The sequence below is a fragment of the Dreissena polymorpha genome, chromosome 16 (assembly GCF_020536995.1).
Source record: "Dreissena polymorpha isolate Duluth1 chromosome 16, UMN_Dpol_1.0, whole genome shotgun sequence".
Lineage (NCBI taxonomy): Eukaryota > Metazoa > Mollusca > Bivalvia > Myida > Dreissenidae > Dreissena > Dreissena polymorpha.
The window spans coordinates 29,739,178-29,811,266 of record NC_068370.1 but is presented as its reverse complement, the minus strand read 5'-3'; the positions used below and the strand labels follow the sequence as shown (position 1 = coordinate 29,811,266).

General features: G+C 35.3%; 1 protein-coding gene across 1 annotated transcript; it reads left to right on the top strand.

The window, feature by feature from the left end:
- Positions 1 to 20,172: 20,172 nt before the first annotated feature.
- Positions 20,173 to 54,079, top strand: LOC127861743 (ferric-chelate reductase 1-like). The gene is made up of 10 exons (XM_052400424.1): positions 20,173 to 20,256; positions 30,735 to 30,852; positions 31,322 to 31,481; positions 40,496 to 40,618; positions 43,539 to 43,654; positions 49,097 to 49,183; positions 49,725 to 49,793; positions 50,175 to 50,274; positions 51,141 to 51,287; positions 53,949 to 54,079. The coding sequence occupies exons 2-10, from the start codon at positions 30,739 to 30,741 to the stop codon at positions 54,077 to 54,079; spliced, it is 1,047 nt and encodes a 348-aa protein (XP_052256384.1). The 5' UTR covers positions 20,173 to 20,256; positions 30,735 to 30,738.
- Positions 54,080 to 72,089: the final 18,010 nt, after the last annotated feature.

The following is a 72,089-nucleotide window of genomic DNA, read 5'->3' as shown; positions in this document are numbered from 1 at the left end:
CCCATATTGTTCGCACCTTCCCTAATTGGTTCCGATAAAGGTACGATTGTTATCAGTATGGCAATTATAATTATAGAATAAGACTAATTGGCAATTGACTTCGTTGTTACAAACACTTGTTAATGGTTATTCGATCCCACTTGTCTGCTAATCATAACAATAAACGTGTGAATGGCATACATTAAGAGGGTCCATTACTGTCCCTTGATAACAAAAGACAGTTAATTGGCATGTGACAAACAGGCCCCACCTCCTGCAGTGATTCTCAAGTGTGTTCCCGCATTCGTACCACGATTTTTTCGCAACTGCGATTGATCGCGAATATGTATTACACACAAATCGGATATTGACTGACGCATTTTTAAAAAATTCAAAATCAGAAATCGGCGAATTTAAGTGCTGACGAAATCGTCATTTTTATAAAAATGACGAAATTTTGTGCTGTCGAAAATAAATGGTTTCACAGTATTTATAACCCAAATGATTGATTTGTCAAATTTTTTTTTAATGATATGGTTATAATTTCTTTGATGTTCATTACATACCTGTGGACTTATGTCCATAGATACATGATCAACTATGGGGCTATGATCTCTATTTAACCACAGGCCTTGGTTGTCAGTGATGTCTGACATGGTCATAATCGACTGTGAGACCCTCCCTCCCCCCCCCGTTGGATTGGCCAAAATTCTCTTGTTGGGACACTAGGTCAAAGGTCAAGGTCACTGTGACCTCTAAAAAAAATAATCCTGACAAGCTTTCGCAGCCGAGCGTGGCATCCGTTATTCGGTGCTCTTGTTGATCCCCCGCCATAGGAGGAGGATATTGTTTTGGCGTTGTCCGTCCGTCCTTCCGTCCGTCCGTCTTTTCGTTTGTCCGTCTTTCCGTCCGTCCGGAGCCATATCTTGGAAGTGCTTTGGCGGATTTCATTGAAACTTGGTATGAGTATAAATATGGATTAGAGGATTATGCATGCCAAATGGCATTGTACACCATCTGTTGATAACGGAGTTATGGCCATTGTATCTTGAAACAATGCTTTTTTGAGTGTCAAATATAACACTTTTGTGTCCAGAAGCATATTGGCAGGGGATATCAATTCAACGAATTTGCTTGTTGTACTAGTGAGATATGGTTTTTATTCATTGAAAAATATGGTCAGCATGAGAAGGGGTGGTTTTGTTAATGTAACACCATTAATTTTGAACACTCAAGAAGTCACTTTCTTTTACCACTCATTGTGAGACTTGCTTAGTACATAACAAAAACAAAATTAATTCTAGGCTGTGTTAAAGATGATTGTGGTTTGTTCTAAAACATGAATGCCCATGGTTGGGCAAGTTTTATTAATTAGTCTTTATTGAAACCGCATGAACATTTCATGTTCTGAGCAGTTCCTTGGGGTCTGAAGTAAACACGTCATGGCATTTGGCATGCTTGTTTGAATAGTTTGAATCACTTTGTAATTGCATTTTGCCCGCTTGTTTGAATAGATTGAATCACTGTGTAATGACATTTGGCCTGCTTGTTTGAATAGTTTGAATCACTGTGTAATGGCATTTGGCCTGCTTGTTTGAATAGTTTGAATCACTGTGTAATGGCATTTGGCCTACTTGTTTGAAAAGTTTGAATCGCTGTGTAATGGCATTTGGCCTTTGAATCACTGTGTAATTGCATTTGGCCCGCTTGTTTGAATAGTTTGAATCACTGTGTAATGGAATTTGGCCTGCTTAAATAGTTTGAATCACTGTGTAATGGCATTTGGTCTGCTTGTTTGAATAATTTGAATCTGTAATGGCATATGGCCTGCTTGTTTAAATAGTTTGAATCATTTTGATATGGCATTAGGTCAATTTGTTTGAAAAAACATCTTTGATATTAAACTTTTATAACATCACATGAGGAAATCTTTATATAACAAACATCAATACCATAAGATGACACAAAATGATTATATGGTGTTTTTTTTTTCAGTAAACATTGGTCAAAATCTTGTGCACGTCAATGTGTGATATCACTGGTCTTAACGCTGATATATTCATCTAACCACGAAGTTGGCTCGATTTCAAAACATGTGCCCTAATTTATCACTTAATGTACTTGAAAGTTTACATTTTGATCAATAATTTGAACCTAAATTTACAGGGCCTGCTACTGAAAATTGCTATATCAGTGTTATATAAGAGACAATTTCCCTGATTGTGCACTCAATGAAATTGATGGTTACAAACTTCGGTTTTTTACTTAAAGGACACGGCAGCCACACACCCTTAACCCAATTAAGCCTAGTGGACTCTCCCATCCTTCTAAATTGGATCAATTTATTTCCAAAATTAGGGATGTCTAGTATATTTATTTCTATATTTAGAACATTTCTTACAGAAATTAATTTGAGCAAACAGCGCAGACCCTGATGAGATGCCGCATCATGCGGCGTCTCATCTGGGTCTACGCTGTTTGCCAAGGCCTTTTTTCTAGACGCTAGGCATAAATGGGTTAAAAACAGGGCAAATGTGCACGAATTATTCCCTTCAGTAAAACATATCAGGACTTAGGCAAGAATCAAGGAAAGTTTTGGAAACTTGAACAAAAGCTGTGAAAACTAATCCAAAATTTAACAATTAAAATCTATATCTAAAATAGCCCTTATTAAATGCATGCTTTGAAAATCAAACAATAAATGTATCATATTAATTTAAAATAATAAGGCACCGTTTATTATTAACACAATTTTCATGCTACAAATTTAAGGAAGGGTGCCATACATTTAGTTGCTGTAGCACCACTGTACACTAATTCTACTGTTAATTAGACAATTATTATCAAGGAAAATCAAAGTCTTAATGGGGGCTTCATCAGTTAATTTGACTTTGGAATATCCTGTAGGAAGTTAATTTATTTTCATCTCATGTAAACACGAGTCTGTGCAAATGTGGTTAAATCGAACATGCATATGTTTTTCATTAAAATGCATACTGACCAAAATAATTCTTCAATTCAGTGGCAATTTAAGTGAGAAGGCATAATTTAAGAATGAATTGTGGGTTTGTATGTCATTTTTTCGGAACTAGGTACATCAGTTTTAAGAAATGTTTTACATTAACATAATTTCTACAGCTTTATTTCCTTAAAGGAAGACATATATGAGTATATCAGATGACTAGGATGTCACAAGTGTCCTGAAGTATTGTGCACAGGGCCAATCTGTGGGCGTATGAAGATAGGATGATACTGCAGTACAATTTGTATGTGTGTCTTTCTTAAGTGGAAATGTAAAACCTCAAAGGTTTTTATGTATACTAGCAAAACATAAACGACATAATAATTATCAACATATTCCCCAAATTAACGAGGAAAAGCATAACAAACGCTTTATTATTTTACCAATTTCAAATGATTATTATCAGCAAATGAACCACAGTTGATACATTTTTCTTTGTCATGAGTGTTATTTAATTTTTGTTAACATAATACATACATTATAATTTCATTTACGTCAATTGTTTTGAAAATCGTTATTTCACCAGACTGTGAACGAGTCACTTTAATGTCATCTTTGAGAATTGCTAAAATGTATGTTGTTGATGTGTCAATGTTACAAAAGCACATTTTATTACCTTAGTTTATACCTAATTATTTTAACTCCATTGCATTGAAAGCCTAGGGCTTACTGAAACAATTGTGTCTGTTTCCTGGGTATAACCATTACTTTGTGTCTTTTGGGTAGATCTAAAGAACACTCCCACAGTGGGGATATCAACCTATGACCTTCTGGTCTCTAGGCAGACACCACATTCATTACATTTACCAAGCAAGCCCTACTTCAAGCCCGAATTCTTATATTATTACTTGCGTTTGATTACTTACAGAGTTTGATCCTTCCTAGAGTACTAGCATACTATTTATTTGTTACCATGCTTTTAAAGAACCCATACGTTGAAAAATTCCGATATTCAGGAAGGGACAAACAGTTTCTCGAATATTCTTGTTCTTATATAATTGTAAGCCTTTGAAACTTTAATTGAGATCATGAGGCACTTCTTCTTGAGGGTGGTGAGACATATGTATATAATTGTTAAGCACTAAAATTAAGCATCAAAAAGAAATTCCTGTTATATTTGTTTTAATGAGAATCTTTGAACCTGGTGATTTCATAATTTAAGAAGTGCAAGGCATCTTGAGTGGGATAATTATTTTTTGTTTTGTTGTAAAATGACTAAAGAATACATTTAGGTACTATGTTACAACATAACATTTGTTTTCTCATAGTCACATTGTTGCTCTGACAGTTATACAGACTACCATTGAACCTTGACAGCTTACTCTTAATCTAGACCCTCTATGCATAAGCTGTTAAAGAGAAGGAGGAAGTCAAAAACAAGTCAGATGTCTTTGATTTCCCTCTCTCTGAGTCATACATTCTCTATGCAATTACAAGTTTTATTGGTCACTTGAATAATAACATAATGACGAAGGTTTTCATTTGCTTTTGTTGTTATTATGCCCCCCTTCGAAGAAGAGGGGGGTATATTGTTTTGCACAGGTCGGTCGGTCTGTCGGTCGGTCGATCCGTCCGTAGGTCCATCAGATGGTTTCCGGATGATAACTCAAGATCGCTTAGGCTTAGGATCATAAAACTTTAATGGTAGATTGATCATGACTGGCAGATGACCCCTATTGATTTTCAGGTCACAAGGTCAAAGGTCAAGATCACAGTGACTCAAAATAGTAAAATGGTTTCCGGATGATAACTCAAGAATGCTTACGCCTAGGATCATGAAACTTCATAGGAACATTGATCATGACTGGCAGATGACCCATATTGATTTTCAGGTCACTAGGTCAAAGGTCAAGGTCACAGTGACTCGAAACAGTAAAATGGTTTCCGGATGATAACTCAAGAATGCTTTCGCCTAGGATGATGAAACTTCATAGGAACATTGATCATGACTGGCAGATGACCCGTATTAATTTTCAGGTCACTAGGTCAAAGGTCAAGGTTACATTGACTCGAAACAGTAAAATGGTTTCCGGATGATAACTCAATAATGCATACGCCTAGGATCATGAAAGTTCATAGGTACATGATCATGAGTGGCAGATGACCCCTATTGATTTTCAGGTCACTAGATCAAAGGTCAAGGTCACAGTGACAAAAAACGTATTCACGCAATGGCTGCCACTACAACTGACAGCCCATATGGGGGCATGCATGTTTTACAGTTATTATTTAGTTTGTATGCCCCTGAAGGAGGGCATATAGTGATCGCACTGAGTCAGTCCGTCCGTCCGTCTTTCCGTCACACTTAGTATTTAGGTTTCGAAAAATGCTTTCGAAAAATGCTCATAACTACAGATGTAACATTCATATTTGGTATGCATGTGCATATGGACAAAGCCTTTCCATACGCACACAAATTTGGACCCCTTGACCTTGAGCTTGAACTTATTGTCGCGTTTATGTTTCGAAATCTGTGTTTAGGTTTAGAAAAATACTTATTATTTCTATCAAAGCGTTTATCGGGGGCATATGTCATCCTATAGAGACAGCTCTTGTTCATTAAACTTTCAATATTGATTTTGTGTAAATTTTAGGCGGTACTTGTGAGCTCAGATTTCTCAGAGAAGCGCAACGTACGTCTGGTGTGGAATTCATTCAATACTTTCCAGGGACACTTGGAAATCAGGTAAAGAAGTCTTGTGGCACATATCGCACCATTATTGTGTAATTGTAATATTTAAATCTGCTACTTGAGTATGGAAGGGAATATCCGCCAGTCCATTCATGTTGCCAAATGACAATTACATATTGCTAAATGACAATTGCATACTGCTAAATGACAATTGCATTTTGCTTTATTTTATTTGTTACAAAATAACTGCGTCTTCCTTGCGTTTTTATGCTTGTTTTCTATCAGTCAGTGAAATATTGCGTGCATATTTCTTTTTAATGTTTACTCGATGTATGTTAATCATGCATTCTTTCGAATTAATGACAAATGAATTATTTCTGTGAAATTGCTCATGTGGCTATCTTCTTGTTGCTGAACTATTATCATTTCAACACTTACTTTTGCTAGAAACGGTCATTTTTTTTTAAGTTCTACTGAGCGAAATGAATAAGCACAACGCAGCAGCTCACATGAAGTAAGCCGAATGCCGAATGCATTAAGACGAATGCATTAGTAATACTGAATTCATACACGACGGAGAACCAGAGTTTTCTGTAGTTTTCGGTAGTTTTCGTAAAAGGTTAATATTTAGAACGGTGTTGTATTATACATCTACCAGATGAATTGCTGTACTGCGTCGTTTCGAACGTATTTTCCACTGTTCTTATTCAGGTTAAGGTTACTTGTTTATTGTACTTGTTTATTAGGTAAATTGCATACGATTGTAATCCCCATTTCGAACGTTGAGTTGTCATTTGGTTTGTGATTAAGGTCTATTTGAAGTTAATGGGCGTAATCTTGTTTTCATTTACACATCATACGGCCATAGTATCATTGTACCGAAGGTGGGTTACGATGATCAAAACGTCTTACTATTGGCTTGTTTGAATTTAACTATTTATTTCATACTGTTTTCATCGCATATCTTCGTAACACTGTCTTTATCTAATAAAATCGTACCTAGGTTGGTAAAATTGTATTTTATTCAAATTATTCATTTAAATTGTTTTTTACTAGTTTATCCCCAATACGGCATGGAAATCCATTTACAGAGCTAATTAAAATGGAAAGCAATGTGATAAAATAAGTATGCACAGTAATCTCATTAACAAACAAAAATAATTATGTTTTCTGGAATTTAATGGTTTCTCTTTTTCATTTCAAATGTTTATATTTCTGATACTGTTTTATACTATAATCAATATATGTTGACCAGCTTACACCTATTTCTGTATACTGGGTTCGAGATGATTTTGGAAAGGTACCAGTTGACCAAAAAACAGGTATAAGTTGACCAAAATGGGTTTGAGTTGACCACAGTACGGGTTGAACAGTTACTTAATAGGTGTCTTCAAACAGACACATTTAATGAAGATTTTTCTTTTATAGACTTAAATGGTAGATCGATCTTGTTTTTCTTTGCATCTATAATGTGTAGCTCAGTGATCCAGTTAATGTTTACGGTTTGTAACTCAGGGGTCCTGGGTATGATCCTCGCATGCGGTGCTGATTTTTTTCATGGGAGTGTCCTCTGGCGAGACTGCAGAGCCCTAGCCTAGTACTGGTGAAACCCAGGAAGCAAATTAAGTGAAACTTTGCCTCAATGTAAGTTAAATACACGGGCATTAACACCATACAAACAAACACATCAATATGTTAGTACATGTAGGATAATGGGGGGGTGAAAATTTCCCATAAAGATGGTACTTAGATGATCAAAGCAGATCATATTTCTGTGAAAAAAGTATAGAAACTTAGATCAGCAAGTGTCATATCTGACTACGTAACAGTTATTATCTCTCTAATATATCATTATACTACATAACGGTGACTTGTTTTTATAAATAAAAAATTATGTACATAATTTAATACAGAGCAATAACTGCGCACTTAAACCGCCTCTTGAGGACTGTGATTGTTCTTCTAAACATCAAAGCGTTTAAAGTACTCGGCGACTGATAAAGAGAATTGTTCACTTGAAACTAAGTGATGTCTTAAGCACACACACACAACTAAACAATACCACCAATTTGAGAATATATTGGAAGAACTTTGTTTTCTATGAAACCTTGGTCTGCTAAATAGTTGTTTTAGATAATACATTGTTATCACTTATAAGCTAGTATTGTAACATAGTGTAAAACACTTTAAAACAATTCCCACAAGATGATATTCATGACATATGTTATCAAAATTTATAAATGTCACTTCCCTCTAAGACAAAACATTCATGCATATAACTGTATACTCGTTATTATAATAATTATATACCACCATGTTTTAAAATCGATAAAGCTAATTGTAAATTAAAAATACTGCAAGCTTAAGCTATTGGTTTGGTCTCTTTAACATATCAATTTAAACAATCAAACAACTACTATCCGCGGATTAATGAAGGAAGTTTTTGCAGATTGTATTATAGTGTTTCTATTAAGACACATGCCTGAGTCAGTAAAGAACTATGAGTGTTCTCCTTAATAAGGAAGTTTTTAGGTGGCTGGTCTATTCATACTGTTTAGTCTTCAAGTATAAGTAAGTGTTGTATGAAGCACATACTAAACTTAACAATACCATCATGCGACTATCAACTTGAATATTTTTGTTTCTTTTATGAAATTGATTGCCCTGTTAACGAAGATTGAAGAAGCACGCTTATTATCGTAACAAATGTTTGTAACACTCAATATATGATGAAAGGTTTTTGTTTTTGCGTGACATTTATTGTTTATAAGTATACTATCATCAAACATTTAAACGCGATTTTTCGACCCCCCCCCCCCCTAGCTCTATGACAAGACAATCATTCAGAGGAATGCATACACAATTTTATTCTGATGTTTCAAAAACCTCTGTGCAAACGATTGTATACATAAATTAATAAATAATGTCGTCATAAGTTTATGTGTTACAGTGATTAATGTCTAAATCAAACACTGCTGACCTTTTTTTAAAGAGATAGCCATAACAAATTGTATTTTGACATAATATATCTTATAAAACATAAGTTGGAAAATAGCCGCATTACATTCAGATAGAAATGTACACAATCAACATCTTAGCACACAAATCCAAAATTATATAGAAATGATTATATGTTTTAATTTAATTTTAATTTCCAAAGTAGCTGTCAAATATCCTTGATATTTGAAACATACAGATCATAATCACTTATATTCTAGAATAACAAAAGTCAATCTTAAGTTAATATTGCCGTACGATCTTTGATAAGATGGAACCCTGAATGCAGTAGTGCAATTCACATGCATATGTAGGTTTTTAACTTATATTGCACCATTTTATAGATTGTTTTGAAAACAATTGTATGATCATGGTAAAGTTGCATATGTCTAGTCATAAGCAGTATGTGTGGGATACACTAGCAACAGGACCAGAGGGATCATTTTGTTTTCAGATGATGTTTATGTAATGTGTGTTTATCCTAATATTTATTTAACCAGTATGCCATGTAATACATATATTTTCTAATTGAATTGTAAAAAAGGTTATTCAGTATTTAGATTATTTTGACACGCTTTTTCATGATGGATGACTTCATCCACAGTCATTACAAGAAAAACAACAACAACATAATTGAGCATCGGTCTGGGAAAATGGGTCTTAATGCATGTGTGTCAAGTGTTAATCAGGGCAAATCAGTGATGAAATTATCGCTAAATGGGATTTTTCGATAAAAAAGTCTCTGACGGAAATTGTTGTCCCTGATAAGCCTGTGCTGACGGTACAGGCTAATCTGAGAAAACATTTGGAGCATGAGCATTGAGTCCAATTTTCCCAGAGCCAGACTCAAATGTTAAAGCAATGCCCGTTAAATTAAGAAATTTATCCAATAACAAAATCTCATAATTGTTCAAATAAAACAAGATTTATTCATTATTTACAACAAGAGGCAATTATCTTACCAAAACAACACAATTGGCATTTCATGTAAAAGCCATTCACACTAGATGATAAATTAAACTTGTATTTATGATAAACAATACCATAATAAAGAAGCGCAGACAGTTCTCACTATTCCATTTATAGCAATTCATATTGAATTCAACAACAACTAGAAATGGCGCGGCAGAGGCCGACGCGTATCACCACGCCGCATGTTTGACCAAGGGGGTACCCCAGGGTTGGTAATGGACCGTGCATAGTTGAGATTGACCGTATTGTCATAAGAGATATTCAGTATAATTTGGAAGTGAATCGGTGTAGAAATGAAGAAGTCAATATCTTCGTTTGAACATGGCATATCTTTTTATTGCGTAAATCGATTCCGCTTAGAATGGCCTTTAAGAAAAGGTATGGTTATGGGGGTCTCTATGTGCGAAATGTTGCATTTATTTTCGCTTAAAGTTTTCACTTTTACATTTAATTATAAAGGGAAACTATTCAGTATATTATGACCTCCAAGCAAAACAACAATCTCCACGCAGAGTTGTCGTTCCTTGCTCTCACATACAACTCTGCGAATTGCTCAGCTTGCCATTTTGTCTATAAAATAGGTAAACCAAACAAACGCATTCAATGTATATTTGATTGGATATTTAAGATCGCATGCATTAAATTAATAGATATGACTTTTAAATGTACGATAAATCGTGCAAAATCTTGCGAGTTTAAATGCAACTCTTTGGAAGTAATTTATTGCCCATTTACGCAGATGGAATCATTCCACACACTTCACAAATGTAAACAATTGAACATATTTTTTTGAGTGACGTTAAGAATTTCTTAGACGTGTGTATGTACGTTGGTTACTTAACATAAAAAAACCTTATCAATTTTATAATAATGAATTAAGACTGATATAAGATATCATGGTCAAAGTCAACCATTTTCATCGATTACATCCAAAACCACTTCCTCCCAAATGTCCGGTCCATCGCTAACGCAACGCAGAAGATACTGCTTATATACGATGGTCACGCAAGCCACACATCAAAGCAGATGATTGATTTGGCGGTAGCGAATAACATCATTCTATTTTACCGGCACATACGTCCCATCTCCTTCAGCCGCTTGATGTGGGGATATTCGGACCATTCAAGGGCTTCTATTATAGGGAATGCGCCTCTTTTATGAGAGATAACATGGAAAAGTCTGTAACCAAATATGACATGACGGCTTTGGCGTGTAAAGCGTACCTTCGTGCCATATGCCCCTCAAATATAACTGGCACCTTTAACAAAGCAGGGATATATTCTCTGGATGGAAACGCGGTGGAGCGGACCAAATTGTTTCCCAGTAAATCATTCAAAGACAACACACCCGTTCAGAAGGTCAAGGCAATGAAGAAAGGGAAAGATGCTGTTGAAGCATACTTACAAATGAAAATGGAAACTGCGGAGATCCCTCCCAACAAAGCATGCGGTTGTGCATGTACGTGCCCCAAAGTTGAAAACCCGAAGAATGCAAAGCCACGCCTTTCCAAACCTAGACCTGGGGAGAAAAACATAACAGATCCGTCGTTTATGGAAATACTATCCCAGTACGATGAGCATAAGGATAATATGCAAAAAGAAAAAGGAAAGACGATTGAGAATAAGAGGAAATCCACATCTAGCGTCATAATGGATCCACTCAATCCCAAACCATCGACTAGTGGAATGGGAAACGTGTCCGGATCGGATGATGAGAGCATGGACGATGACGAAGAAGTGTGCTGTGTCTGTGGAAAGTTTTACCCTCCAAATGATGACACCAGGCAATACGTTATGATCGTGACCTGGGCCTGTTGCGACAAATGTTCGCATCGCGTGCATTTGGCATTTTGTCACAAAAAAACTGTCATTAGAATGCGTGACAGCTTTTTATGCCCTCACTGTGATTAAACTGAGTTATATTTACGTTATATAGCTCTTGTTTCTTGATTTCGAGTTTTTTTTAGTTAAACATCAGAATACTAGATAGCGTTTTCTTCTTAGATATTTTTTTATCTGATGCTATGAATTTTATTAAAATCGTATGTTTTCTAGTGATGCATAATCGAGTTAGTTTTACAAACAAACGCCCAATTCTCCGTAAAGAAACTTAAGTTTTTATTATGTGTGAATGTTTTACTTTGATATTCAATGTGAAACAGTTGCACATATTCAAAAGTTAAGTGCAATCACTGGCTGTTGTTTCGTTATTTTCTGTTAATTGATACACTTTATCTGGACCTCTGATAACATTTTACACAGTTGATATTTCTTTTTATGTTTACCGATGTTTTTTTAAACCGTTATGTTCAATACAGTTTAATCACGAAAGTCAGCTAAAACAACAAATATTTATTAGAAATAAACACATATTCACAAAAATAGACATCAGTTGTTAAAAACACATGCCAGGGCCTCGTTATGACGTCATTAAACTCAGTGCACGATTTTATAGGGTAATTCTGTGACGCAGGCTACGATGTACACACATGTTTAAAGGTACGTAACTCCGTTATTTTATCTGAAATGCAAACTATTTTACTCGTTATTGGTTAAACAAAGGATAAATCTAAAAGCATATATCACATTAAGGTATTGTTTACTGACTTTTTATTAAAATATATGCGTTTGAAGTTTAAGTTGCACGAACTTATAGGTTTAGAGGATACCAACCACTCGTCCAGGAAACATATGGTGCAGAAGCTGAGGGATTTAGCATGCTCTCCCACTGTTATTATGCAGATCAGTGGTCAAACTGGCAGTCAACTTATGTTGGGATTTCCCAATTGTGAAGATATTAACCTCAGCAATTTCCAAACACAAACATTTTCATTTATTGTCAGTCAAACAGCAATTAATCCATCATGTCACCCTGACAGTCTCAAAACACGATGCAAAATTAAAGCATTTTCGTTTCGTCTAACACACAGCTGGTAACGTCACAGAATATTGCACAAAAGCAGCTTCATTATGAAGTTCCAGCGACTCGAAATACACAAGTAGTCGCGTTCCCCACCCACTTTGACTTTGCACGTGAAGGCCTGTTTTTTTTTTTTTTTTGGGGGGGGGGGGGGGAACTGTTAACATCTCACAACTAAACGTATATTACGGAGATGGACAAGTTGAAAAATAAATCACTCTTATCACTTCCAAATTGCGCACTACGTTAAAATCCCGTTCCATTTGATTATTGTATTTATTGTTTGAAATTTTCACTCTACACATTCGCTTTTAAAATAGCGGTTGGTGTGTACTCTTGGAAGTACATGTCGAATGTGTTATTGTAAAAAATATTGGTATTGTGTTTTTAGTGCAGTAATTGTTCTTTTAAGTTTCGATTTCTCGCTTCAATTTTTGTAGTATGTGCGTTTAAATTTGATTGTTTGTTGCTTACTTTCGAACTATTTTTTTGTGTAAATATATATGCATAGACGCTAGCGGATGTAATCAGGTTGCTACTAATTTGCATATTTATTACCGTATCTACATCAATGCAATTTAGCGGTTGTTCGTTTTTGTTTGTTTTGTGAATATTTTCTTATTTACTTTAAAATGTGGCATAATAAATAGAATATATGGTTGGTGACTTTTGATATCATGTGATATAAGACTCGTCCGATATGGCGTGTGAAAAGGCTCGGCAAGCCTCGCCTTTTCCTACGCCATATCAGACTCGTCTTATATCACATGATATCAAAAGTCACCAACCATATATTCTCTATATATCAGTCTTAATTCATTATTATAAAATTGATATGTTTTTTTATGTTGAGAAACCAACATACATACACACGTCGAAGCAATTCCTAACGTCACTCAAAAAAAAATATGTTCAATTGTTTACCTTTGTGAAGTGCGTGGAATGATTCCATCTGCGTAAATGGGCGATAAATTAGTTCCAAAGAGTTGCATTAAAACTCGCAAGTTTTTGCACGATTTATCGTACATTACAAAGGCATATTTCTTAATTTAATGCATGCGATCTTAAATATCCAATCAAATATACGTTGAATGCGTTTGTTCGATGTTATCTATTTTATAAACAAAATGGAGGGCTGAGCCTTTCGTGAAGTTGTATGTGGGAGCAAGGAACGACAACTCTGCGTGGAGATTGGTAATGTAACCGTCGTGCAAGAGATTGGCAAACAATAGGCATTTTGTAGACATGTAAGTTTTTTACCCTATCACCGCTTTTTTACGGAGGATTCCAGAGATAATCGATGTATCACGGTTGATACCGGAGATTTTGATTTAGATGTTTAGAGTGATCTCCCGGCAATAGTAATTAATTTACGCTGCAATTTGCGCTGGAATTAGTTTTTTTGTACTGGTTCCCATTTTCGCATTGTGAACTATTTATAACGGCGGTGTATTCAAAACCAAAGTCTAATTCTAAATCAGAGACGCACAAGCAATCGACATAAGAAGTAATATAGATCCACAAAGATATTAACAGCTTGTTAAATTCAGTAGCAACATAGCCAAGTGCACATAGTTAAAGAAAAGAACGCCGTTAGAATAAGCATTAATACAAATTCCAAAAGTTTAACTGCAGTTGTCAATGACACACACGAAGTAAAGATATATATGAAATAATTATAAACTTATCAATATGTGACAATGAGATTAAGTGTTTGCATTGCAAATGTAACTAGGCAAAATGCAACTACCATGTATCAGAAAGCATGTGCTAGTAGTTAAAATGAGACTGTCATTTAACATCATCCTTGGACTGGCGGATATTCCCTTCCATTCTTGAGCTCATTAGGCATTTGTATTTGAATCCCAATAATTGACATGACGCCTGTATGATGATCGCTCCGCCCATTTAATCACGTGGCTTAGCGATAAGCAAACCTAGACAAACTAACACACAAAATGGCTTCTTTGCCTATAGATTGCATATACATGTAGATTTACGCGATATTCCGGATGATTTTTATGGACCTTTTCACACCATATAACACTTGTAAAAGGGGTTTGTGTCATTTAGTGATTATGCAAATGCAAAAATATATGTTTATAGAGAACATCAGCTAATTATAACGGGTTTTCGGTACATTAAACACGCTCTCAAATGCTTGCGCGCTTACCGAAATCGAACCTGTTACTACATGTAATGGTGGTATTAGCAATAAAATAACACTTCTACACCGCTATTTACCCATGTTATTTACGAAAATATTAACGAAATATTAACCCTCGTGTATTTGACACGAAATATCGCTTTATAACTGGGATTTCGGTGAAGTTTCACGCGCTTTCTGGCGCAGAGTGGGTACCTAAATCTCACATGTTATTACGTATAAAAGTAATATTAATAACATTGAACATTGCTTATTGGACATTTATCAATCACTATAATTGAAAGTGCAAAATAACACAATCATTTTTGTCATTGTCTGATATAAATTAGCCTTGTATGAAGGAAAATTCAGTCAGGCTACTTAATAAAGCTACCAGTACCAGACGCACGCGCTGGTACTGACTTCCCCCAAGTTACCGCATTTATTATGCTCCCCCCCCCAAAAAAAAAAAATTGGGGGGGAGCATATAGTCGCTGCTTCATCTGTCCGTCTGTCCATCCGTCCGTCCGTCCGTGCCCAATTTTTGTCCGGGCTATTTCTCAGCAACTAATGACCGGAATTCAATTAAACTTTATGGGAAGCTTCACTACCAAGAGGAGATGTGCATATTATCAGCCGGTTCTGGTCCGATGATTTTTCCCAGAGTTATGGCCCTTTGAAATTTCCATTAACTGTACATTATAGTGCAATTTTTGTCCGGGCTATTTCTCAGCAACTTATGACCGGAATTCAATGAAACTTTATGGGAAGCTTCACTACCAAAAGCAGATGTGCATATTATCAGGGGGTTCTGGTCAGATGATTTTTCACAGAGTTATGGCCCTTTGAAATTTTCCGTTAACTGTACATATAGTGCAATTCTTGTCTGGGCTATTTCTCAGCAACTAATGACCGGAATTCAATGAAACTTTATGGGAAGCTTCACTACCAAGAGGAGATGTGCATATTATCAGCCAGTTCTGGTTGGATTATTTTTCCCAAAGTTAGGACCCTTTGAAATTTTCCATTGTATATATAGTGCATTTCATGTCCCGGCTATTACTCAGCAACTTATTACGGGAATACAATGAAACTGTATGGGAAGCTTCACTACCAACAGGAGATGTGTATATTATCTGCCGGTTATGGTCGGATGATTTTTCACAGAGTTATAGCCCTTTGAAATTTTCTATAAACTGTACATATAGTGCAATTCTTGTCTGGGCTATTTCTCCCCAACTACTAACTGGAATACAATGAAGCTTTATGGGAAGCTTAACTACCTTGAGGAGATGCGCATGTTATTAGTGGGTTCTGGTTAGATGATTTTTTTAGAGAGTTTTGGCCCTTTGAAAGTTGCTAAACCATCAATCGTATTATTTTGTCCAAAATTATGCCCCTCAAGACGTTTCCTTTTATCTGAATATATAGTGCAATATTGTGAAAAAACAACTTTGAGGAGCATCACCCATCTCTGACGGTTTCTTGTTGGTTACATCAGCAGTAATAACTCTTATACAATGGCATTTATCGATACATTTTTATTAAAATAGTAACAAAAAATGGTTTTCAATTATTTCTGACACACACAAAAACTCTATTTATAACGGTGATTTCGTTAAGTTACGCAAAGTGGGTACCAATATTCTGTATTATTTTACATGCACACGTGATATAATTCATACTTCATAATGCCTAGTTATTGCTTATATGACATTTCCAGTTTTTGAAATAAATTAATGTTCTATAAGGGGGATCTCGGTAATGCTACACATTGAAGCTTCCACTCGCAGTTGTCAAGACCGCATTTCCGCGTTGGAAATCTTTCTTGATATCGAATGCCAGAGTTACATAATCCCTTTTTGCACCGTTTTGCCATATTTCATTTAGTTTTTTTTTCGAACAAAATAAACGAAACTCGTTGAAAAAAAAAAGAGAACTAGGCATTAGATCTCCAAGTGTGGATTAAAAGCGTTCATCGGTGACACCACATGCGTATGTGTAGATACCGTTATTAAGGTAAGATATCGCGTGTCACCTTCTAATAGCGTGTATAATGACAATACAGTGCATTACTATCAGGGTAATAAAACACAGAATGAATTAGGCTTCATGCTGGGTTTTACTTTTCTTAAAGTAATGCAGATTAACCTTGCTTCTATTAATCACCTAGTAACTGACAAAACTATTAAAAACCATTGACTATTATGTGATGATCAGATCGATAACATAAACTATTTAAATCTGCTAGTATATTCGATAATAAGATATTGTAATTGTCTTTGACAGTGTTGACGTTCAGTTGTTCGTGGGGACGACCGCTTGCATTTATCCATCTCTTACACTTCTCAAGATCTCTTTTCGGCGATGGAAACGATATAAATTCAATGCCACCAACTAATCTGTCAGGATATCGATTGTCCGAGTTACATAATCCCTATTGACAACGTTTTACCATTTTGAATCTACGTTTTTTAAAGAGGAAAACAAAAGAAACTCTTTGAAATAAAAGTCAACCTAGCCAAAGCTTGTCTAGGATATTGGCGGACAGTTTGTTGCTAACTCGCGCGCCTGATTAATCGATCGCTGATTGATAGAAAATCTTAGATAAGGATTTGATTGACAGGCGGCGTCATGTCAATTGCTTATTCATAGTCAATATTAGCTGTGATGGCTCTTTTATCTACAATAAATCTATTCAATTGTAATGCCCCCTTTCGAAGAAAAGGGGGTATATAGTTTTCGCACTGTCCGTCAGTCTGTCAGTCTGTCTGTCAGTCTGTCACTCTTTTCGTGTCCGCTCTCTAATTCAAATAGTTTTCATCCAATCTTTACGAAACTTGGTCAGAAGTTGTATGTAGACAATATCTAGGTCAAGTTCGAATATGGGTCATGCCGGGTCAAAAACTAGGTCATGGGGTCACTTAGTGCATTTCAAGGATTTAGCACGGTGTAAGCTCTCTAATTGAAGTAGTTTTCATCTGATCTTTACCAAACTTGGTCAGAAGTTGTATCAAGACAATATCTAGGTCAAGTTCGAATATGGGTCATGCTGGATCAAAAAGTAGGTCACGGGGTCACTGAGTGCATTTCAAGTATTTAGCATGGTGTCTGCTCTCTAGTTTATGTGGCTTTCTGGTTTATTTTGATATTCTAAGACATTTTTATGCCCCCAAAGGAGGGCATTTAGTGATCGGACTGTCCGTCCGTCTGTCCGTCACACTTTGCGTTTAGATTTCGAAAAATGCTCATAACTTCTATGTCCCTTCAGATAGCAATTTCATATTTGGCCTGCATGTGTATATGGACAAGGCCTTTCCATATGCACACAAATTGTGACCCTTGTGACCTTGACCTTGAACTTAGTGTCCACATTAAGGTTTCGAAATCTGCGTTTAGGTTTCAAAAAAAGCTCATAACTTCAACCAAGCGTTTATAAGGGGCATAAGTCATCCTATGGTAACAGCTCTTGTTTAATGCTATTCCTTACAAATAATAACTTATAATGATGTTATATGTAACTGTAAACATGTTAAGTTCGAAGTCATTTCATGGCAAAATATAATTTTGTTCATTTGAGTACGATATATTAAATGAATTTATCTCTCAATAATAAAAACCTATTACTTCTTTTTTTCAACTTATATCATGAATCCAGTACATAATAATAGGAATCACTTGGTGTCATTTGAGGTCTGTTCAACAAAAGTTTTCATGCAAGTAATTGAAATTGTTGTACATGGAAATTTCAGTGCGAAATTTAACCAATTGTTATAAACACTATACAAGCATGTATTCATGCCAAAATATCCCAAAATATTGACAAGAAAAGAAAAAAAATGAAAACAATTGCCTATCAAACAACAGGGCAAAAGTGAAGTTTGACAACATTAATAGTTTTGTCGTTTCCAGGGTCACTTCTGTACAGGACGAAACAACATTCTGGGTACGGGATAAATCTGTTACCATCTACGATCCCAATGAGCCCATAGCAGAGATGAAGAGACCAGAATATGTACGTTCTCCTGACAATATATATTGTAATGAATATATGCTTTGTTTTTTATATTCTTTGTTAAGAATGTCATTCTTTATTTTGATATCAAACTACCGTAATTACTCTAAGTTTTCGGACACTAACTTTTCGGACATCCTCTTTTTTAGCCAAAATAATTATTTTTCGTGAATCTATATTTTCGGACATACTGATTTTTGTCAATAATTAATGACTCCAATTTTTCGGACAGTATATTTAACAGCGCTAGTTTACTAGATTTCTGCCCTGTTTTCGCTTATATGGGACCCTTCGGTCATGGAGTTTTACAACCTGATTAACGTAATAAAACCTGGCATACAATGCCTGAGGGCAATGGACCATTACAATTGCGTTATTGGGTAAAATAAACAATGGTTTCACCCAATAGCGTTTGAAATTTTATAGTATGCAGGAAGCAGTATGGTTGTTTTATGACGTTTTTTACAAACCATTTCAGGTAAGCTATTGCAAATAAGTAAAGTTGTACTTGATTTGAAGCAGGGAAAGGAGAGTAAAACACAATAAAATTATTGCACATTTATAATTGGTTTTATTTCATTACAATAATTGACAAACTACCATAACATGTCTGTCTCTAAATTTTCGGACACTCGTTATTTTTGAATATTTTTAGTATCTAAATTTTCGGACACGAAAAAATAACTATTTTTAAGTGTCCGAAAATATAGAGTAATTACGGTAAAGAAAATGGCAGAATTTGTTAGAAAAACACATTAAACATCTATGTGATTCTACAAATAAACAAAGATGACATCACAGTTCTGCACGTGACAGCTTAATTGTGAAATTGCTTAAATAAAGCTGAATGTATTTTTCTGGGTTTTATTATCTCCACTGGTCCTGTGTCCGTCGTGCGTGCGTGCGTGCGTGCGTTAACTTTTTCTTTAAGCATCTTCTTTTCCTAAACTACGAGTCCAATTCTGATAAAACTTCTTACAAATGTTCCTGGAGTGAACCTCTTTCAAATTTGTTCAAATTATGCCCCATGGGGTCAAATTTGATCCTGCCCCGGGGGTCACAAAATTGAAAATTTGCTGATATAAGGCCTATTTTGTGAAAACTTTCAAAATCTTATCGTCCATAACCATTGGGCCAAGGGCTTTCAAATTTGGTATGTAGAGACATTTAATAGTCCTCTACCAAATTTGTTCAAATTATGCCCCTGGGGTCAAATTTGACCCTGCCCCAGGGGTCACAAAATTGGACATATGCTTATATGTGGACTTTTTTGCGAAAACTTTAAATGTCTTCTTGTCCATAACCGTATGGCAAAAATCTACCAAATTTGGTATGTAGTGAGATCTAATTGTCATCTACCAAGTTTGTTCAAATTAAGCCCTTGGGATCATATTTGACCACTCCCCAGGGGTCACAAAATTGAACATAATCTATTGAAGGTGTGTTGTAACCGTTTTTTCTTTTCGTTAGTTTCTTTAGGTTCATTATTCGTTTGGAAAGTATACGTACTTGAAGCCTTGGCCTCTTTCCCGCTATTACGAAAAAAAAGTGTAGACCCGTATCCTCCTCACGGTGTAAGTAATTTAACATTTGTCTTGTTAAAATATGATCTCGTTATGACTTTGTTCATATAGAAATTTCTAAGTAACCCGTATAAATAAATGTTTTAGTCAAGAATGTTTCGTACCCTGATTTCGTACTCATCGTTTTCGCTACTTTATTTTCATAATAATATCGCTCGATACCAATTATCCCCGGTATTTTATTTACTTATTTCCGATTTGTTAGTAGATGGCACGGACATGAACCGCAACTGACGAAATGTCTTTGCTAGTTTTCGAAAATCGCCATTTTGAATTTTTTAAGTGATCGATTTATAGCAAAGTTAAGCAGTGCAATAGCATATTGTACATCAATTGAACTTATCGCAACATCCGGGCACTTGCGTCAGTTAGAGTTACATGCCCCTTGACGACGGTGAAAACAAAAGCGCTGTCACCATTTTATTTGCATTGAAATATTAAACACTGCTCGCAATTTTCTTAAGTTAAGGCACATCTCTGCAACCATTTTTTAGAATAAAAATACCCAGAAATAGAAATTCTTTCATAATAAATTTAATTTAATGAACGAACACAAATAAGGATGAAAACAAACAACCAATAAATTTTAAATATATGCAACATATACTATAGTAGCTGATTTGAACCTCTATATTTGTTACCTCATTACCTAATACCTTGTTACGTATTAAATAAATTCTCATGATAAATGTTATTGTTTTTATTGAATTCAAACCAATTTCGACACTTTTTGTTTCCGCATGTTAGGTATTTGAATGCCCCTTTCTTCATCACAAACCGATTATCTCGTTATGATCGGATACTGTCCAGACAAAGAAAACACGGTGTCATAAAGTCAGCTGAGGACCTATACTTGGGGCTCTGCATAAACCACATGTGGTCATTAAACACAATTTATGATACCTCTATGTCATCTCTTGTCATACTGAGCAGTCATTTAAGCCAATTTTTTAATGCCGAAATAATTGAATATACAGTTGCTTTATAAAACACGTTGACACCTTAAATAAACATTTAATTAAATTAAATGCAATATTTTTCATTTGATTGTTTGCATCAGTCTTAAAATCGTGTAAGCTTTTGTATTCTGGTGTTTTATTGCCCCTTTGTTTTGCATAATCCGATTATCTCGTTTTGATCAAATATTGTCCAAACTTAACTGACAAAAAGGTATCATAAACCACACTGGGTGGTCCAGACAGTGTCATTTAACACGATAGATGCCACCATGTCTCCTCTTTGTGGTAGTATTAAGCAGTCATTTGGATGAATAATTAACGCCGATGTACTAAACAGTTGCTATAATTAGATATGTGACATACGGTCAAATAAAAAGTCATGTCCAATTTAGATTATCAGAAATTTACCCCGTAAAGATACTAGCCCGATTAATTTATTAAAGTATTTAATAATTATAAAATTTACGTAAAAAAACAAGTAACGTATTAAGCGTGTTAATTAAAAAGACGTCATTCCGTATTAAGATTTAATGTTACAACAAAAAAAGATCAACATCATAAAAAAGAAATTACGTTTGACAGCAACGGGGTTAAATAATGTTTGAAAAACAAATATTTATACAGATATATGTGTGTTAATTTTAATATTTGTCACTCGTACTCATTACAATGAACACAACTAAGGCTTTCAGTAAGTCATGTACCAGATGTCCCTACGTATTTTACAGCTTCACATTAGCATGATAAATTGACATAGTAGAAATATAATTATAATTTTCGAAGATGAATGAACCCTGAAAAGAACGACAATACTCATTACATCAACATCTACAAGGATACTCCCATTATTACAGAATAAACGAATTTACCCGGTGTCTCAGTGAGAAAGTTAATCATGAATGTCGTCGTACTCGATCATCGGCCACTTGGTCGGGTCATTTTTCCGACATCCAGCTTGCAATTTGTACGGACATTCATTAAGTCCAATTAGTTTTATTTTCTGATCTTATCGGGCTTTGGAAGTGCAATCTAACCTTCATAATAGTCAAAAGACATTTTAAACACCAATTACAGGACATTTAATTCCCTATCGACTTCCCAATAGGAATGCAATTGACGAAATATCAGCAGAGGTGCTCAATCAGCGTAGTAAATCGACCGTATCTACATGTAGGGCATTGTTTTCACCGTCGCTAAGGGACTGTCCCTTTTGTGACGTCATCGCGATAAGGTCAATATGTTAACCAAATTATAAATTGATTACGTATTTGACGATTAATTGGTTTTCATTCTTGGCAGTCAAACGATATGCATCAAATATTACATGTGCCAAACCCGTCCTTTTTTCGGACAGTCGTTTTCGGATACAGGATTTGTTGTCGATCATAATTTATTTCCGACGTTTTTTATAAACGAAATTATAACGACGGATACACGTACGGTGATACGATCGTTCTGGTTTATAATATTTTGCATTGCATTGACAAGAAATAGCAACTAGTTTATTTTTTTATTTTATATTTTATTTATTTATTATTTAAATTATATTTAATTTCATGTAAATATTTTAGCTTTTCAATTGTCTATATCTCCCTTTATCTAATTTTACAATAATATGTTAATTTGAACACTAAAGTATTGACTGTACAATTAGTAAATGAGTTTAAGGAAAAATACAGTGATCAAGAACAGTAACTGTTCACAGGCCTCAACACTAACTGTGTCCCGGGAACCGGAGGACACAAGATTTTGGCGAGTGTCACCAGTTCTTCCAAGCTGGATGATCCTCTGGAAACTCTAAATTTAAAGAACCACTTCGTATTGATTGACCATTTAAATATAGACTGGTTTTCTATATTTTTCTTTTTGTTTCAATTAAAGTGTTCGCAATTTTGAACAATAAATGAAAACCGGTCTGCACCAGACATACATGCCAGACGTCCCGATCTCGGCGGGACAGTCCCGCTTTTGGGCCCTTTGTCCCGGCGTCCCGATATGAGACGATTTGTCCCGACATTCGTTAAAAAACGATGTAAGGTCAATAGGTTCCTAATAAAATGCGCTATTCAAGCTCTGTTTCGCTTACACTTACCACCGCTAATCCCTTTTTTGCCCCCAATTAACAATCCGATTCTACTCGTGTGTACCAGTGTTGTTTATGACACCTTATCAGCGATTTATAGGCATATTATTGATTTTATCAGGCATTCACACCATGGTGGTCTTCAAGATAGTGGTCACTTATTGCTATCGATAGTTGTATTATAATGAAATAAATGTTGAAAATGTGTTTGTTTTTGTCTTTGTTTGAAACGGTTTACAAAACAATTGTTTTGTAAAATTAACTCTACGTCATTAATGAGTCTTTCACATTCAATGTTTAGTTCCAAAATAGCGGGATAATCCGAATGTGCAATATACCAAAATCACAACGAACAGTCCAATAAGTGATACCCATCCTGTCTAGTGTAATTGGGTGTAATTGTAATAAAAACAACGAGGTGCTATGCATGACAGTTTGACCCTACTCCAATTAAGCTAAAAACAACGAGGTGCTATGCATGACAGTTTGACCCTACTCCAATTAAGCCGCGACAATTGACAAGTAACAAACTGCGCATGGATACATGCTTAAAAAAACATCGCAACAAACAGTAAAAGTGTAAAAGTAACTGTTCGGTAGATAGTTTACTGTAACCCGTACTTTCAGTGTACTGGATAGCCTCCCCTGCGTTAATGTTTGCCATTGAAAGTAATATAATGAGCATTGTTGTCGTAATGTTCCAGATTTTGTACTCTAAAAAGATGATGTCGTAATGTTCCAGTTTTGTACTCTAAAAAGATGTAACATGAGTATTGTTGTCTTAATGTTCCAGATTTTGTACTCTAAAAAGATGAATATTATCTTCGTTGTTTGCTATTGTCTTATTTAATAAAACTGTTATTGTTATGTTTTAGATTTCATGCTTCATATCAGATGTTTTATGTCTTGAATAAAAGTATCAAGAGTTTTTGTTAGTACTATACTGACTACAGTTAAGGTGGAATGATAGATCGTTTTAGGTGTCCTGCTTTTTGGTCAAATGTCCTGACAATTTTTTATGGAATGTCCCGCTTTGGACCTAAAAAATTCTGGCATGTATGGCACCAGAGCATAAAACATTGCTTGACTGTATTGCTATTGAAGCGCACGTGGTAGCTGGCCAATCAGCATCGAGTTTGCTCACACATAATATTGGGTCATTATTGCGCAGACACAATATACTTGGAATACACAGACAGGGCTTAACACTAGTCAATATTAATTGCCGCCTTAGAGTCTTTTGATGATTTTTGCTTTGGCAGACTCTTGGCGTCAATAGTCCACTCTATCTTTTTAATAGCTAGAGTTTTCCTTCTTTGTCTATATTGATGCGCAAGGAAATTGGTGCGCAACATTCAAGCCCCGATATCAGACAGTTAATATCAACGGATTGCAATAATATTTACATACCTGTGTAGATGATTCATTTCTAAATAATGTTCCGTAAGAATTATGTAATGACTCTTTCACTTTTGCACGCCTGACCAATTAAAATCAACACACTACTCACATTTTCCATGCCAATCGCTGTGCCCGCTGTATACCGCAGGTAGATTTTAATCGATCACGCAGCCTATTACACCGTAATGCCTTCTTCTGATTGGTTGATATTTAAATATTTCATAACATGGCGAGAGGTCAGTGATTGTATTGTGATTCAAGCAGAAGTTTAACTGAAACAAATTATGCCTTTTAACTTCAATTCGACGCTATTTGAGGTAAAAATGGACTTCTTAACTAAAACTTTATGAGTTGGTAATGTTATTTTGCAATTTTAAGCATATTGATGTAATAGTATTGTATTTAATTTTCGTTATGGTTTTTACAGACCGGAGTTTCAGCGTTCAGATCTATTCTGAACGCGAATTATTTCAGCTAGGCTTAACACTTACTTTTTTCAACTAGCCCATTCGGGCTAGTAAATGCAGAACCTACTAGCTCTGACCAATCTTTTATGTGCCATGACCAAAGTATTATCAAAACCTTTATATTTATTATTTAACTTGTATTTTCTTGTGTGTGGAGATGCGCAATTATGATTCAATCATTCTTATTAGCTTGCCTTACTTATGCTAATAAATTCAATATTCATCTACTTAAGACATCTCTTTGTAATCTTCACGCCATTTCGGGAGAAATTTCCTTGTTTTTTTTCCTCATACTTTTTCTTACTTTCCTCCTTCCCTTTTCTTTTTTTATCCGAGGAACTCCCATCCCCACCCGTAAAGCCAAACTTAAACAATGACATGAACGTTAAAACCTTTTTACATAGATTGCCGCGGTTGCCGTCTGACAACAAACGGTAAGTGAATCTTAGGTGTCGCAAAATAACAAATAACGTTTTACGGTAGTAGTAACAATTGTACAAGGTTAACACTCTACTAAAAGCCGTGATCGACCATTAATATTAGTTTTGCTTATTGAATTGTGTAAAAAAGATTGTCAAAACACTTCTAATCTATCAAACAAATTAAAATAATTTTAAATTGATAAATAAATAATAATTTAATATTAACTTTGTGTTAATGTCGAGTTTTATACCTTCATTGATCCCGGATAATCCTGGGCGATCCCGGCTTTTAGTTTTAAACGTATTTTTATCAAGAAAACACATCAGTTCCAGGAAACCAATCAAATCCGTATCTATCGGAATTCTGTTTAAAAATAGGTACTGACATGTTTTACCAGGAAAACCGCTGGGGATTTTCTGAATAGTTGGCCTTTTTGATTGCAATCAAGGGGTTCCAAATCTATTTCGAGTTACGATCTGTTTGTAGACTCCGACTTCAATCTGGGATTTAATTGTCATTTGATCATACTGTATTAAGATTTTTGCATCTTTCAAAAGCTTATTTAAAATGCAGTTTATTGATATAGAACACATAATCCCGCCCAAAATACACACGACTGGTCGGGCATGTTACTGGGACATTTGCTAGCCCGAACCTAGGTACAGCAGGGGTTCCGCTGTCGATCACCATTGGCGCCAAATGGCGCTAAATTTTTAAATGTGGCTCCAATTTTTTAAAAGTGGCGAATTTTAAAAAATCGGTAAAATCCTATCCGAAAATGTACTGCGAGTCGAAAGTACGCGACCGAGCATTAGCGGCCAGCGTCTGTCAGTTGGTAATATTGATTTACGACGATGTAAGCGATAGTGCTGCAACAATACGCCAAAAACCGTATTGCAATATATTGTCAGTTCAAAAACCCGTATTGCAATATATCGCAATATATTGCTAACTTGTACCAAAATTATAACTTGCCAATTACCCAATAATCCCATAAATTCCAATTTTTAAGCAAATTCTGGTAAATATTTACTATAAATGTGCTCAAGAATAATAAGAAACACAAACATTTGCAAATTTTCTTAAGTATCAAATACATTTTTGCAATTGTTACTATTTAAAGATGTGATGAAATAACGTCCAACCGGGGCGTTTTTCCCGCTGAACACGCGTAATTCAGCTGACGTGATGTTCCCGTTTTTATACAACACAAAATACACCCATACTTTCCATGCGACGTTCTACATGTCTGTATAATTTTCGCGCGCTTTTTATTGAGACAAAGGATAAAGCACTTTTTATTTGACGCTATAATTTTTTATTGTCGCGTAAGCATTCAAATTTGGAAGCGTGTTTCCGAAATTCGGATTACAAATAATGCTCAAATCAGAATCGAACGAAACATTTACAGCTGTGCGCAATTAATTCCACGATAATCTGTTCAAAAGCATCGAATGAATGCTCCCATGTAACAATGCTACTCCGTATAAAACACTTTTTAGAATGCTTTTTTTACGTAAAAAATAATTTACACTGCTTTGTTTTGTTTACCTTTTTATCATTATTTCGGATGGCTTTTCTGGACGAAATGTGAATGAATTTTTGTAAAATTTTCGTACCGGTATGATGAAAATCATATCGCAATACAATATGCGGATTGCGTATTGCGATATATACCGATATACCGGTATATTGTTGCAGCCCTAGTAAGCGACCTACAGTGCAGAGTGCATTAGAAATCACCGAAGCGTGTAAGTGTTATAAACGGTGTTTTTACTGCTGTTGTCAAGTTTTATGGGGGTTATTATCGGATTAACGGGTTCTTTATGATATTGAGCAATAAGTTAAGTAACACGGGGACAAACTGTCACGACGATCAATAATTATAATGATTATTAGGGCCGCTATTTCTTTGTTAAAATCAAAACCATGGGGCTGGCAAAAGCATTTAATTTCTCCACATCAACAAATAAAAACTTGTTTCAACAGGTATTTGTGAGCATTTCTGTTTAATAGATTCATTATTGTAATGTTCTGGGAAGGATATAAATTGATTAAGATAACAACAATTTCTGAATTAAATATAAAACATTCACTCGATGTACTATATTTCGGATATGTTAAATTCGGACATTTAAAGATAGGGACATTTATGTGTTGGTTTGATGTTGATAGTTTGTAAAAATATGTTTTATGTTATTTCAGGCAACTAGAATGGATGTTGGAAATTATCTGGGCCTTTCTGTCAGGAAAAAGGCGTGAACAACAGTCATTTAATTGAACCTGGAAATCATCCACCACTAACAGAAAACTTGTTAACAACAGAAGCTGATGTATATCATGTCCAAATGACCAAATATAACTGTTAAACACTTAGAAGTGAGATGCTTCATTTTCTGATTCCCTTTCAAATGATGAACATTGGTGTGATTTTATGTTTAAATAATTAATTTCGAAACATTCATGCAGCATACTGTTTAATACTTTGATGTTAATATAATAATATTATTTTGGTTATCTATGTTGTTTATCAAGTTGAAAAAAAATGTTATTTATATACAAATAAAGCTTATTAAGACTTATGAAGGTATGACTTATGAAGGTACTTATTGTTTTTTTATGAAATAACATACTTTTTAAAGTGATAATATAGTCAATGACATTAATGTAGTAAGGTTTGTTAAAATGATTGTTCTTATTAATAAGGTGGAATAACCGACAGTATTCACGCCGCGAAAAAGTGGCGACAACTTTTTTTGGGCCAGTGGAACCCCTGGTACAGGCAGTGAATGTCGTTCGGACATGCCTTAGTGTTAAGCCCTAATAGATGATATTGACTTCCGCCAACAATATAGCGGCCGATGGCACACATGGAATTTAATGATAAACAAATGAAATGAAGCGTAACAATAAATAAATTGTTTCTTAGCTGATCACTCTACACCTTTCTCCCGACTATTGATCTGAATTTAAGGATGATAATTAAATAATTAGTTCTATGTCGATGATGTTACACCTTTCAGCCGATTATCGTTTGAAATTAAAAGGTGATAATAAAGTTGTTTTTTACCCACAAAATATGCTTTTGTAAAGCAATATGTTAACCAAATTTCATTTTCTGCAATCAAACAATATGCACATTTTTCGCACTGTCATTTCCAGATACATTATTTTTCGTCCTCTATAACTTATATTAAAGACCTATAGAATACATTTGTATAGGTCCAGGGCTTTCCTTTGACCCCAGCTCCTGGGTTTTGACGCTTGAAAATTACAGAAGACCCCTTTTTGACTCTTGAGAAAATTATGTCATGCGTCACATTTGACCCGGGGGAATATACCGTCTTGCGTCAACGAGATCAGTTGTTAAGACTAAGCGATAATTGGCTCGGGGCGGAGTATCTCATTTATTAGACGCTTATCGTTAACGCCCGCTTCCAATCATTCGTTAAAGTCTATCATAACTTTTTATGCCCCCCCCCTTCAAAGAAGAGGGGGTATATTGTTTTGCACATGTCGGTCGATCGGTCAGTCGGTCTGTCCACCAGATGGTTTCCGAATGATACTCAAGAACGCTTAGGCCTAGGACCATGAAACTTCATAGTAACTTAATAGTAAAATGTTTTCCAGATGATAACTCAAGAATGCTTACACCTACATGTAGAATCATGAAACTTTATAAGTTCATTGATCATGACTGGTAAATGACCCCTATTGATTTTCAGGTCACTAGGTCAAAGGTCAAGGTCAGAGTGACTCAAAACAGAATATGGTTTCCGGATGATAACTCAAGAATGCTTACGCCTAGGATCATGAAACTTCATAGGTACATTTATCATGACTGGCAGATGAGCTCTATTGATTTTCAGGTAAAAGGTCAAGGTCACAGTGACTCAAAACAGTAAAATGGTTTCAGGATGATAACTCATTAGAAATCCTGCCTTATGACATAAAAAATTACTAAAGTAAATGTTATTCAGAAATAAATTTCATTGTCTTTGAATTGATGTGACTCAATGTTCCAGACCTAAGCTATATTTATGACATTTTAGGCGACCCCAACATTGCAACTGATACTTTATGGCAACTAAAGTACATGTACTGACACTTGATGCAAATGGCATGTTCTTTTCTTATACTGTAATTTATCTTCAGGACAGATATAAGTAATATTTTTACACATTTATATTGTAAAAACATAAATATAGGATTTCACCTTCTCATTTACAAATTTAATGAAAAAATGCAATGAACGTTTTTCAATGATCTTCAACTGATTTTTGCTCGGCTGTTTTCGGAGAAAACCCGAGGTATTGTCATAGCCAGCTCGTCGTGTCCGTTGTCGTGTCGTCAGGGTCGTGCTAAAACCTTAACATTTTGTTAAGGTTTTGAACATTGGCTCTAAAATCAAAGTGCTTCAACCTACAAGTTTGAAACTTCACATGTAGCTGCATCTTGATGAGTTCTCCATGTCACACCCATTATTTGGGTCTCTAGGTCAAAGGTCAAGCTTTCGCAGCCGAGCGTATCACCCGTTATGCGGTGCTCTTGTTAGGTCATTTAGTTTCAGACGCACTGTTGTTTTTTTTTGGTGAAATGTGACAAAAACAAGGTGATCTGCCTCTTCAATAACAAATATCTCATTTAACAGAGAAGATAACTGCCTGACATTTTCATGGTTTTTTTATGCAAAGAATAAGTCCTCAATATCCAATCAGAAATACAAACAACCCATACTTTGTTCTTAAGGAAGGTATTTCCAGATGTGACATAATTGTTTTGCACAGAGGTCTGTGAAATATAAATGTCAATGTTGGCAAATTATAGAAGTATAAAATTACCTGAAATTTTTGTTAATTTATTTAGGTTTTGCTTTGAGAAAACTGGACAAAATGCATGATCATAATGTGTCGTTCTAGATCAGCCTGTGCAGTCCGCACAGGTAAATCAGGAAAGACACTTTCTGCGTTTATGCAATTTTTCATGAAAAAGGAAGTTGTTCTTAGCTAAAATTCATTTCAGACAAAGTGTTTTCCCTGACAAGCCTGTTCGGACTGCACAGGCTAATCTAGGACGACACTTTACTCAAATGAATTAAGCCCAGATTTTCTGGAGCAAGGATTATTTGTTTTGCAGGGCGATGATCTTGTGTTTGAGTGTGTACACAACCACACCATGGCGGGCGTGTGGAGGTATTCCAGTCCATCAACTACAAGGACAACACTACAAACAATGTAACAAACGCCTTATAAAGGTATACTGTCATTGTTTAATTTAGTGTAAACTCATTTATTTTAGATAATTTGCATTTAAAGCCTAAGTATTATTGGAACTCTTGTGAGTCCATTCTCTGGGTATAACGAGGACTGGATGTATTTGGTGGGAGATCATAAGAATCCCCCCGCAGTCGGGATGGAACCCTTGACCTCGCTGTTGACTTTTGTGTCATAACTGAGTGATTATGATTGTAGGATATAAAAAACGTCTTGTGATGGTAGCATGCATTAATGTTCATAATTGAAGTTGAAAACCCCCACAAAAACCCCAACTAGTATAATGATGGCATATGAATGATGTCATAAATGGGGGTACTTGTTCTTAATTTAAAAATTTAATTAATAAAATAAACAAACCAAAATTATAGAGTTGGTTTTCATATTACTCTTAAATCGAAAAGAGTACTCATGAATGATTTAAAATGAAGATATGATACCATTGATTAGCCGAAAGATGGACTGCTGTCCAAGGAAGGTTCGTACAACAATGGACGACTGCGATGTCGCTTCAGACATGATAACAGGGTGAACAATGAGGAGCTGACCAACTATGGATTGATTTTTCTTCCATGGAGGTTGCTTATGGCTCGCGGTCCATCACACAAAGGTATCAATCGCAAAAACAGGACTTGCATCATGTGCATAAAGTGCTGTACCAGATAAGCCTGTGGAGTCCCAAAAGGCTGATCAGGGACGACACTTTCCTGTTTTCCCAGAGCAAGGCTCAATGAAAGTTAATTGAGAATCAGAATTCCATAGAACAAACGTGTTGTTAATTAAAAACAAATGCTGCTGTAATGAATTCCGTGCACAGGATTGGGAAAAACTAAAAAACAAATTAGCTTTTTGAGGAATGACACATGCTTAAAAGATAAGTGACAGTTTTGTTTTGGAAAGTACATGTAAACAAGTATTTAGCCTAAGATACAAAAGATAGTTGTAAACATATTGAACTAGCTTTTCTTGATATGCAGGGGACAAAAATATTTATAAATTGCACTCGTCCTGCGGGACAAGTGCATTAAAATTTTCACTCGTCCTGCAAACACATGCACTTGTCCTTCAAATATGTGTGAAAGAAAGATTGCAAAGGACTGATATGACTAACAATGTTTCCTATATCACTGCTAAAATGCTGATTACTTAGTTATTCATGCCAGCTGATCACAGAAGAAATCTTAACTTACTTTATTTATGAGGAACACAAAATAAATAAACGAAGACAAATTTGTTTTTTCCTTTTTCTAATGCTTGCGTGCTTTCCATTTCAGATGGTTGAACATCGCTTCTGCCCCCTTAAAAGAACGCTCGTACGTGAGACATTTTTCAGATGAAATTCAGGCTGGTTTAAAACCGTACTTCACAGTAAAATAATTCTTTTAAAAAAATCAATACTTACAGTGAATGAAGTCAGATGGTTCCCTGTCAACATGGACGCGCAAAGTTTACACCAAAAAGCCAATATTTACTCGGGACACAGTCTCGCATAACAACGCACACCTGCTGTATGAAATTTACAATTACGATTTCCGGTTCATTCGCGTTCTACTTTCGGAATAGATATGCTTTAAGAAATGATTTTATTTAATGAAAAAGAGTCTTACTGGTCAGAAAATACATATTTTAACATCAGTTTTTTTTCACTCGTCCTGTAGGACGAGAGCTTTAGGGAAATTCACTCGTCCTTTCAAGATTTCACTCGTCAATACGAGCAGACAAGTGGAATTTTTGTCCCATGATATGGATAAATTAAATGTCTATAAAATATAATAACAAGGCTATAATTGTCCTGCATTCGTGTTGTGTAGTTTTTTTAAAAAACATTTGCAATTATTGAAAACTTTGAGCACATACCATAATAAATATCCTTGTGTAGAATGAAGTCATCATTATTCCATCGCCACCTTTACTGATCTTCAGGGAACATTCTGCCACATGATATCGTAGTCGGTCACCTGCCGCTTGCCTCCCCTGAGGAAGTGTCACTGGACGTTGGTGCCGACATCACAGGGCGCGCCAGGTACCATCTCGTGAAGGCGCACGGTAAGCTCTACTTATGCTTGTTGCGGTTTTATCTTAATCTTTATTTTACCATATGAGCCTCACTCTGGGAAAAGATGGCTTAATGCATATGTGTAAATTGCCTGCAGAGGCTAATCAGGGAAGACACTTTCTGCCTTGACCAGATTTTTGGTTTAGAAGAGTCTTATTAATAACCTAAATATTCCATAAGAGCAGAAATGGTTCTCCCTGGATAGACTATGGGGACTGTACAGGCTAATTTAGGACAACACTTTATGCATTAAGCTAGCAAGCAAGACTCATATATATTCTCATATAATTCTCTCCTGGAGGCCTTATATTTTTATGCCCCCCTTCAAAGAAGAGGGGGTATAATGTTTTGCACATGTCGGTCGGTCCTTCCACCAGATGGTTTCCGGATGATAACTCAAGAACGCTTAGGCCTAGGATCATGAAGCTTCATAGGTACATTGATCATGACTGATGGATGATCCCTTTTAGGTCACTAGGTCAAAGATCAAGGTCACAGTGACTTCAAATGGTAAAATGGTTTCTGGATAACTCAAGAATGCTTAGGCCTAGGATCATGAAACTTCATAGGTACATTGATCATGACTAGTGTTTTTCCCAGGAAGGCAAAGTGGCATGGCGCATTACTTTCAAAAAGGGCATTTTAGCACGCAGTTTAGGCAAAAAAGGGCAAAAACGTTCCCTGAATACTTGAATTACGGGGAAACATGTAATCGCATCAGAAGCAGTTGTGGGAAAAATAACATATAAACAAGCACATTTAATGGTAATAGATGTATTTAACTTACTATGATTTATATTAATATATTTACCTTGTAATGTACATTTAAGTTCCATGCTGTTTCAATAAACTGTACAGCACGACAAACATAATAAAGCAATATATGCATATGAATCTTATTATACACAGATCCACTAACATATAAATGAAACCATGTTTGTCTTATCCCATTTTCTAACAATAATCTTGACAGATGTTTAAAATAACATTGCGAGTAAATTGATCGCTAACAACAGCGTTTTTTTTCCCCAAAGGGGAAAGGTACCTGTACCCCTACAATTGGGAATTTTTCGAGTCGTGAAATCTTCAAATTGGGGAAAAAACGAGTCGCGAAATCAATGAATTGGGAAAAATTCGAGTCGCAAAATTGATGAATTGGGAACCTTTAAAATGCATGTAATCTATCATTAGGGGCTATATTCTGCATCACAAAGCATTTTAAACTCTAGGTTGTGACAGAAAAACTACAGTACGGTGATGATATTTTGACTATCGTATCATGTCATGTGAAAATTGTGTTATTGCCACTTCAGTTAGAATGTGCCCGTCAATTGGAAAAAAATATCTTCCAGTGATAGGCATAAGCACTGAGGTTGCATAAAAAATAATATTAATAATTTTGTTTTAGCCCTTAAAAGTCTTACAAGCCCTGCAATGTTTCATGTGAGTTAAATTAAAAACTTAAAAACTAAACAAAAACAACAACAATGGATCTTGTACTGGTTTGACATCTTTTAACAATAGACAGTGAGAATAGTCTCACGTAACCAAAATGAGTTTTTAGAGTGGAATGCTTTAACAATAATTTTCAAAGGTAAGTCTTATATTTTGTTTTGATTTTTTTTCAAATCATCAAATAAGATATTAAGATCATCTGCCATTAAATGCTTATGTATATGTTGTAAATAACTATAGGATTTTACACCCATGTCTCATTATTTTTAATTTTATGTTAAACTTTTATTTGTTTATATCCGTATCCGAATAGTTACTGTCCGGATTTGACACTTAAAAAACTATACATAGAAGTAATATGCGCATTTAACTCAATACGGTTACGTTTTTTTTAATGTCAACGAAAAATTAGTGTTGAGAAAGTTTATTGATGTAAGGAAGACTGGTCTTAGCGATGGAATTCTTTCACGGGAAATATCGATCACTCGTCGCGGTTATGTAATCCATTCACATTTTTACACAGCGGTTAGAGTTGCGCCCCATTTGAAAAGTTTTGTTTACTTTCTACGCAACAATGTCCGGCGAAAATAAATGGTCGAAAATGAAAGGCTCGACAATATCAAAAGATATTTCCAGCGAAAATAAAAGGCACTGGCTATTGGGAACGGCACCTAAAATCGTTCGGAACGGTAGATATCGAGATTGGGAAAGGTCCGGTGCTAAAATTGGGAAGCCTCTGGTAGGCTTTGAGAAACGTACCGTTCCCTGGTACTAGTTAAAGAAGGAAAAAAAACGCTGAACAATATGCAGACACTCGTTTCCGTGACATACATCCACCAAGTAGATTACAAATAAATAAATAATGTTGTTGCTATCTAAAACATTTTTATGCATCGTTGATTATCACAGAATTTCATTAATTCCTTCTTAATGTATAATATCCATCGTTTATTCAATCGTTTACAACGTTATTTGCCATTTTTACCGAGTAACAATTCAATTCTGTAAAGTCCGCCATGTTGATAAAATGTCAATGATGTAAGCGACAGGTGCGCATAGCAACGTTAAATCGTATACGCGATTCACATTTTGTTAAATAAGTATACGTCTCAGTAATTATTTCAATAATTAGATCTAATTAACTTAAAGACGAAAACGAAAAAGAATAAATTTGTTTGTGATTTTAAATGTAATTATGTGTAAAAATATATTTTTTGATATAACTGAATAATGCATGCAATGCACAATTGCCATGAGAATAACATCGAGTTTTTCATCAAAAGCCTCCGAAGTAATGATTTTATCGTGTGGGAGTACACATTGCCGACCGAAAAGTGCGCTTGGTATAACATAGCCTCCGGCATTATCGATTGATCCTGACACTGGGTTATTCACGCATGACTAATTCACAGCTTTGGAGCAGTCAGTAAGACCTACCTATAAATCGAGCACTGTAATAGATTAAATCTGCTCAATTAATATAGTCGATTAGACGTTGACGTCTCTCGAGTAAAGAAAGCACAGTCAGAGCATCACAGACAATCAAGGTCGCTGATTTTGCGGACCAAGTTAGGTCATAAGGCTATAAAGATGTTATCGATAAGGGAGCGTGGCTAAATTTGCCTTTGAAAAGGGCAGAGTGGCTATCCGTGAGGGCGGCGTGGTTTTTCGCCACGCTTAAATGGCTTGGGAAAAACACTAATGACTGGCAGATGACCCTATTGATTATCAGGTCACTAGGTTAAAGGTCAAGGCAGAGCTCCAGATAAAATTTTGGTCAAATTCTTATTTACTCCCTATTTTAAAAATTAATTCTTATTTTAACCCCTATTTATAAAATTAATTCTTAACAATATATTACCAAATATTTTTTTATTCTTTGTTTTTGACACCTCAACAATTCAACATTTTGGTTTATAGTCTTGGAAAAGCCTGGCTTTCCTTCTCCGTTTCTTGCTTTCCCATAATCGGACAGCTTTTTCTGGTCTTACCCTAAATGTTTTTTGAGTGCTTTAGATTCACAGTCATTTACGCAAGAGCTTATAAGTTGATCAATTATTGACGAAACCATGCTTTGGGCATTTGAATCTAATTGAAAGAATGCATGCAGCGTGGACTGAAATGGCTTTTTTTTTGCCTTCCACGCTTCGATACACCGCTTCGGTCGGCCATTTTGATTTTTTATGTAAAACGGTTACTGACACTTCGGCTTAGGTCATAATGGCCTTTTGGTCGCCGTTAAAGTCATAGCAAAAACTATATAGAACATTTAATTTTCATGACATATTGAATAGGTATACAGTATATTACTTGTGTATAAAATTACAATAAGTGTAATTAAAAAGGTACAATAAACAGTAATGACTCACCTGCAATACTAGGAGAACAGAATAGAGACCGTTTGGTCTTTCGACCTTTCTTAGGTAAGGCTCCTCCTCACAGCGAACGCTTGAGTGACGTTGACTTAAAGTTGTAGTTTTAATTGAGCGCCTAGACGAGTCAGAACCGGGATGAAATATTTACCGTATATAATTTGCTACTAGAAGTTTTGGCAAATATAGAAGTCTAAAATTACCTGAAATCTTTGTGATTTATTTAAGTTTTGCTTTGAGAAAATTGGACAAAATGCATGATCATAATGTGTCGTTCTAGATCAGCCTGTGCAGTCCGCACAGGTAAATCAGGAAAGACACTTTCTGCTTTTATGCAATTTTTCTTTTTAAGTTGTTCTTAGCTAAAATTCATTTCAGACAAAGTGTTTTCCCTGACAGGCCTGTTCGGACTGCAAAGGCTAATCTAGGACGACACTTTACTCAAATGAATTAAGCCCAGATTTTCCGGAACAAGGATTATTTGTTTTGCAGGGCGATGATCTTGTGTTTGAGTGTGTACACAACCACACCAGCGGGCGTGTGGAGGTATTCCAGTCCATCAACTACAAGGACAACACTTACAAACGCCTTACTGTCATAGTTTTATTTAGTGTAAACTCATTTATTTTAGGTAATTTGCATTTAAAGTCCATTCCCTGGGTATAACTAGGACTTGATGTATTTGGTGGGAGATCTTAAGAATCCCCCCGTAGTGGGGATGACACCCTTGACCTCACTGTCGACTTTTGTGTCATAAATGAGTTATTATGATTGTAGGGTATAAAACACATCTTGTGATGGTAGCATCCATCAATATTCATGATTGAAGTTGAAAACCCCCACAAAAACCCCAACTATAATGATGGCATATAAATGATGTCATAACTGGGGGTACTTGTTCATAATTTAAAATAAAATAAAGTAATAAAATAAATTTTAAAACAAACCAAAATTATAGAGTTGGTTTTAATATTACTCTTAAATCGAATAGAGTACTCATGAATTATTCAAAATGACGATATAATACCATTGTTCAGCCGAAAGATGGACTGCTGTCTGAGGAAGGTTCGTACAACAATGGACGACTGCGATGTCGCTTCAGACGTGATAACAGGGTGAACAATGAGGAGCTGACCAACTATGGACTGATTTCTCGTCCATGGAGGCTTCTTATGGCTCGCGGTCCATCACACAAAGGTAACCATGGCATGCAGTTGAGCAGTGCTCTTGAAAAACAGGACTTAAATTATTTGCATTAAGTGTTGTCCTAGATTCGCCACTGGAGTTTCCCCAGGGTAATCAGGGATAACACTTTCTAATTGTATTGTATTTTTATGCCCCTGGTAGGGTGGCATATAGCAGTTGCACTGTCCGTCTGTCAGTCCGTCCATCAGAAAACTTTTACATTGGCCATAACCTATGCAATATTGATGATAGCAACTTGATATTTGGCATGCATGTGTATCTTATGAAGCTGCACATTTTGAGTGGTAAAAGGTCAAGGTAAAGGTCATCTTTCAAGGTCAAAGGTAAAAACAAATCCAAGGAAAGTAACAAGCTTTAAAGGGAGATAATTTCTATTTATCATTTGGCAGGTACAGGTTATTTTTTCAAGGGAAGTAATATTTTTTAAAGGGATATAATAAAAAACAAAAATATTTAAATCAAAGCAGCGCAGTAGGGGGCATTGTGTTTCTGACAAACACATCTCTTGTTTGTTTCAGGAGTCTCTTCTTAGGAAAAGTATAGTTTATGCAAAAAGTTTCACATTACGTGCATGCTTTAAGACCCATTTTCCCAGAGCAAGGCTCAATTAAAGTAAATTGGGAAGGAGAATCCCATAGAAAAAGCGTGTTGTTTATTTAAAAAATGCTGCTATGATGAATTGTGTGCACAGAATTGGGAAGTATGTATTTCTTTTTGCCTTCCAGTCAAGGATGACCCATGAAAGTGCAAGCACTTATTTCCAATGGGGTCCTTTGGTTTTGCTGAAGAGACAGCAAGCAGAAGAGACAGAATTGGGATACAAGGAATCCGGGTGCGATACCCTAGCTCTTTGCGAATAGATCCCTTGGTTCTTTAAAGTGCCGAGTGTATAGCACCGATACACGCGAGAATTACCTGGGTTTCATACCAGAACATCTCTAGTTGGGTGGGAAACACTTGAAGCATTTCTGAAATTTCCAGTGCCCCGGCCGGGAATTGAACCGGGGACCTCTGGAATGGTAGACCAGAGTGTTAACACTCGACCACCGCACCACCCTATAACAAATAGAAAAAAAATTTGCTGTTCATGAATGACACATGCTTAAAGGATAACCAGTTGTTTTGTTGTGGAAAGTAAAAGTAACATAGTCTCTCACCCATGAGACGAAAGATAGTTGTAAAAATATTGAACTTGCTTTTCTTGATGTGGAACATTATATTTCTATGAAATATAATAATAAGGCTATAATTGTTACACAATTGTGTTGTGTAGTATTTTTTATAACATTTGCAATAATTATGTCCCCTTTCGAAGGAGACGGGGTATATTGTTTTGCTTATGTCGGTCCGTCGGTCCGTCCACCAGATGGTTTCTGGATGATAACTCAAGAACGCTTAGGCCTAGGATTATGAAACTTCATAGGTACATTGATCATGACTGGCAGATGACCCCTATTGATTTTCAGTTCACTAGGTCAAAGGTCAAGGTCACAGTGACTTGAAATAGTAAAATGGTTTCCAAATGATAACTAAAGAACGCGTAGGCCTAGGATCATGAAACTTCATAAGTACATTGATCATGACTGGCAGATGACCCCTATTGATTTTCAGGTCACTAGGTCAAAGGTCAAGGTCACAGTGACTCAAAATAGTAAAATGGTTTGCGGATGATAACTCAAAAATGCTTACGCCTAGAATCATGAAACTTCATAGGTACATGGATCATGACTGGCAGATGACTCCTATTGATTTTCAGGTAACTAGGTCAAAGGTCAAGTTCACAGTGACTCGAAACAGTATAATGGTTTCCGGATGATAACTCAAGAATGCTTACGCCTAGGATCATGAAACTTCATAGGTACATTAATCATGACTGGCAGATGACCCCTATTGATTTTCAGGTCACTAGGTCAAAGGTCAAGGTCACAGTGACTCGAAACAGTAAAATGGTTTGCGGATGATAACTCAAGAATGCTTACTCCTAGGATAATGAAACTTAATAGGAGCATTGATCATGACTGGCAGATGACCCCTATTGATTTTCAGGTCACTAGGTCAAAGGTCAAGGTCACAGTGACTTGAAACAGTAAAATGGTTTCCGGATGATAACTCAAGAATGCTTACGCCTAGGATCATGAAACTTCATAGGTACATTGATAATGACTGGCAGATGACCCCTATTGATTTTCAGGTCACTAGGTCAAAGGTCAAGGTCACAGTTACTCAAAACAGTAAAATGGTTTCCTGATGATAACTCAAGAATAATTAGTCTTAGGATCATGAAACTTCATAGGTACATTGATCATCACTGGCAGATGACCCCTATTGATTTTCAGGTCACAAGGTCAAAGGTTAAGGTCACAGTGACAAAAACCGTATTCACACAATGGCTGCCACTACAACTGACAGCCCATATGGGGGGCATGCATGTTTTACAAACAGCCCTTGTTTAAAACTTTGGGCACATAACATAATAAGTTTCCTTGTGTGGAATCAAGTCATCATTTTTCCATCGCCACCTTTACTGATCTTCAGGGAACATTCTGCCACATGATATCGTCGTCGGTCACCTGCCGCTTGCCTCCCCTGAGGAAGTGTCACTGGACGTTGGGGCTGACATCACAGGGCGCGCCAGGTACCATCTTGTGAAGGCGCACGGTAAGCTCTACTTATGCTTGTTTCGGTTTTATGAAAATCTTCATTTTACGATATGAGCCTGGCTCTGGGAAAAAGGGGCTTAATGAGTTAGCACAAATTGTCTGCACAGGCTTATCAGGGACAACACTTTCGGCCTTGACCAGATTTTTGGTTTAGAAGAGTCTTTTTAAAAACCTAAGTATTCCATAAGAGAAGAAATGGTTGTCCCTGGATAGCCTGTGTGGACTGTACAGGCTAATTTAGGACCACACTTTATACTCATGCATTTAGCTAGCAAGCAAGGCTCATATAGATATATATTCTCTTATAATTCTCACCTAGAGGCCTTGCATTTTTACATTTACATTTACATTTTTTTGTGATCGCTTTTTGTCCTTCGTCCGTCGTGCGTCGTCCTTCGTCCATTTTGCCTTGTGAACACTCTAGAGGCCACATTTATTGTCTGATCTTCATGAAATTTGGTCAGAACATTTGACCCATTAATACCTCAACTGAGTTCGAAACTGGTACATGTTGGGTCAAAAACTAGGTCAATAGGTCAAAAAAAAGAAAACCTTGGGAACACTGTAGAAGTCACATTTGATGCCCAATCTTCATGTAACTTTGTCAAAATGTTTGTCTAAATGATATGTTGGTTGAGTTCAAAAGTGGCTCCGGTCCGTTGAAAAACATGGCCGCCAGGGGGCGGGGCAGTATTCCTTAAATGGCTATTGAGAAACCTTGTGAACACTCTAGAAGTCACAATTTTTGCCCAATCATCATGAAATTTGGTCAAAACATTGGTTTCATTGATATCTCGAACGAGTTAAAAAATGGTCCAGATCGGTGAAAAAACATGGCCGCCATGGGGCGGGGCAGTTTTCCTTATATGGCTATAGTAAAACCTTTTTAACACTCTAGAGGCCACATTTATTGTCCAATCTTCATGAAATTTGGTTGGAAGATTGGTCTCAATGATATCTTGGATGAGTTTGAAAATGGTTACGTTTGCTTGAAAAACATGGCTGCCAAGAGGCGGGGCATTTTTCCTTATATGGCTATATTTGGCTATAGTAAAATCTAGTTAACACTCTAGAGGCCACATTTATTGTCTGATCTTCATGAAACTTGGTCAGAAGATTCAACCCAATAATATCATGGACAAGTTCAAAAATGATGCTGGTTGGTTGAAAAACATGGCTGCCAGGGGGCGGGGCATTTTTCATTATATGGCTATATTAAAACCTTGTTAACACTCTAGAGGCCACATTTATTTTCCGATCTTCATGAAACTTGGTCAGAAGATTTGTCCTAATGATATCTTGGATGAGATTGAAAATGGTTTCGGTTGCTTAAAAAACATGGCCACCAGGGGGCGGGGCATTTTTCCTAATATGGCTATATATTATGCTTTAGTAAAACCTTGTTAACACTCTAGAGGCCACATTTATTGTCCGATCATCATGAAACTTGGTCAAATGATTTGTCCCAATGATATCTTAGATGAGTAAGAAAATGGTTCCATTAGTGGAAAAACATGGCCGCCAAGGGGGCGTGGCATTTTTCCTTATATAGCTATAGTTAAACCTTGTTAACACTCTAGAAGCCATATTTATTGTACGATCATCATGAAACTTTGTCAGAAGATTTGTCCCAATGATATTTTGGACAAGTTCGAAAGTGGTTCCAGTTGCTTGAAAAACATGGCCACCAGTGGGCGGGGCATTTTTCCTTATATGGACTTATGAATCTTCATGAAACTCTGTCAGTATATTTGTTATGCCCCCCTTCGAAGACGAGGGGGTATATTGCTTTGGTCTGTCGGTCGGTCTGTCTGTCGGTCTGTCTGTCGGTCCGTCCACCAGGTGGTTGTCAGATGATAACTCAAGAACGCTTGGGCCTAGGATCATGAAACTTCATAGGTAAATTGATCATGACTTGCAGATGACCCCTATTGATTTTGAGGTCACTAGGTCAAAGGTCAAGGTCACAGGTGAAGGTCACAGTTATCGGAAATAGGCATTTTAAGGATTTAGCATGGTTCAAACAAGGGAAACAACTACCGTTTATGCATGTTCTTTTTGTTACAGCATTTGCCTCCCTTGTAATATATTTAAATTTTACCAAATGTAAGGCTAACTGCATTTTTGTAATGCATTGTACCAATAACCACCACCACCACAACCACCGCCGCCGCTGCCACCACCACCACCACCACCACCACCACCACCACCACCGTTGTTCACAGTGACAAAAAACGTATTCACACAATGGCTGCTACTACAACTTATAGCCCATATAGGGGGGCATGCATGTTTTACAAACAGCCCTTGTTTCAATGATATCTTGGATGTGTATGAAAATGGTTCTGGTCTGTTGAAAAACGTGGCTGCCAGGGTGTTCACTAGTCATGAAAGTTGGTAACAACATATTGTTCTAATGGCATCTTGGGATGCACAGAACAGGTCAGTTCCTTTGAATCTCAGATGAGCGACTTTGGGCCTTTCAGGCCCTCTTGTTTTAATTTGGGTCAGGGAGGTTGCACTTTAGTGAGGGTTGTTTAGTTTAAGTTAAAATAATTGCATTCTATTATATATCCCAATAAACTCTCAACATTTAACTTGGAATTTGTTTTTCATTGTTGAACCATTTCAATTAAGGATAAATGTAAAGAATGAATTTGCATTAGGTGAAAAAAATCTTTATTGATGAAAGATTTAAATTGTATTTACATTTTAAAAGTGAACACTTCAGATGTTATTTTATCTATAAGACACATGTACAATAAACAAATTAATATATTTTTTAAATTTCCAGAATAAGACCCTAATTTCAAATTCAAGTCTGTATATATTAAATTTCTTAAATTGACAGGCTTTTAGATATATATATATATAAAATACCATGAAACAATTTATAGTGCTACCTGCTCCTCTTGCAGCTTGCCTGATGCTACTAGCGTGGATCTTCTTTGCTCCCATTGGCCTTATCTGGATGAAGTACTACACCACCATGTGGCCTAACAGCCGCTTCCTGGGACAAAAGTACTGGCTTGTGGTAAGAAAGTAACTTAGATAAAACATTCCTGTCCTGTATTTCAAAGCTCTTTCCTCTGTATTTTAGAGTTCACTCATCAGTATTTCAAAGTTCCCTCCTCTATATTTCAGAGTTTTATCCACTGTATTTTAAAGTTACTTCTCCTTTAGTTCAAACTTCTTGCCCCTCTTTTTTAGCTCACCTGATTGCTCAGGTGAGCTTTTGTGACCGGTCTTTGTCTGTCGTACGTACATCCGTCCGTCCGTCCGTTAACATTTGTTCGTAAACACTCTAGAGGCCACATTTATTGTCCGATCTTCATGAAACTTGGTCAGAAGCTTTGTCCCAATGAAATATCGGTCAAGTTCGAAATTGAGTCGTGCCGGGTCAAAAACTAGGTCAAAAAAAAGGAAAAACTTGTAAACACTGTAGAAGTCACATTTCATGCCCAATCTTCATGTAACTTTGTCAAAATGTTTGTCTTAATGATATGTTGGTTGAGTTAAAAAATGGTTCCGGTCCGTTGAAAAACATGGCCACCAGGGGGCGGAGCAATATTCCTTATATGGCTATAGAGAAACCTTGTGAACACTCAAGAAGTCACAATTTTTGCACAATCTTCATGAAACATTGGTTACATTGATATCTCTGATGAGTTTGAAAATGGTCAAGATCGGTGAAAAAACATGGCTGCTAGAGGGCGGGGCAGTTTTCTCTATATGTATATAGTGAAAACATGTGAACACTCTAGAAGTCACATTTTTAGCTCATCTATTTTTTGAAAAAAAATTATGAGCTATTGTCATCACCTTGGCGTCGGCGTTGGCGTCGGCGTTGGCGTCCGGTTAAGTTTTGCGTTTAGGTCCACTTTTCTCAGAAAGTATCAATGCTGTTGCATTCAAACTTGGTACACTTACTTTCTATCATGAGGGGACTGGGCAGGCAAAGTTAGATAACTCTGGCGTGCATTTTGACAAAATTATGTGCCCTTTTTATACTTAGAAAATTGAAAATTTTGGTTAAGTTTTATGTTTAGGTCCATTTTATTCCTTAAGTATCAAAGCTATTGCTTTCATACTTGCAACACTTACTAACTATCATAAGGGGACTGTGCAGGCAAAGTAATGTAACTCTGACTGGCATTTTGACAGAATTATGTGCCCTTTTTATACTTGGAAAATTGAAAATTTGTTAAAGTTTTGTGTTTAGGTCCACTTTATTCCTACAGTATCAAAGCTATTGCTTTCATACTTGCAACACTTATTAACTTTCATAAGGGGACTGTGCAGGCAAAGTTATGTAACTCTGACTGGCATTTGAACGGAATTATGGGCCCTTTATACTTAGAAAATTGAAAATTTGGTTAAGTTTTGTGTTTTGGTCCACTTTACCCCTAAAGTATCAAAGATATTGCTTTCATACTTGGAACACTCGCAAACTATCATAAGGGTACAGTAAAAGGACAAGTTGCATAACTCTGGTTGTCATTTTTACGGAATTATGGCCCTTTTTTTACTTAGTAACTTTGAATATATGGTTAAATTTTGTGTTTCGATCCACTTTACTTCTGAAGTATCAAGGCTATTGCTTTCAAACTTCAAATACTTTCATGCTATCATGAGGTTACTGTACCTGGCAAGTTGAATTTTACCTTGACCTTTGAATGACCTTGACTCTCGAGGTCAAATTATTAAATTTTGCTAAAATTGCCATAACTTTTTTATTTATGATTAGACTTGATTGATACTTTGACAAAACTACTCTTACCTGACATACCACAATAGACTCCACCCAAACCATCCCCCATGCCCTTCCCCCCTCCCCCTTCCCCCCCCCCCCCCCCCGAATCCCCCCCCCCTATTTTTTTTTTATCATCTCACAAATGACCACCACACCCTCACACTATACCCCCCCACCCCACCCCCCCCCTAATTTCTTTTTTAAAAGGTTAAAAAACCCCAATATTTTTTTTATTATTTTATGTTTGAAATACCGTCCAACCATCGCACCCAAGAATCCCCCCCCACCCCCCCCTCCCCCCCACCCGAATCCCCCCCTAATATTTTATTTTTTTTTTAAGATCATTTCACAAATGACCACCACACCCTCACACTATACCACCCCCCCCCCCCCCCCTCCCCCCGAATTTTATAAAAAAAATCGCATTTTTGGAAAATAATGTAATATGTCCACACCCCACACTATACACCCCTCTTCACTCCACCCCTTACTCCTTTGTGATTGAAATTGAGAGTCCCTTCACCTTTAAAAAGAAAATAGATGAGCGGTCTGCACCCGCAAGGCGGTGCTCTTGTTAGTCCAATCTTCATGAAATTTGTTCAGAATATTTGTTGTCTGGATACGACAGTTGATTTCGAAAATGGTTTGGATCGGTATAAAAACATGGCCACCAGGGGGGGGGGGGTCATTTTCCTTATATTTATACAGTAAAAAAAGCTTGTGAACACTCTAGAAGTCACATTTTTTGCCTACCGGTAATCATCTTGAAATTTGGTCAAAATATTGGTTTTGTGGATATCTTGGACGAGTTTAAAAATGGTCGTGATCATTGGAAAAACATGGCCGCCAGGGGGTGGGGCAGTTTTCTTTATATGTTCATAGTTAAAACATGTGAATAGTCTAGAAGACACATTTTTTGCCCAATCTTTGTGAAATTTGGTTAGAACATTTGTTTCCTGGATACAATAGTTGAGTTCGAAAATGGTTCGGATCGGTAAAAAAACATGGCCGCCAGGAGGAGGGTCTTTTTCCTTATATTTATATAGTAAAAAAAGATAGACTCTAGAAGTCACATTTTTAGCTAGTTCCATTGGGTCTCAGGTGAGTGCCTTAGGGCCCATGGCCCTCTTGTCTTTGTATTTCAATGTACTTCCCCTGTGTATTTCAAACTTCCATTTACTTTGTATTTCAGAGCCCTTTCCGCATTTTTTCTAAGTTTTCTTTTTTTTAAGTTCTTGCATTTCAAAGTTTTCATCATTTTTTTCCACATTGTCTCGCCTATGTATTGTAAAGTTCTTAATTTTAAAATAAATATCTGATTTTATTTTTCCTCCCCTGTACATAAAATTTCTGTCATCTGGATTTCTAACCACCTAGCCTGTATTTAAAACTTCTATCATCTTGATTTCTAACCACCTAGCCTGTATTTAAAACTTCTATCCTCTAGATTTCTAATTATCTTCCCAGCATTTAAAACTTCTATCCTCTAGATTTCTAATTATCTCCCCAGTTTTTTAGCTCAGCGTTTTCGGAGAAAACCCGATGTATTGTTATAGCCAGCTCGTCATGTCGTCCCACATCTGCCGTCGGCGTCGTGCTAAAACCTTAACATTTTTTTAAGGTTTTGAACATGGGCTCTAAAATCATATTGCTTCAGCCTACAACTTTGAAACTTCATATGTAGATGCACCTTGATGAGTTCTACACTCCACACCCATTTTTGGGTCACTAGGTCAAAGGTCACTGTGACCTTTAAAAAAAAAAAATTGTCAAGCTTTCATTTATTCAAAACTGCACCCGTAGCCGAGCGTGGCACCCATTATGCGGTGCTCTTGTTAAACTTCTATCCTCTAGATTTCTAATTATCTCTCCAGTTTTTAGCTCACCTGTCACGGATTGACATGGGGAGCTTATGTGACCGTGTGATGTCCGGCGTCCGTTGTGCGTGCGTGCATGTGTCCATCAACAATTTGTTTGTGTAGACAGAAGAGGTCACAGTTTTCATCCAATCTTAATGAAATTTGGTCAAAATGTTTATCTTGATGAAATCTGGGTTGGGAATGTATTTGGGTCATCTGGGGTCAAAAACTAGGTCACTAGGTCAAATAATAGAAAATCCTTGTGTAGACAATAGAGGTCACAGTTTTCATCCAATCTTTATGAAATTTGGTCTGAATGTTTATCTTGATGAAATCTGGGTTGGGATTGTATTTCGGTCATCTGGGGTCAAAAACTAGGTCAAATAATAGAAAAACCTTGTGTAGACAATAGAGGTCACCCTTTTGATCCAATCTTTATAAAATTTGGTCAGAAAGTTTATCGTCATGAAATTCGAGTTGGGATTGTATTTGGGTCATCTGGGGTGAAAAACTAGGTCACTAGGTCAAATAATGGAAAAAAACCTTGTGTAGACAATAGAGGTCACAGATTTCATCCAATCTTTATGAAATTTAGTCAGAATGTTTATCTTGATGAAATTTGGGTTGGGATTATATTTGGGTCATCTGGGTTCAAAAACTAGGTCACTAGGTCAAATAATAGAAAAACCTTGTGTAGACAATAGAGGTCACAGTTTTCATCCAATCGTTATGAAATTTGGTCAGAATGTTTATCTTGATAAAATCTGGGTTGGGATAGTATTTGGTTCATCTGGGGTCAAAAACTAGGTCACTAGGTCAAATAATAGAAAAAACCTTGTGTAGACAATAGAGGTCAGAGTTTTCATCTGATGGTAATGAAATATGGTCAGAATGTTTGTCTTGTTAAAATCTGGGTTGGGATTGAATTTGGGTCATCTAGGGTCAAAAACTAGGTCACTAGGTCAAAGTTTAAAAAAACTTTTGTAGGCAGGAGAGGTCACAGTTTTCATCCAATCTTTATGATGTTTGGCCAGAATGTTAATCTTGATGAAATCTGGGTTGGGATTGTATTTGGGTCATCTGGGGTAAAAAACTAGGTCACTAGGTCAAATCATAGATAAACCTTGTGTAGACAATAGATGTCATAGTTTTCATCTGATCTAAATGAAATATGGTCAGAATGTTTATCTTGATAAATCTGATTTTGGATCGTATATGGGTCATCTGGGGTCAAAAATTAGGTCACCGGGCCAATTCTAGTAAAACCTTGTGTAGATGAAAGAGGTCACAGTTTTCATCACATCTTAATGAAATTTTGTCAGAATGTATTAATTAATGAAATCTGGCTTGGGATTGCATATGGGTCTGATAGAATTTAAGTTGATGTAGCAAGGTTAGTCAGGTGAGCGATTCAGGGCCATCATGGCCCTCTTGTTTGTATCCTTTAGATTTCTAATTATCTCCCCAGTATTAAAAACTTCTATCCTCTAGCTTTCAAATTATCTGCCCAGTATTTAAAACTTCTATCCTCTAGCTTTCAAATTATCTGCCCAGTATTAAAAAAAAAATTCCTCTAGATTTCTAATTATCTCCCCAGTATTTAAAACTTCTTTCCTTTAGATTTCTAATTATCTCCCCAGTATTTAAAACTTCTATCCTCTAGATTTCTAATTATCTGCCCAGTATTTAAAACTTCTATCCTCTAGATTTCTAATTATCTCCCCAGTATTTAAAACTTTTAGTCTCTAGCATTCAAATTTTCTGCCCAGTATTTAAAACTTCTTTCCTCTAGATTTCTAATTATCTCCCCAGTATTTATAAACTTCTATCCTCTGCATATCTAATTACCTGTGCTGTATTTCAGACCCATTTCAACTGCACGGTGTGGGTGGTGATCCTGGTGATAATCAGTGTGATCCTGATCTTTATCGAGGCTGGAGGCTGGAGCTATGTAAGTTACCAATGTGACTTGAATCCTCAATTGTGTGGTTTTTACAGAATTGGCAATTGCATAATACCATCAAAAGAGTTAATCATGGAACTATGGCTTATATGTTGAGCTTTGCTTCATTTAATGCAACTGTTCCAGTTATTTAACCTTTATTTTTAAGTCTGATTTTAGAAAAATAATGGGTATGCATTCTGTTAAATACCATAGTTTTCCATCAACAATTGTAAATATTTGAATACTGTGTCCTAGCAAGTAACTGAATGTGATTACATGAAAGAAATGTTTTGAAAGAATAGAAAGTATTTTTGTTATCTTTATAATGAAACAATATCAGCATAAGCTGCTGATATTCAGTATTCAAAAGATTCAAACAGACTGAAATAGATTTAATAATATATTGCTAATAAAAAAACATAATTTTCACTCATACATGTGCTGGCGTATCATTAAAGGTTTACCAATATTTTGAGGAAATAAAAAGTTCTTTATTAGTGTCATCAAATTTAACAATATAACGGGGTAACTGTTTCTTTCCTTACAGTTTCACGAGTTACTGCAGAAAGCACATCCTATTCTGGGCATTATCGTCTTCATCTGCATCATTGTCATAGTGAGTATTGAAGGGAGATAATATCTGCAAAATTGTTATAGTGAGTTTTAAAGGGAGGATCTGCATCATTGTAATTGAGTATTAAAGGGAGGAATGTATTTAGTCAAACACTATCATTATACACTTTTTGTTACTTACATAGCTTTAGGCATGGATCTTCTGTTAATTTGAAAATTTTGTTATTATTTTTCAAGTATTTATCAGTTAAGATATTTAAAATTATGACTTGTAATAATATTTTATCTTCTTTTTCTTTATGCTAAAAATGTCACGTCATAAAATTGAACATTGACCTGCAATTCTGTTTTATTATTTCTATTAAAAACATACCACTTGTCTGTAATGTAATCGATTGAGTCACGCAAATTTCCTGTTTTTTAGCCTATACTGTTCCCGATCAGGTGTCCTGAAGACCACACCTGTCGGCCAATCGGAAACTGGTTTTACTGGCTCTTCTGGACTATTGCCTTCTGTCTGGCTGGTGGGTACAAAATCATAGGCCACCAATGTTTTTGCCCTTAGTATGAGAACGGTTCTGTTCGATTGATAAACATGGCTGCCAGGGGGCTGGGAAGTGTCCTTCTATGGCTATAGTGAAACCTTGTCAAAACTCTAGAAGTCTCATTTTTAGTCAAATCTTCATGAAACTTGCTTAGGACTTTTGTTCTTATGATAATTATTTCTTTGAAGAGTTTGAAAATGTTTATTTAAATTGCTGGCTGCCTAGATGTGATGCCATTTTCCTGATGTGACATGATAAAAAATGTGTATAAAATTTTTATTTGATATTTAAAAATGGCCAACTTGGAGCCGTCTTCTATTCCTTATTTTCAAACTGGGTCAGAACATTTGTTCCAATTGTGTCTCGGCCAATATAAAGTTTGTGTCATAAGGGATAAAGAAACTCGAAGAAGTTATTTATTGCACAAATATCGTGACAACAGATCAGGTCAGTTTCTGTGGATTTCAGGTGAGCGCCTGAGGGCATTTTGCCCTCTTGTTATATTTCTAGCAAGCAACATAGAAAAAATTGCCCTCAATATATTATAACGAGTGCTGACATTATTTGTATTTGTCAGAAATAAAAATGTGTAGAGAAACATGTAAAAAGAAATAAATAGATAATACATATTCATTTTGATGACAGTGGCTTTATATAAAGGACACATTTTCTTAAAATTAAAAAATTCTTTAAAAAAAGGACAGTTTTTTCTCAGTCAAATAATGTTTTGACTGATCTGGCATTGAATTTAAAGCATAGACCAATAAGCCTGGTTTTCCCACCCAAACACTTAGATTTTTCCTGCACCTGCAAAAAGGCTTTACATCCATTATTCTTGATTTTAGTGGTGAATCTATTTATTGGCATGGAGTTTGGCAAGGCGATGGTTCCCTGGTGGCTGACATGGATCATCTGCATCTTCTTCCTCTTCAACTTTGTCTGTGAAATCATCCTGGAGGTGCACCAATGCTGCACCCACAAGAAAAACAAAGGTGCGTAACTCTTGTATAAGCTAAGTTATCTGTACTGTTTACAAGACAAAGAAAGTTTGATAACTCATGTGTCTGCACTAAGGAGAAAGAAGAGTTACTCATTTGTCTCTTTCCCCAGGAAGAACGAAGGTAGTATGTTTCTGCATCTACAAGAAGGACAAATGTGGGTAAATCTAGTGTATGCTGAGTGGTCTGTACTGTTTACAAGATAACAAAAGTTGGTAGCACATGTGTAAGCTAACGTATATAACTAACGTTTCTGTACTTTCAAGAAGGACAAATGTTTGTGACTCATTTGTGTCTGCTTCCACAAAAAGAACAAAGGTATATAACTCGTTTGTCTGCTCTCTCTAGAAGAACAAAGGAACATAAGCTATGCATTTGCACTCACAAAAGAAGAACAAAGGTGGGTATGAAACATGTGTCTACTGTCTAAAATATAACAAAGGTACATAAATCATTTGTCCACACTCTCAAGCAGAACAAAACTGTTATTTCATGTCTGCACTCACAAGAAAAAAAGGTATGTAACATTTGTGTCTGCAACCACAAGTTGAACAAAGCAAGTCATATGTCTAATGTAGAATGTTTAACTAATAACATTGAGGTATAATCTAAATCTCAATGATAACAGTGGATGTAACAAACGTAATTGTGAGGTTAGCCTTGCGGTGAACCAATCAATATCTGCATGACTAACAAGAGTAAGTAATGTTTGAGTCAAGACTTCAACAAAAGTTATTATTACCACTGCTACAAAGTAAAGAGCAATATACCGGATCACCTTGGATGTCTCTCTTTCATTACACAAAGTACTATACACTTTTTAACATGCAACATTAAAAATTGCATTTTTTCCTTATGATTTGAAATCTTGCATGTATTATTTTAATCATCTTGCATTAAATATTCCAAGAGTTACACCCCTTTTTATACGCTCGTTTTTAAAAACGGGACGTATTATAGTTTCACCCTTGGCGGGCGGGGGGCGTCCACAGCAGTGTCCACTCTATAATTCGAATAGTTTTTATCCGATCTTCACCAAAGTTGGTCAGAAGTTGTATCTAGACAATATCTAGGTCAGGTTCGAATATGGGTCATGCAGGGTCAAAAACTAGGTAACGGGGTCACTTAGTGCATTTCAAGGATTTAGCATGTTGTCCGCTCTTTTATTGAAGTATTTTCATCTGATCTTCACCAAACTTGGTCAGAAGTTGTATCTAGACAACATCTAGGTAAAGTTTGAATATGGGTCATGCTGGGTCAAAAACTAGGTCACAGGGGTCACTTAGTGCATTTCAAGGATTAAGCATGGTGTCCGCTCCCTGATTGAAGTAGTTTTCATCCGATCTTCACCAAACTTGGCCAGAAGTTGTATCTATACAATATCTAGGTTAAGTTCGAATATGGGTCATGCCGGGTCAAAAACTAGGCCACGGGGTCACTTAGAGCATTTCAAGGATTTAGCATGGTGTCCGCTCTCTTATTGAAGTAGTTTTCATCGGATCTTCACCAAAGTTGGTCAGAAGTTGTATCTAGACAACATCTAGGTCAAGTTTGAATATGGGTCATGCCGGGTCAAAAACTAGGTCACGGGGTCACTTAGTGCATTTCAAGGATTTAGCATGGTGTCCACTCTCTGATTGAAGTAGTTTTCATCCGATCTTCACCAACCTTGGTAAGAAGTTGTATCTAGACAATATCTAGGTCAAGTTCGAATATGGATCATGCTGGGTCAAAAACTAGGTCACAGGGGCACTTAGTGCATTTCAAGCATTTAGCATGGTGTCCACTCTGTAATTGAAGTAGTTTTCATCTGATCTTCAACTCATTTGGGAAGAAGTTGTGTCTAAATGATAACTTGGTCAAGTTCAAATATGGGTCATTCCGGGTCAAAAACTAGGTCACGAGGTCACTTAGTGCATTTCAAGGATTAAGCATGGTGTCTGCTCTCTAAATGAAGTAGTTTTCATCCGGTCTTCACCAAATTTGGTCAGAAGTTGTGTCTAGATGATATGTAGGTCAAGTTTAAATATAGTGCATAGTGAAGTTATCAAGTTGTCCAAAACCTTCAAACAGGCGTATCTTGTGACAGTTTGTCACTCTTGTTCAACTTAGATTGACAAGATATTTTAATACTTGTTACATTTAATGATATTCAGTGTCATTTTTTCTGTTCCAAGTTCTATGTGTTCCTGTTTTGCAGTATTTAACTTGATACATTTCCATATATAAATGCAATAACTTTACATATTGCAGTCACTAAAATGGGGAACAAAGGTATTCAGTGTTACATTTAATGATATTCAGTGTCATTTTTTCTGTTCCAAGTTCTATGTGTTCCTGTTTTGCAGTATTTAAATTGATACATTTCCATATATAAATGCAATAACTTTACATATTGCAGTCACTAAAATGGGGAACAAAGGTATTCAGCCTTGAGGATATACTGTGTTACATGTTGTAGTTGTTGTTGACTATTAATCAACAGTTGAGGATATTTCAGGGTGTATGCACAATTATCAATTCAAATGTGTGTCAGTAACTATTTATTATTTTGCAAATTTGTGTTGGTTATTATTCGTGATACTATTTATATATTTAGATGTTTTACTCATTTTTTAAAAATGGTAGATGACATGATGCTTGTGTATCTTACAGAGAATAGGAAAAAGTGGGAGCTGCAGAAGAAAGAAAATCCTAATGTACACATTCCTGAACCCTGGCCTGCTGTAAGTACACTTAGTAACCATGTCATGTCGGTTTACATGGTTGCATATGGTCCGCCGTAAGCACACTTCGAAACCATGTCATATCAGTTGTACATGGCGACATATGGATTGCTGTCAGTACAATTAGAAACCATGTCATGTCAGCTGTACATGTTGACAGATGAACTGCTGTAAGTACACTTAGAAACCATGGCATGTCAGTTGTACATCGTGATTTTAATAGTGCCTTGAAACACCAACTTCATTTATATAATGGATAAATGCATATTTAATAGATTAAATAATTGATAAAATTTAGAATACCAATAAGTCAACTTTTATACAGAATGAAAAACATTCTGTGTATTGTTCAGATGGAGCCTGTGTGGTTTTGTTGCATTCAAAATCTTACTGTGGTTTACATCATCAACAAATTAAAATAAATTAAATCAAACATGATATTTTGGGTATCAAAATTTATTTGTTTTAAAACTCATTAAACTCCTAATCTGAAACCTCATATATTAATGCATATTGGCTCTATTATAAAATACTTTCATCCTCAACATTATATGTTTTGGATAGCTTTTGGGCAGACATTTATTTTGAAATAATAAAAAAAGTCCCTCTGATAGATGTTCATTGAGAAATAATCAAAAGAATCCTTCCACGCAACATTCATAGTAAAATAATCAAAATAGCCTTCCACTGGAGATTCATAGTGAAATAATGAAAACAAGCCTTTAGATAGTGAATTCACTGTGAAATAATCAAAACAAGAGCTGTGTTTGTGAAACACAATGCCCCCTACTGCGCCACTTTGAAGCCATATATTTGACCTTTGACCTTGTAGGATGACCTTGACCTTGACATTTCACCACTTAAAATGTACAGCTCCATGAGATACACATGCATGCCAATATCAAGTTGCTATCTTCAATATTGCAAAAGTAATGACCAAGATTAAAGTTTTGGGACACACACATACAATAACGGACACACACATACAATGACAGACAGACAGGCCAAAAACAATAATCCCCCGAACATTGGTTGATTTTAATCAAAATCGCATTTAAAGCTTCATTGTGTGTGAAAATGGCCAAATCAGAATTGTTGACAGATAAAAAGAGAGTTTCTACTGTTAAATCCGTTTGATCTCATTGTATTGAGACTAACATGACTACATGTTATAGACTTAACCTTTCCCGCTCAGAAGCAAAGTGAAAATGCCTAAGAGCAACTAGCATAAAACCAGAGCAGCCTGTGAGTCATTTGCAGGCTGTTCAGGTTTTATGCTGTTTGCTGCTCATCAGTATCTTAGGGTTTGAAATGAATCCTTTAAACCTTCAATGGTGAAAGAAAAAAAGGCACGTTTAATTTAAAGATTGTTTAAGGGACTACAAAGTCGTCAAAATGAGTATTTGAGTTTTAAAGGGTTAAGTGATATCTTGTACAAGCAGTTTAAAGCAGTTTTGTAGTAAATAGGTTGAAAATAAGGCTGCTAATTGGGCTGAACAAAAGTTCAAGTTGAAGTAGAATGGATTGATTACTCATTATATGTGACGTTAAATACCATTAATGTACTGTATTGTAATGCTTAGTATTATGCTTATTGTTTCGGTATGTCTTGGAATGAACCTGAACAGAATTCATAATTCCTCTAAATCCTGCAAATTGTATTTAATCTGTGTAATGCTGTGAAAAAGTGACTTTGCAAAACATGGGAATAGTTTGCAACAACACTATGCTGGCTATGGCTTCATTCAACTGCATGGATAAAATTGTGAGATCATCTATAACAGTGATTGCAGAAGGAAATTTGGGATATGCCAGTTATTGTCAAGACTGGTTTATTGCATGTGTGCTTTGGCAAATTTGGGCGTCTTATGGTGCTAATTCTATCTATATTGTGCATATGTTGTTAATTGTTTCTATTTTATCTCGCATGTTTGCACCAATACCTTACATTGCTGTTTACTAAATTGTACATTCAGTGGTATGTCAGAAGTTATGAGATTCAGAATACATGTCTTTTTTTCCTTGAAAGCTTGTTTTAACTAAAGTTGTATTATGTTATTGATATTGTTAAATATTGCTGTAGAATTTTCTCCTTAAGTATTCATTAGGAAATATTCTGTCAGAATTTTAAACCCTGGATTCTCTTTAGTAGGCTATTTATTTGGGAAATTGTTATTTTAGAATGTTTAAGTCTGGATTCTTCTTAGAAATTTCCAACTGAAAGACTTTCATGTCTTAAAAGGACTTGGCTTTAAAAATTGTTCATCTTTATATTAAAGTATATGAAAAAAAAGGTAAACCGTATTATATTAGATTTTGTATAAAATAAATATTTGTTATCCCTGTATAGATACCCATATTGAAAATTATGTTTGTTGCTTTATCATGTATGCTTTATTCATGATGCCATATTGCGTTTTTAAAATGCAAACAAAATAGATGTCATGTTTTCTGATAATAAAACTGTCATTTAATTAATGTGTACCCTATATTAATTATCTAGCATGAAGGTTATATTGCTGATCATGTTTTTTGAAGTTATAATACATAAAATTGTATAGTTTAATTGTGAAATTGTTTGTATCTCTTCTATAGACTTTAATTTTGAGATGAGATTTTAATATTTAATAAATAGAAAACCTCTTTGAGTGTCCCATGACAGACAGACCCAAATTTCATTTGGACTTAAGCCAAAGGCTGAGTTCTATATACAGTTTAGGGCTTTCGGGCTGGTCTCTATTTTACAATTGGGCCTGAAGTGAGGTTTGCATTTCTTGCATTGCACTGAACATTTTCATCCCGTGTATCAACCAGTGTCTAATCAACTATTTTTTAAGCACGGTCACACATATAAAAAAACTTTCGTAGTAAGCTCTAAGCAGAACATATTGGCATTCTGAAACTTGTTTCATATAAATTTTAGAGTTTTACAAGACTTTTAAATGGTTAATGATAACAAATAATTTTTAAGTTTTTAACAATCTTTTGTGTATATGTTGAAAGATCCATAAAGCGCTACAGCTGATTGCAACTTAGCTCAGTGTTTACCTGGTGTTGAAGTCATACGTTAATATTTTGCATGCATGGTCATCAAATTCATGCTTTAAAAACTGTCATGAGATTTATAAATGTTTATTTGCTTTTTATTAGATATTAAACATAGCGCTTCCCATTGCTATATTGTTTGTTAAATCTCGTGTTTTATTTGTGTTTGTAAATATTTAGATGATGATTTAATTGATGTAGAATTTCATTTTTAGATATTTATTGCGATAAGCTCGATTTTTTTTCTGTAATTTTAATTTTTGATTCTTGTAAGATGTTTCATATTTCAAGTGAAACAAAGATAAAATGTTAGTATGTTAAGGTGACTATTACTTTACATGTGTTGACTAAAGTTTATAATACTGATATAAATGTAATGCAGTATTTTTTATTAGTAAAATTAAATAAAGCTTATTGCTTATTTCTAACAGCATATTTTAATTTCCACAGTGTAAATGGATTATAAACAACAGAGCAGGTACCTAACATAAATAATTATATTATCCTCTGCATACTGCTGTAGATAATGTTTAGGTTTATAACAAATGAGCATTGTTAACAAAAGAAATAATATGTTCACATGCGTTTGTGTCAAGAAGCACACCCAAATCAATAATTATGAAGATAATTATCATAATGTCACAATAAACATATTTACTTATGTGTTTATTGCACTGTGCGAATAATTACATTTGCATTGCATCTGTGTACATAAGGCTAATGCCAATTTTAAATCATTTATCTTGAAATAGTTCATATTCGCAGAATGGTTCTCAATAGTCTATTTTATCTTGAGAGTTTTTTTACACCAACCACAAATGGGATTATTTTTGTTAAATGCACAAATTAGATTATTTCTTATTAAATATAAAAAATAGTAGTGTATATCAGATTATTTTTAAACATGATTTTCTTTCATATTTAGTAGTGGTTGAAGCAACACAAATGTATATTTATATTTGAATTAAACTTGATCAACAAATAAAACTATATAATTCTTTTTGGTAGAAAAGATGAAACTGAAATAATGTTTTTATAAATTAAATATTTTTGATAAAAAAATATTTACTCTTATATTTGATGTTAATTATTGTGTTTATCCTTAAGTCACCTATTTTAGTGTTTAAATACTTTATTGTTATTGTTATGAATAGAAATAACTGTTACCATGGGAATTTTCTTTTAAATGTTGTACAAGTTTGTTTCTATTTTAGTGCAAGCCATTGTGTATATGCTTACATCATCTGCTGTGACTGTATTTATTTATACAAATAACCTCATGATGTAGAAATATATCATAAAATAAATGTATTTTGGTATTCTTTGCGGCGTGTATTTGTTTCTTATATTTATTTCATAAACATACAAAGGTTATGGGGTATTAGAAAAAGTAATTTAAATCTGTATTAACTAGAGCTTTGTCACAGACGTGACCTATACCCCCACGTGCCGCATTGACACAGACTTATTTGCATGCTGTCTTCACAAAACAAGAGAAGCTTATTTATGGCGATTTTTAAGAATTATTATGCCATTATCATTTATGGCCATTTTTGACCTTTGAACTCAAAGTGTGACTTTGACCTTGGAGATGTCGACATAATTGTTTCGTGCAACATACCGTCCAATGATGGTGAACAAATGATTTTAAAATCACACAATGAACAACATAGATATGGCCCAGACAAGCACATTTATGGCCTTTTTTGACCTTTGAACTCAAAGTCTGACCTTGACCTTGTAGATATCAACGTAATTCTTTCGTGTGACATACCATCCAATGATGGTGAACAAATGTGCCAAATGATTTCAAAAATCTCACAATGAACGACATAGTTATGGCCCAGACATTAGCTCATTTATGGCCATTTTTTACCTTTGAGCTCAAAGTGTCACCTTGACCTTGGAGATATCGACCTCATTCTTTCGCGCGACAAACCGTCCAATGATGGTGAACAAATGTGCCAAATTATTTTAAAATCTCACAATAAAGGACATAGCTATTGCCTGGACAAGCTCATGTATGGCCATTTTTGACCTTTGAACTCATAGTGTGACCTTGACCTTGGAGATATCGACGCTATTTTTTTGCGTTACACACCGTCCAATGATGGTGAGCAAATCTGCCAAATGATTTTAAAATCTCACAATAAATGACAAAGTTATGGCTTGGACAAGCTCAATTATGGCCATTTTTGACCTTTAAACTCAAAGTGTGACCTTGACCTTTGAGATATTGACATAATTTTTATTTGCGCGACACACCATCCAATGATGGTGAACAATTGTGCCGAATGATTTTAAAATCTCACAATGAACAACTTAGTTATGGCCCGGACAAGCTTTCGGGACAGATCGACCGACCGACAAAGTGACTTCTATATAGCCCCCATTACCATTGGTAATTGGGGTATAATTATCTGTTTTTTTGTATAACTGGAGGTATATCCAACAAAAATCTTTCTCTTCATATGAATTAATTTTTGTATTCAGTGGTTATCATTTCATTTAGTTTAAACCTATTTATTTTTTAGCTCGATTGCCTAGAAAGCCTAAGGCTGCTTTCGAGTCCATTTCCTGGAACTAGAACCAGCTCTTGGTGTCTATGGAGGAAATCTTAAGAACGCTCCCACACTGAGGATCCAACATTTGATCTCCCAATCACAAGACTGACAACATATCCACTAAACCACTTCAAAATTATTTCATTGCATGTATGGTTATCTGGTGGTTGTCATTTCATTTCATTTTTGGTAGTATAATTTGTATCGAAAATAAGAATTTGAAGTTCATCTAAACTGTGAGTTTAATAAATTGTGTTATCAAGGGAGGTTATTATTCAAAACAAAACTGCTAGAGTTCTTTGAGCTTAACAAAACGGAGCCTCAAGAGAGGTTATTATTCAAAACACAACTGCTAGAGTTGTTTGAGCTTAACAAAACTGAGCCTTAAAGGGATCTTTTCACGGTTTGGTAAATTGACAAAATTGAAAAAAAGTTGTTTCAGATTCGCAAATTTTCGTTTTAGTTATGATATTTGTGAGGAAACAGTATTACTGAACATTTATCATAGTCATATCCATTATATGTATCTTTTGACGATTTGAAAACCTAAAAATTATAAAGCGTTGCAACGCGAAACGATTGAATAATTTGGAGAGTTCTGTTGTTGTCGTTTAAATTTACGAAACTACGAAGATTGCTTATATAAGGTATAAAATACATAATATGTGTATACCTGGCGGAATAGCCGAGAGGGCTAATGCGTTTTTACTTCAGACTAACTCCAGGACTCCGGGGGTCACTGGTTCGACCCCTAGTACCGGCTACTTTTTTTCCTTTTTTTAATTTTATTCTTGATTTTTTACTGGAGCTTTTAAGATCCAATGTTTACATTTATCAATATAAAGCATTTAATGACAAACTTCAAAGTATGCCAAAATCTGTGAAAAGGCCCCTTTAAGGGATGTTATTATTAACAAGAGCACCGCCTTGCGGGTGCAGACCGCTCATCTATTTTCTTTTTAAAGGTGAAGGGACTCTCATTTTCAATCACAAAGGAGGGAGGGATGGAGTGAAGAGCGGTGCATTGTGTGGCGGTGTGGACATTTATTACATTTTCTTCCAAAAATGCGAAAAAAAGGGAAAAAAAATCGGGGGGGAGGGGGGGGGGGTGGGGGGGGGATTCTTGGGTGCGATGGCTGGACGGTATATCAAACATAAAATAATAAAAATAAATATTTGTGTTTTTTAACCGTTTCATAAAAAAAAATGGGGGGGGGGGTGAGGTGGGGGGTTATAGTGTGAGGGTGTGGTGGTAATTTGTGAGATGATCTTAAAAAAAAAAAAAAAAAAAAATTAAGGGGGGGGGGGAATTCGGGTGGGGGGAGGGGGGTGGGGGGGGGGATTCTTGGGTGCGATGGTTGGACGGTATTTCAAACATAAAATAATCAAAATAAATAGTTTTGTTTTTTAACCGTTTAAAAAAAAATTGGGAAGCGGGTGGGGGGGGGTATAGTGTGAGGGTGTGGTGGTCATTTGTGAGATGATCTTAAAAAAAAAAAAAAAAAAAAAAAAAAAATAGGTGGGGGGGGGGGGGTTGGGGGGGGGGGGGCACGGGCGATGATTTGGGTGGAGTCCATTGTGGTATGTCAGGTAAGAGTAGTTTTGTCAAAGTATCAATCAAATCTAATCTTAAATAAAGAAGTTATGGCAATTTTAGAGAAATTTAATAATTTGACCTTGAGAGTCAAGGTCATTCAAAGGTCAAGGTAAAATTCAACTTGCCAGGTACAGTAACCTCATGATAGCAGGAAAGTATTTGAAGTTTGAAAGCAATAGCCTTGATACTTAAGAAGTAAAGTGGATCGAAACACAAAATTTAACCATATATTCAAAGTTACTAAGTCAAAAAAGGGCCATAATTCCGTAAAAATGACATCCAGAGTTATGCAACTTGTCCTTTTACTGTACCCTTATGATAGTTTGCGAGTGTTCCAAGTATGATAGCAATATCTATGATACTTTAGGGGTAAAGTGGACCAAAACACAAAACTTAACCAAACTTTCAATTTTCTAAGTATAAAGGGCCCAGTATTCCGTCCAAATGCCAGTCAGAGTTACATAACTTTGCCTGCACAGTCCCCTTACGGTAGTTAGTAAGTGTTGCAAGTATGAAAGCAATAGCTTTGATACTTAAGGAATAAAATGGACCTTAACACAAAACTTAACCAAAATTTTCAATTTTCTAAGTATAAAAAGGGCACATAATTCTGTCAAAATGCACGCCAGAGTTATCTAACTTTGCGTGCCCAGTCCCCTCATGATAGTAAGTAAGTGTACCAAGTTTGAATGCAATAGCATTGATACTTTCTGAAAAAAGTGGACCTAAACGCAAAACTTAACCAAAATTTTCAATTTTCTAAGTATAAAAAGGGCACATAATTCAGTCAAAATGCACGCCAGAGTTATCTAACTTTGCCTGCCCAGTCCCCTCATGATAGTAAGTAAGTGTACCAAGTTTGAATGCAATAGCATTGATACTTTCTGAGAAAAGTGGACCTAAACGCAAAACTTAACCGGACGCCGACGCCGACGCAGACGCCGACGCCGACGCCAAGGTGATGACAATAGCTCATAATTTTTTTTCAAAAAATAGATGAGCTAAAAACGTAACTGATTGAGTGGTTCGAGCTTAACAAAACCTAGCCTCAAGGGAGGTTATTATTCAAAACAAAACTGCTAGAGTGGTTTGAGCTAACAAAACTAAGCCACAAGGGGGTCATTATTCAAAACAAAACTGCTAGTGTTTGAGCTTAACAAAACTTAGCCACAAGGGAGGTTATTATTCAAAACAAAACTGCTAGAGTTGTTTGAGCTTGACAAAACTGAGCCACAAGGGAGGTTATTTTTCAAAACAAAACTGCTAGAGTGTTTGAGCTTAACATAACTGAGTTTCAAGGGAGGTTATTGTTCAAAACAAAACTGCTAGAGTTGTTTGAGCTTAACAAAACTTAGCCACAAGGGAGGTTATTATTCAAAACAAAACTGCTACAAAACTTAGCCACAAGGGAGGTTATAATCCAAAACAAAACTGCTAAAGTTGTTTGAGCTTAACAAAACTGAGCCACAAGGGAGGTTATTGTTCAAAACAAAACTGCTAGTGATTGAGCTTAACAAAACTGAGCCACAAGGGAGGTTATTATTCAAAACAAAACTGCTAGAGTTGTTTGAGCTTAATAAAACCGAGCCTAGACTAGAGGATGGAGCTGATCTTGCACTTTGTGTTCTTTGCATTTTTCAACAAACAGCTGAACAGTGCAAAGTGATTTGATACCTCAAAAGAACTTGTTTGCAAATAAAGCACCATAAATTTGCACTATTGTACATCATTATGATAAAGTCTAATATTTTGTTGTTGATCGTTCCCTTCAGTAGTTTTTTTGTATTTAAAAGCTTTTCAATCGGAATATGTGACTCGTTTGATTTATAGCATCGTTATTGATAGAAAACATTTAGTTATCTTGTTTAATGCACACATTTTTTTCCAAATAGTTCACCTGATATTTAGTTAAATATGAAAAATGCATGAAGTATGTGCAAAATAGGTTATGAAACATTAACTACATATGGGTATAGCATACATGTCATTAAAATATGTAAAACAAACAAGTCACACAATCAATAACGTATAATTTTATCTTAGCATGTTTATCCGTAGAATCGGCCCTCTTAATGAATACATTTACGAATTTTGGAAGTGAGCTAATACAAAAACACGCTTGTGTTAAATGTCAGTATATTGTTTAATATGTATGTTTGGGCATAACAACGAAAACTACATTAAAATCGACAATGTTATGACAAAATACTGGCTAGACTTAGCTCCCTGAAGCAATCTGTTTCATGTACAATTGTCTCATAGTATCGGCCCTTTGTTTGGCTTCTTAAATTTGTTACTATGTGCATGTGTTTGTTCTAAAAAAGTAAATTAATGGAAAAACGAAACTCTTGCTCACGTTGCTCTTAAAAAATTGTTACATTTTATTAAAAAATAAATGGCATATAAAATATTTGATTAAGCTGCTAATAATCCATGAACAAACTAACAGCCGTTCAATTTCAAAACCATGCTTAACGTCGTGTTTTCGTTGTTGGGCAAGACAGAATAATGTGAAACAAATACATAATACAGTGCACAATTTCAGATGTTTTGTTTATTACCTTACTGTATCCGGAAATCGCATTTCATAAAATGCGCTTTAAGAAAATCTGTCAATTGCATAACAAAACAAGTTGTCATTTTTTACATAGTTCTTATTGAATGCTTGAGATACTTTCTTTCATTACTTACATGTGTTTAAACAAAACATGTATATTTTGTCGTAGATATTGCTCGACATGACATATATTTATCTAAACGGATATATTGAGTAACTTCTCCTTTTCAACTAGAGTATTATAACATAATATTGCTGAAACTTTTTCTTTGACTTTGCGCAAGGAATTTGGTGCGCAACATTCAAGCCCCGATATCAGATATAAGTACCCGACCAAAAATCTTCATTGATATAATTAATTTCAGTTTCATATTACTTTGACAGCAATTACAAATTTAAGTACAACAACCATGAGTTAATATTTTTTTCATTCAGTCTCCACAGGAGTGATATTTACATTGAAATCATGTAACCTATCAGATGCGTCGTTTTAGGGCACTCTCAACAGATATGGCCGCCGTTACATAGACTTGGGTCATTTCGTTTTTCAACGAATTTTTGTTGATAACACAATCAATTGAATTTAAAATGTGTAAATAAAAGGTACATATGTTATGAAATAACAAAATTAATTGCATAAATCCCTATTTTGAGCAACAAAACTTCAACAAACTGCTTGTATGCGTCGAAATTGGGCACTCGAGGATATTCATTTTTCGTTATGGTTTTTACAGACCGGAGTTTCAGCGTTCAGATTTATTCTGAACGCGAATTATTTCAGCTAAAACTTTATGGCATCTTCTCGCATATCACACACATTTATTTTCTATCGGAAAAAGAGCCCACTGAGTATTCCAATTTCTGTACAGCACACGTGGAGCGGCGACTTCAATCGGAGATCCAATAAGGGTTTCTTTTCATACATGCAGCGAATGTCGCATCGTAAAGCGTTGCAACTGATAGATTATCGTCTGCTCTATACACTACCTGTTTTGTGTATACAAACAAACGGTGACACAACAGTACAAATTCGCTCGTCTGTCAATCGTGTTTGATTTATGGCGTGAGTCTGTGTGAACCAAAGGATTGAAGTTACCTTCTTAAGCGAATTATGCATAACTAATTTTATATTAATAAGTACCCGACCAATTTCAGATGTGTCAACATGTAACACGGAAGTGAAAATGGCGATTGGAAAAAATAATATGGGTAGAGTAAACACTAGATTTCTGCAAGTGTTTATCATATGTTTGGTAGCTCATTGCACCTTGATAAATTGCAAAAAGAGAAAACATGCGCCAGTGGTGGCCTTCTTTCAAGGTAAGAAAACATCTTGTCTGCTTTATATATATATGTAAGTCTTGTTATACACATTGTCTTATTATACATGCAGTATTGTATTTATTTTCAATGTATTCATAGACATTCGCTTAGTGTAGGTCTTGTCCCATTGTAATGTTGAATCTTACTGCTGAAAATATTATGGTCGATATAAATCGGTAGATTACATCTTTTTGTTTGGACTAGTTGAATACATACACATTATATGCTGGTAGTCTTCCTTTTATAAATGAGGCAGACACTGCACAGGCTAATATGGGACATCACTTAACGGGTATGAATTAAGCCCTGTTTTTCCAGAACACCCGTCATATTATGACTATAGTGTAAGCATACTCATCTAGGTGCCATATCCATATAAATCTTTATACACTTAGTCCTGTAGTATTCATACACGTGATACACTTGCAGTTGTCATATGTGAAAAGTCCAAGTATAATGCTGAATTCCCAATCTTATAATGCATTCCCTGCTTTTTAAAAACTATAAGTCTTAGTTTAAGGATAGACATGCATTTATTAGCAAAACAACAATAACAAGACTATTTTCCCTTATTTAGTCAAAATACAATTTTCCCCCATCCAAAAGGACCAAGCCCCATTCCCAACTTGGTGAAAAATAACACTGATATCATCTTGGTATATAGTCGTAGGGCCAAAAAAAAATAGGTCTGTTTGGGGTCTCCTTGGAAAAAAAAACAGGGTCAGTAGGTAGGGATTTTTTTTTTGTCTTTCGGGTACAATAATGGAAAGCTACTAAAGCTTAATATAAAAATACATGTATGTATATGCTTTGTTTGCTTGATATTACATCTTATATGAACAAAAATGAAAGTTTTTTTGGGGGGCGACCCCAATAAAAAGTTGAGGGTCGGCGCCAATTTGGGTGATACGGTCGGGAGACCCGAAACGGACCTATTTTTATTTTTGGCCTAGTATACATATTGAAGTACAAGCCCTTATTTGTTTTATGAGTAGACATAGGTAAATGCACATTTATTTCAAAGTCTTAAAGTCACTATCACGCTTACCAATACATACGGCTACTGTATTATGCTATATAAAAACATTTGACAACAAGTAGTACCATACGATGGTTAATTACAATAGGAAGACCTTAAAAACAAGTAACATTGATGTAATAACGTTATATTACAAGCATTCGGCAAGTTTTAAGCATCTAAATATCGTTCCATGATGTAATCTACTTTCGCTTTCGAGTCAGGATAGGATTCATTCGGGTTGCGTTCATTTGCATAATTTATACAAGCCATTTTCGCATTTGCTAAGTTCCAGTTACCCAGAATTCATTTTGATTTCACAGAATGATTATTCATGAGAGCTACGTCATGCTTCCGACGCTTACCATATCCAATCTCGTGTTCGCCCGTAAATGTTCGGATATTTCACGGGAGATATAAATGGAATTATTTGTGGCCACAAAAAAATAAAAACGAGCATTTTGTATCTCGTTAAATCAATTCTACCAGACAACATCTAACGTTGAAATTTTGTATTTTGCTAAAAGGAACATTGATTTTTTTATGGGTTAGCTTTATTTAACGAAATATTCAATATTTTTGAGCGTGATTGTTACTTTAAGCAATATATTGCCGAAGATCTATACACTGTACATTTAATAAGTTATGAAATTAATATAGTATTCAATTTAAACCCACTTAATAATTATTTAAAAAAAACAAACAAATAAAGTAACAAAATAATACATTTTGTTTTGTTTTGAGTCAGAAGAAAAACAATAATCAATAAGAAAAACATGCTAAATAGGCAAATAGAGTCATGAGTAGAAACATAGATTTTAGTTATATAGAGACTCTAGTTGTTTTATAAATTAACATTGAATTAATAATCCCCATGCATGACTAGTTTTGTTTTTGCTGTTCAATATATACAAATCATTGCAAAATGTTTATATATCATGTATACATCTTTATAATAAAGGTGACGATCCGTAATTATTAACCGATTTTTAACTCTTTTTTTCATATTTTATTTATAAAGGTTATCGGAAAACAATATATATATATGCTATTGGACATTACCATAAAAAATGAGCAATATAACTTGTTTTGAGCTCAAAATACAGTGTCCTCCAAGTCAATTGTGTTTACAAACACTCAGTTTATTTACATCGCTGTTTACTCGGGAAAGTGAAAGTAAAAGTGACTCAGGTCACCAAAAATATATCGTTGATTTTCAACGTTTTTCGGTATCACTCACAAAGTAAGTCTCTTTTAAATGGTTAAAATGTTTGTAATGATTAAATAAGTTACTGTCTGCTGGTAAAAAGTTGTTTAAAATAGAATTTCAATTGAATTGTATTTCGGCTATTTTTAGCATACGTCACCGCTTTTAGGCTACACCTCACGTTAGTTGCAAAGTTGTAAACATTTCTTCCAATTATGAAACAGGTATAACCTCCATAATTCTTGACAACGTTGCACCTAAGCTGTGTTATTAGCATTTTTTATGCAAGAGTAACTGAAATCCAGTAAAAATTAGACCAGTTTATATGCATAATAATTGGATGTGTCACCTTTATAGGGCCTTTAATTAATCAAAAATATTTTATGTTAGCATATGATTTCAACAACTTTATGATGTTCAGTAAAGAAAGCAATCTGATTCATCTGGATTTGCGGAACTTTCATTTTGTGCATTACTTGTGCATTAGTAAACCTAATCCAGAAATCTGATCTGGTCCCAATCCCCTGAACTCTGTGAACGTTGCAATTACCACAGACGTTCTGAGCTGGAAGGCATTAACTTCCCCTGATTAAACAAACACAATCGGAGGCCTTATTGCATTTGACATGACTCAAAGTGTTGGTCATATATACTTCCTATTGTGGTTTAGCTTGCTGAAACAGATTCAATGGGATACACTTGGCCAAAGTTCTTAGAAAATGCTTTAGGTTTTGGTAGTGGAACAGGGGTTTTCCTGCTATTTAAAAAGGCCGTAAAACAGACCCATTCCCAAAGCAATTAGACTATCCCAAACGCAAATTGTATTTTTATTTCCCAATCCTCCCCTCCCCCACCCATAAAAAAAGAGTGTCTAATGATTATTATAACTTGATTTTATTTCATAAACATCTAACAAAGTATATAGCTTTATGATTTTGTTCTCCTATTTGAATTATTGTAAAGAGTTATATTAAATTAGTGAACTTTTCATACAAAGGCAATATTTTCCCAAAATGGCCAGGAAAAAGCCTTTTGTGTCAATATCTGTTGATAAAACAATCCCAATTCGGTCCATTTCATTGATAAAAAATTCCCTTATTTGCAATTTTATCGTAAAAAAATTACAATATGACAGGTTAGACTCCTTTTCCCAAAATGTCTTAGAGGAAAAAACACCTGTTTTATATATATATAATATATGCCAGTTGAGATTATGTAATAAAGGTTATCTTAAAGTTCATTTATTTGTACATGCATAGAGACATGCTTGTCAACAATTAACAAACAGACTCGATCTAAATTACGCAGCATTTATTGGTTTAATGTGTTTTTTAAAGGTGTATGTCACTAAATGTGAGTCATTAATGAAGTAATGGTCTTTGATTATTTATGCTTTAAGAAAATAATTGTGCACTATCTAAATAAGATAGTGTAAATGTTTTAAGGCAAATGACGCAGTTACCAAATGTCCTCTAAGTGGTTAGAATAGTTGTGTGCAAAACAAATAGCCTGGTACAGACATGACACTAAACAGTTACACCCATATTCAGTAAGCAAAATATTTAAGTAGAGAATAATTGTGAGTTCAGATGCCCTCGGATGGCTTCAAAACTAAATATTAGGATTGGGCATTTTGTATTTTTAATGTAATGTGCCATACTTATTGTGAAATAAACTGTTAACAGCTGGTTGAAATGTTAACAACAAAATCAACCAAAGAAATCAGCCTTACACTCGGAAAACAGGGTTTTATTGGTGTGCACAAATCATTACAACAGATTAGCCTGTGCAGTTCACAGGTCAGAAGGGACGACACTTTCCGCCCAAAGCTAAAAAACATTGTCCCTGAAAAGCTAAAAAACATTGTCCCTGAATTGGAGAATCTCATAAGTTTGCTTATGTTACTGCTACACATTTTCTTATGTTCAACTCAGAACATATAACAATCATAATCCTATTCTTATTAACTTTTTGTCATTATGTCAAAGAAAGATTTAAAACAACAAAACATTAGCAGATGAAATAACATACGGATATGCTCAAAATAAAAATTGTCAGTTTCTCTGTATAAGAATGCGTATTGTTTTTCCACTGAATTGATTTCATGGTACAATAGGGAAACATCTTTTAATGAACAGGTTTTTAACAGAGATACTGATCTTGTATTAATAAAAATTAATGGCCTGTTTCATGGCTGCCTATATCCAATCAGTATTGATCGTCACAATTTACCGCATTTTACAGTCAATGCATTGCTTATTTCGCACTGTTCCATGAATGTTTAATCATGGTTTACACAGTCTGGGAACTGGTATCCTTAGGAAAACATCCACCATGAATCTGTGATCACTGGACCTGGTGATTGTTAACCCATAAATGGTCATTTACTGTCAGAGAACTCTGTGAATGATTGCCTTTGTTTATTGACGCACATTGACATTTATGTAGCAGTGGTGTTTAGAAGTGGTAATAAATAACACTGTTTAATTAAATATCCATATAACTATTGATATGCATTAATTGTTATGAAATTGTTTGTTGATTACTGCTAGTGTGAGTCACATTATATACAAGTTTTTGATTTGAAGTCACTTCTTATTAGCTCACCTGAGCACAAATTTAAATACTCATGTTGATCTATAGTGATCATGCTTTGTCTGTTTGTTGCCTGGCGTGCTTTGTCTGTTGTACATTTATTAGCCCATTCCCACATTTTTTTATCCAATCATGATCAAACTATCAGGATGTTTGTTAGTCTTGACAGTTTTTAGAAAATAGGTCAGATCTTGATCACATGCATACCAAAATAGGTTGCCAGGTCCAATCTTATAAAAATCTTGTAACTACTCTTTGTATAATGAAGCCACTTTTATGACTGAACTAAATATTGGAACTTGGCCAGAATGTTTATGTTGACAATACTTAAGTCAGTTTAGAATGTGGGTCATGTGTGTCCAAAACTAGGTCACAAGGTAAAATCCTATGAAAACCTTTTTATTACCCTATAGGCAACATTTATGACTCAATATCAATGAAACTTGGTCAGAACGTTTATCTTGATATTATCAAGACAGAATTTGAATTTTGGTCACAAGCACTTTAAAACTAGGTAATTAGAAGAATGTTAAGAAAAACCTAGTTACCATTATTGATAAAAAATTGTTCAGAATGTTTTCTTGACAAGATCTAAGCCGAATTCATGTCTGCCAAGCATCTGTTATGGTCCAGTTTTGATGAAACTTGATCAGTGTTGGTCAAAAACTGGGTCACCAGGTCAAATCTTAGATTGTAACCTCTCTGGAAGCACCATGTAGACTCAATCTTGACGAAACATCATTATCCTGACAATGTCAAGGCCCGGTTCAAATTTGGGTAACATGCATTTAAAAACTGGTCACCATACATTATTTCAAACATCTTTTAAATTAACTCATTTCTTTGTGGGTGTGATATTTAACAAGACTATTGTCAAGCAATATGGTCTCCTACCGGTGAAACTCCACCATTGTCAGAATTTGTTTGCCCCCGGATCGAATGATTGGGGGTACATTGTGTTTGGCCTGTCTGACTGTCATTCTGTCTGTCTGTCATTCTGTCACTCTGTCATTCTGTCCCAAAACTTTAACCTTGGGCATACTTATTGAAGATAGCAACTTGATATTTGGCATGCATGTGTATCTCATAAAACTGCACATTTTGAGTGGTGACAGGTCAATGTTTTCCTTCAAGGTCAAAGGTAAAATATATGGCTTCGAAGGGGCGCAGTAGGGGGCATAATAAATTGTGTTTCACAAACACAGCTCTCTTTTTTTTTTAATGTTTTTTTTCTTATTCCCGCGGATCAAGTGATTGGGTATATATATTTTTTGGCTTGTCTGTCTGTCATTCTGTCTGTCTGTCTGTCTGTCTGTCATTCTGTCCCAAAACCTTAACCTTCATAAAATTTAGGTTAAAATTTTGCAAACATTTGTAATATTGAAGATAGCTGCAACTTGATAATTTGTTATGCATTTGTATCTCATGGAGCTGCACATTTTGAGTGGTGAAAGGTCAAGGTCATCCTTCAAGGTCAAAGGTCAAATATATTGCTTGAAACCGGCGCAATAGGGGGCGTTGTGTTTCTGACAAACACATCTCTTGTTTATATATTTGTTGCCATAGCAACCATAAATGTTTGACGTATGAACAAAATGAAATGACATGCATAATCTCCATATTGCCATCTATGCATGTTTCAAGTTTCATGAAAAAATATGAATAACTTTTAAAGTTATCGAAGGATCCAGAAAAGTGTGAAAGACAGACTGACAGACTGAGTGACTCACAGAGCGCAAACCATAAGTCCCCTCCGGTTTCACCGTTAGGGGACAACAAGCTAGCTCTATCATTAATCAACCTCATCTGCCTAATTACATTATGCAGTGAACATATCACCTCAATTTGTTTGTTATTGTGTTTCTTTAAGTTCAGACAACTGTGATTTGTATGTTTATCTAAATATTTGAGTATTTTAAAGTGCCGTAATAATAAGAGTATTAATGGTATCAAACTTCAAAAATGTACGTCATTATCACATAGTCTAATATATGATTCAACTTGTTCTCATCATGTATATTCACATTATTATTATTTGGCATAGCATCAAATATTAATAATTATACTGAAATAAATCTTTTCAACATCCAATTATGAGAACAATTTAATTGCTCACTCCACTGTAAACTCAAGTGTGAGTATGATTGTACTCTACGAATTTCTC

Bases quoted from the DNA above. Each gene is read 5' to 3' on its own strand.
- LOC127861743 (XM_052400424.1), top strand. From the start codon at position 30,739: ATGATCTTGTGTTTGAGTGTGTACACAACCACACCATGGCGGGCGTGT. The intron at 30,853-31,321 runs GTATACTGTCAT...ACCATTGATTAG, and splicing joins GTAACAAACGCCTTATAAAG to CCGAAAGATGGACTGCTGTC. The intron at 50,275-51,140 runs GTGGGTACAAAA...TCTTGATTTTAG, and splicing joins TATTGCCTTCTGTCTGGCTG to TGGTGAATCTATTTATTGGC.